Source organism: Scyliorhinus torazame, chromosome 16 (genome assembly GCF_047496885.1).
Source record: "Scyliorhinus torazame isolate Kashiwa2021f chromosome 16, sScyTor2.1, whole genome shotgun sequence".
In the NCBI taxonomy this organism is placed as follows: Eukaryota; Metazoa; Chordata; class Chondrichthyes; order Carcharhiniformes; family Scyliorhinidae; genus Scyliorhinus; species Scyliorhinus torazame.
Genome location: NC_092722.1, coordinates 166,585,319 through 166,646,266, shown reverse-complemented (window position 1 = coordinate 166,646,266; position 60,948 = coordinate 166,585,319). Strand labels below are relative to the sequence as shown.

Genomic DNA, 60,948 nt, shown 5'->3' with positions numbered 1-60,948 from the left:
AGTCTCCCAGCCTCGTGTTTCTTGATGGCGCATTGTTCACTGGCGGCAGGATTCTCGACTCTCGCCAGTTATCAATGGGATTACCCCCCCCCCCCGCCCCATTCCACCGGGAAACCCGCGGGTGGGAGGGTACGTTGCTGCGGGAACAGAGAATCCCAACAGCTGGAGAATACCGGCCATGATGGCCATCACTGAAATATGGGCCAGAATTCTCACAATCTTTGACCCATGTGAATTAGGGCTCTATGCCCTGGCAACCCTGTGAGCTGCTGGCACCTTGGACTTCAACCTCCACTCGCCACAATCCCAGCCCCACCCCTCACCACCACAGACTCCATCTCTCCTTCAACCACCTTCTACTGGCTGAGTCACCCTCCATGCATTTGATTTTGTGCCAACTCAATACCATCAAATGGGAGTGGGCCACATATTTCAGGGTGTGCAATTAATTCGCAGCACATTAATGAACCAGTCCTTCCACCCGAGGATTCAGGCAGGTTGCCTACCCAATCTGCTGGTTGAAAGTGGCTCTTTCCCTTGCACCTGTTTTATATACACCTTGCAAATGACCGAATAACTTGTTGGGGTGATTTTGGCCGAGGAATAATCATCGGCCAGGACAGAGAACAACCTCGACTGACTTCAAACCTTGTGACCTTTTAACGTGCACTTAAGATGGCAGATGGTTTAACGGCTCATCTGAACAACAGCACCTTCAACAATGCAGCTCTTCCCCAGCCCTTCATCCCAGTGTAAACCTGGATTATATGCGACAGATCCGAAAAGAAAAAAAAGGTGCAGAATTCAATAATGTATTTAATTAAAAACAAATGATTCCTTTCTCAAGAGTTACAAAGCCAATGCGCAGATTGGACAGGGCAAGTCGTAATTCAGCTCCTTGCTTGCTCCAAACACAGTTGAATCTACTATGTCTCTTTTGGGGGACCATGAATTTGATTCAATTTGAACTGGAACTGGTTTTTGGAGTAAAGAATTCAAAACCTTTTGAGAAGGTGTACAGAGAATTTTGGTGCTTAATAATGGTGTGGGTGTCAATTCTGGAGAGAGTGGAACTTTCCTTGGGCTCAGAGTGTCAGTACCGAAGAATCTCATGCAGTTATTGAGCTTCTGAAGAGGCAGAGTAGTGCATGCATTACACCATGTGTTTTGTGACTATTTTAAGCTGCAGCAATTTAAACATGACGTGAAAATTATAGTACAACATGGCAAAATCAATCTTCAATTCAGCTACATCAATTCAAGTATTAATTCTATTCTGCACTAAATTTGACTATAATTGCAACAAATATACACTTGTCAACTAATCTGAATGCAAATCTGAATGCATCAGTGTATTTAATTGTACCTAAACTTGTCACAATGAATCATATTATTTTGCAACAGTGGGATAAGAAGGTTAAGTATAAAGTGCATTTCAGTAGTGGAGGACAAATTTTAGCAGCAGCAATAATGTTAATACATATTTCTGTTGTCCTCTTAAAATAAATAGCATAAACATGTAAAAAAAAGCATACACACTAAGCAACGTATTAGTATGTATGTGATTAATGCACCAAAAGCTCCACAATTTGCATTTCAATAATTAATTAGCCTTAATTCACAATGTACTGGGATTTCATCTTTAAAAAACCCAGCTGGATAAATAGGACACTTTACTAATGCTGCCCATAAATCACTGAGGGTCGTTAAATGTTAATGAAGACTGTTATATTTGATCTCAGCATTTGCCTAGGGATAATAAAGGAAATGCCAGGTGAACATGTGGTAGGTTTCTATGCACTTCAACCACATAAATGGAAGGACTATTCAACACCAATCATTAATGGTGTGAAGTATTAAGGTTGAGAAGATCACGTTATAAAAATAAATACTGATGAATTGTTGCTGGATGAATCAATCGGAACTGGCAATCGTTCGAGGACCATTGGCACTTTGATTATACAACCCTGTAAAACAAAGAACATATTTTTAATAATCTTTATTGTCACAAGTAGGCTTACATTGACACTGCCATGAAGTTACTGTGAAAATCCCCTAGTCGCCACACTCCAGTGTTAAACGCTTTAGTTACCATTGTATGAAGAGTCAGAAGTCCTGTTCCTTCTCAGCAAACACCATTTATTTCACTTCCACAGCCTCTGCACAAAACTCCAACAACACACCACCTGACACAAGGGCCACCTGAAACCCTTTACATATCAGTGTCAACCACTGGATACTTAACATAAATGAGACAACTAATTGCAATGCCGCTTAATGCATTACTTAACTCTTAACCCATTACTTAACAGTCTCCCCTTCCTTGGAGAAAAAAATAATTAGGTGAAAACAAAATTTAAAGAAACTCAAAAACACATATGCAATTTCCCCCCTTCTTTTTTAAAAAAACCACAGAAACAGGCGCCCTTCATTAACAATATCCAAAAGTTACATTTCTGTCAATATCTGAGATATATAAAAGGCCATATCCACCGCCTCTACAAAGCTTAACGTCTCAGCAGCCAAAGTGCTTTAGACTACTTTCCTTATTTTCTTTGTTTCCCACACAAGAGGACAACATTTACCATTGTTCCCCAAAGGAAAATTATAAAACCTCCTGTGCTTGATTTTCATAGGACGCATCACTATAAACTATGAATTTCAAGTGCCTATGGTCACCTAAAACCTGGAACCTCAAAACACACTCCCGCATTTTTTATTTTAGTTTGGCCAAATGCTTGATTTGCTCTTATTATGTCTTCCACTTTGGGATCATTCATTTTTGTACTCAACTCTAAGACATCAAAACTCACGTCCGGTCTAGTCTGTCTACCTAACCAATTCAGTTGCCCAATTAAACATTGCAGTTGCTCTTTTTCCATCTTTGAAACCTTGCATCTTTTTGTGAAAACCCAGCCACGACTAATTGCTATTGGGCTGATGCTTTCCAAATAAGATTGCTGACATAAAGTTGCCCCTAACTTAGTCTGTCCGATTTCCAGTCCAATATATTTAAATGCACTGGAAGCCTGACTTCCAAACCGGAATTCTTTCCTCAAACCAGAGATTACAAAAGCTTCAAAATCACTAGTCCCACCCCACAAAAATTATTTGACATGCATCATAAAGATGCCAGAAAGGTTCCCTTTATAGTGACAGTAAAACATTACCGGATCTACTTTCAACTAGTAACAGCCTAACGTTAACAAAACTGACCTTACCGAAAAATACCAGACTCTAGATGCAACATTTAAACCACATACACATTTGTTCAACTTCCAGAATACCCCTTCTGTGTTAGCTGTTTCTTTAGGAGGACGGAGAAAAATGTCTCTCTGGAGCTGATGCCCCTGCAAGAAGGCAGCTTTCATATCTATAGATTTGTATTCCCATGCCTTTGTGTCCAAAAGAAGATCTTTAAAATTAACCTTTCCTGCTGTAGGTGAATCGACCCTTAAATCCTGATCTTCTAAGCTTTTTTCAAATCCCCTTGCCACAAGCCTGGCCTTTGCCTTATAGGTTCCATCCGAAGAACCTTTTCTGTGCAAATCCATCTGTGAGATAGAGTTCTTTGTCCCCTATCCGGTACTTCCATGTATACCTCAAATTCACTCCAACTATGCAGTTCTTGCGGTTTAGCATCTTTGATAACTTTTCATATAATTTATTGGAAGCCACCAAAATCTCACATGCATGTGGGCTTCTACTCCTATTAGTATTCGTAGTTTTACTCATGTTCCGAGACCATGATAAACTACGTCCCCTCTCCCGCCTGGTAACTTGTTCTATACTGCTACTGCTTGATCTTTCCTATCTGCTGTGGGATGTCCTTTCAAAATTCTCGACCTTTTCCTGCGGACCTGTTCACTAACCGATGTACTATCTGAACTGGCACTGCGTTTCTGCGACCTCCATTTTTGAAGTTCGTGTTCCCAATCCATTGTCTTAACTCCCTCCCCTGAATGCTGTATATTCAACCAATGTTTATACTTTCCAGTGGCCTTCCCTGCTCTAATAACAGTTGCATCCTTCCATTGACTAGACCCTTCAGGCAAGTATGTCACCTTTGTATCAACCCTTGGTAGTTGCCCTTTCGGAAAAATGGCCTTATCCCAGATCTTAAGCACCACAGCCACAATGTCGTTAAAATCCCTGGCCAAAGGTAGGGTTACTATCGGTCGTGCTGGTGTCCTTCTGTACTTCCTACAAACTTCACAGCAATCACTAACCTGTTCTATCGGTTTAGTATAGTCTTCATCCCTTACCCCTGCTTCCTTTAATGCATTTTTCAGCCTCCAAGGAGACGGATGTGCAAACTGCCGATGCAGTTTTAATACAACAAGCTTTTTATCAGTGAAAGTCCCATTTTCAACTGCCATTAACACATCCTTAACCACTGTACTTGAAATATTATTTGTCAGTAATGGAATACAATAGTGTCCCGACTGTGTAAATTGTAAGTCCACCATCTTTCCAAAAACTGTTGCCTTATCCTGTTCCATATCCAGTTTCATGTGTGCTTTCTTCATCGACGGTCTGCTCAGAAGCAAAGGTATCTCACTTGATACAACATCCGTGCTAATGAAATGATTCACTCCGGCAATATTGCAAGGGATCACCACTCTTTTCAGCGACTTCAGAGTATTATCATCCCCAAACCTGAAACTTGTGGAACTTTCAAATTCCTTAACCTTGTTTCGACTTTCAGCATTCAAGGAGTCCAGGTAACATTTTAACCAGTCAATTCCACACACAGTAGATGTGCAGTCACTGTCCAATACAGCACAATTGAAGGATTCTGCAACCAACACCCTCAATACCGGCGTAAAACTACTTGTTAATAGGACAATGTCTTCTCTCTGAACACTATATTTTTCCTCTTCTGACTCTTCCGTGTTATGTGTCGCTTCAAACACTCTATCATAACGTTTTGGACAGTTGAAGACAGAATGTTATTGAGAGTCACATCGAAAACATCGATTTATCATGCCCTGTGCATTTCTGGGGTTCATCTTCCTATGGTTCTAACTGGGTTTCTGTCTTCATAATTTCCTTGTCTCGATCTCCTTCTATAGTCTTGGGCCCTATTCGTAGCCGTACAATTTCGCCATCCTGTTAGTAGTGTACCTTCCATATTCTGCTTTATAGCAGGCTGACCTATTTGAGTCATCACAGCCATCGGAATCGAATGTTTCCCCAGAAAATTCTTTAAAGCTTTTGTCATCTGATCGAATAAGGTATCCTCATCCGTAAACTGAACGCCTGTCAAAATCAGGAGCCTATCCATGTTGCTCATGCTAGCACAGTCAAGCAATTTAAAGGCCAAGACAGACTGTGGAAATTCCAAGTTGTGTTTCTGCCTTTTATATAGCCTGCCAAATTACATTATATAGTCTTCGATGGAGAATTCCTCTATTTTCCAGAACTTATCAAATTCCGACCATGCTTCATATGCACTTAACAAGTCATCTTTCTTGTAAATCTTATCCATATATTGTAATAGAGTCCCCAGACCTTCTTCTGGGTCTAACTCTTCCAATTCCAGCTCAGAAAGAACTTTGTTTCAGATTTTACTGTCATAAGGTAGAGAACGAGCCAATGCCATACCTTGTTTTCTCTTTCCCAAGGCAGTTACCTTAGTCCACATAACTACTGCACTTCTCCATTGGTCATACGATTCCCTTTCAGAAAATAAGGGGGGATAGTCATATCCATCCATCTTTATCCTGGGTTCAGCCATGTATCTTTTTTTCCTTTCTTCTCACTCACTCCTTGGTTTGATCAGGAAAAGTTGTATCTTTCAAACCTTCACATTTGCACAGCAACCATCCTCTGCTACCATTGATAAACGTTTTAGTTACCGTTGTATGAAGAGTCAGAAGTCCTGTTCCTTCTCAGCAAACACCATTTATTTCACTTCCACAGCCTCTGCACAAAACTCCAACAACACACCACCTGACAGAGGCCACCTGAAGCCCCTTTACATTTCAGTGTCAATCATTGGATACTTAACATAAATGAGACAACTAATTGCAATGTCTCTTAATGCATTACTTAACTCTTAACCCATTACTTAACATCCAGCGCCTGTTCGGGTACACAGAGGGAGAATTCAGAATGTCCAAATGACCTAACAGCATGTCTTTCGGGACTTGTGGGAGGAAACCGCAGCCCCCGGAGGAAATCCACGCAGACACGGGGAGAATGTGCAGACTATGCACAGACAGTGACCCAAGCTGGGAATCAAACACGAGACCCTGGCGCTGTGAAACCACAGTGCTAACCACTGTGCGACCATGCAGCCCACGGTAATGAACTTGCATCATTTACCTTTTCGTTAAACTTTAGACTTCCCTAGTTAGATTTCAAAAATCTGTGTAAGAACTTAAGATCCGGAATTCTCCGGTTGTTGGGATTCACTTTTCCCGCCGACAGTGCACCCCCACCCGCTGGTTTCCCAGCGGTGTGGGGTGGCTACAATGGGAAATCCTATTGACAAGCAGCGGGAAGATAGAATCTCACCGTCAGCGAATGGCGCACGGCTGAGGTAACACGCGGCTGGGGGACCGGAGAATCCCGCCAAAGAAATAGGAGCTGGATAGGGCCGTGCGAGACTGCTCTTCCATTCAACAAAATCATGACAGACCTTTAGCCTCAACATCACCTTCCTGCACTGTCCCCAAGCCCCCTGATTCCCCAAAATCCATCAATCCTTGCCCTGAATATACTCAATGAGTATACCTCAATAGCTTGCAAGTATTTCTATTTAACCATCTACCTATGCATCACAACACACCATTTACTTTCTCTATAGCCTTGTGAAACTGGTCATGGGCCTTTGATGCGCTATGAACCATGACCCCTAGAATACGCTCCTACACCAACCTGGATATTTATTCATAAATGAAGGAATAATGTGCACATTTTTCACAGAAGGTTCTCTCAAAAAGAAAAGACAAAGTAAACTGAAAGCAAAATGTTCTGCATCTGAATTTCTGGCTTACATTGCTATTAGTAAGATATAGGTTATATCCTTCTCCAGCCTGATTCACAGAAATCAGAGGCTAGAAACAAAGAAAATAGGAGCAGGAGAAGGCCATTCGGCCCTTCGAGCCTGCTCTGTCAGTCATTATGATCATGGTTGATCACCCAACTCAATAGCCTTATCCCACTTACCCCCAATATTCTTTGATCCCTTTTACCCTAAATGCTACATCGAACTGCTTCTTGAAAACATACAATGTTTTGGCCTCAACTTGTTCCTGTGGTAACGAATTCCACAGGCCGACCACTCTCTCGGTGAAGAAATTTCTCCTCACCTCTGTCCTAAACGGTTTACCCCATATCCTCAGACTGTGACCGCTGGTTCTGGACACACTCGCCATCGGAAAAATCTTTCCTGCATCTACCCTGTCTAGTTCTGTTAGAATTTTATAGGTTTCCATGAGATCCCCCCTTATTCTTCTGAACTCCAGGAATACAATCCAAACCAATTTAATCTCTCCTCATACGTCAGTCCCACCATCCCAGGAATCAGTCTGGTAAACTTTGTTGCGCTCCCTCTCAAGCAGATAAGGAGACCAAAACTGCACACAATATTCCCGGTGTGGCCTCACCAAGGCCCTGTACAATTCCAGTAAGACATCCCTGCTCCTGTACTCAAATCCTCTCGCTATGAAGGCTAACATCCATTTGCCTTCTTTACCACCTGCTGTACCTGCATGCTTACCTTCAGTGACTGGTGCACAAGGCCATCCAGGTCTCACTGCACATTCCCTTCTCCTAAATAATGGCCATTCAGATAATAGTCTGCCTTCTTGTTTTTGCTACCAAAGTGGATAATCTTGCATTTCTCCAAATTATACTGCCTATGCCATTCATTTGCCCACTCACTCAACTTGTCCGAATCACACTGAAGGATCTATGCATCCTCCTCACAGCTTATCCTCCCAACCAACTTGTCGTCTACAAAATTTGGAGATATTACATTTTGCACCCTCATCTAAATCATTGATATAGATTGTGAATAGCTGGGGTCCTAGCTCCGATCCCTGTGGTACCACATATTAGTATTTGCAGATAAAGGAATAAAGCAATCCACAAGCAGTGGTCATCTGAATTGTAAAGGCCATTTATAAGTAGCTTAAATTTCTGTGAATGGGTAAATATGACTTACGTTTTATTAGTTTCCTTCAATTTTTCATTTATCTCAATTACCCTCTTTGCCACATGTTGGTGTTTCAGATAGTCTCAATATTGTGACTGTTACCTGGGGAATAAAATCACTTCTGTGAAACTACAGTTCCAGAAATACAGCAAATATATCCATAGAATCCCTACAGTACAGAAGGAGACCATTTGGCCCTTTGAGTTTGCGCCGATACTCCAACAGAGCACTCTACCTAGGTCCACTACCCCGCCCTATCCCTGTAACCCTGCGCATTAATCGTGTCCAATCCACCGAACCCACACATCTTTGAACTCAAAGGGGGCAATTTATCATGGCCAATCCACCTAACCCACACATCTTTGAACTCAAAGGGGGCAATTTATCATGGCCAATCCACCTAACCTGCACATCTTTGGACTGTGGGAAGAAGTCGGAGCACCCGGAGGAAACCCACGCAGACACGGGGAGAATGTGCAGACTCCGCACAGTCACCCAAGATCAGAATTGAACCCGGGTCTCTGGTGCTGTGAGGCAGCAGTGCTAACCACTGTGCTACCCAGTGCATCTACAATCACTCATGTTAGTTAGCAACAAGCAAGATATCTGAGGCGAAATTCTCCGGTATCGGCGCGGTGTCCGCCGACTGGCGCCCAAACGGCGCAAATCAGTCGGGCATCGCGCCGCCCCAAAGGTGCGGAATGCTCCGCAACTTTGGGGGCCAAGCCCCAACCTTAAGGGGCTAGGCCTGCGCCGGACGAATTTCCACCCCGCCAGCTGGCGGAAAAGGCCTTTGTTGCCCCACCAGCTGGCGCGGAAATGACCTCTCCGGGCGGCGCATGCGCTGGAGCGTTAGCGGTCGCTGACGGCATTCCCGCGCATGCGCAGTGGAGGGGGTCTCTTCCGCCTCTGCCATGGTGGAGACCGTGGCGAAGGCAGAAGGGAAAGAGTGGCCCCACGGCACAGGCCCGCTCACGGATCGGTGGGCCCCGATCGCGGGCCAGGCTACCATGGGGGCATCCCCCAGGGCCAGATCGCCCCGCGCCCCCCAGGACCCCGGAGCCCGCCCGCGCCGCCTTGTCCCGCCGGTAAGGTAGGTGGTTTAATCTACGACGGCGGGACAGGCACTTTAACTGCGGGACTTCGGCCCATCTGGGCTGGAGAATCGCGGGGGGGGGGGCCCGCCAACCGGCGCGGCGGCGCGCTTCCCGCCCCCGCCGAAACTCGCCCCTGAACTATGCAGCTTTAGGGCGAGATTCTCCGACCCCCCGCCAGGTCAGAGAATCGCCGGGGCCTGGCGTGAATCCCGCCCCCGTCGGTTGCTGAATTCTCCGGCACCGGAGATTCGGCAGGGGCGGGAATCGCGCTGCGCCGGTTGGCGGCCCCCCCCCGCGATTCTCCGGCCCATATGGGCCGAAGTCCCGCAGTTAAAATGCCTGTCCCGCCGGTGTAGATTAAACCACCTACCTTACCGGCGGGACAAGGCGGCACGGGCGGGCTCCGGGGTCCTGGGGGGGGGGGGGGGGGGTGTGGGGCGATCTGGCCCCGGGGGGTGCCCCCACGGTGGCCTGGCCCGCGATCGGGGCCCACCGATCTGCGGGCGGGCCTGTGCCATGGGGGCACTCTTTCCCTTCCGCCTTAGCCATGGTCTCCACCATGGCGGAGGCGGGAGAGACTCCCTCCACTGCGCATGCGCGGGAATGCCGTGAGCGGCCGCTGATGCTCTCATGCATGCGCCGCCCGGAGATGTCATTTCCGCACCAGCTGGCGGGGCAACAAAGGCCTTTTCCGCCAGCTGGCGGGGCGGAAATTAGTCCGGTGCGGGCCTAGCCCCTTAAGGTGGGGGCTCGGCCCCCAAAGATGCGGAGCATTCCGCACCTTTCGGGCGGTGTGATGCCCGTCTGATTTGCGCCGTTTTGGGCGCCAGTCGGCGGACATCGCGCCGATACCGGAGAATTTCGCCCTTAGTGTTTACCAATTTGAAATGATTCAATGCATACAAATTCTTTCTTCTTTTCATCCCTCTCCTGCCTCACCCCACTCTGTATCCACAACCCCGCTGATCCGATGTATTACTTCTCCCACATACTCTCTATTCCTCCAATTCTAGTCTAATCTCTGGAACTTCTCCTTAAATTTCTACCTCTTCTTTTAAAAATTTGCAGGTAGTTCCCTTATAAAAGGGACCAGGGGGTCACTGAATACTTTTTTCTTGGACGATGGGGAACATAATATTGCATTTACCAGCACCCCAGAGCAGATAGGCGCTTGATGGTAATGTGAGCTTCCACCATCTGTGTGCAGAAAAGGCCCAAGATTTTCCAACAGAGTCAAAGTGAAGGATCCTGGTGGGGTTTATTCTGGGACTTGCTGCCATCACACATTCTCAAGGATTTTCTCAACCATCATAATTACCAAGGCATCTTTCAACATAACACAGTTAAACCAGATAGCATTCAGTACAGCTAGAATGTGATGTACCTCCTGTTCCATCGACTTGTTGATGAAGATGCTGACTTCCTTTACATTACTGATCTGAAGTTTGTTGATTGCCAAGAATTGATCTCCGAAATTAAAAGGACACTCTTTGTTTGAAGACATGACACTGTCACCAAGAAGAACAAGGATTTTGTTAATGGACACTGATCATTTGAAGGAATTGTAGCAGCGGAATTGGAAGTTAGAATAAAAATAGATACCTGCATTGAAAACTGGTGGCTAATGTAAAATAAACCACAAGGTGGCACCAGCCTCATTACTCACAAGTTCCCTTGGCGTGAGCTTTTAGTCATAATGGAATCTTGTTTTGTTTTGATGCCACTACACGAGTAGCTCATGGAAAATTACACCTGCCTTGATGAGCTGAAAGGGGGTGGGCGGGGGAAGGGGTGGAGTTTCAGGGCAGGGCCCTTGCATATGAGGACAAATGTGTGGGAGAATCATAATTCTGTAACCAGCCTTAATTTCTGACCGCTCCGTTAATTGGTTAGAAGTCTGCAAACTTCATTATAAGCCTAATGATTCTCTCTTGTTGGATTTTCTCAATGTACTCCACCCAGGCAATTGTACTACGTGTGTGAGGAAAATCTGTTCCTACAGCTCAAAGTCTTGGATTACCGTTCTAAACAAATCACATGTGAATTGCTTTTATTGAACATTTAAAAATGTATACACAAATAGAAAAACATGAACAGCGCACCCCCAAATCCCCCTCCCCCCAACAGCTATCAGTGACCAGCTCTTTAAAATACCTAGCAAATGGTTGCCATCGTAGATAGAACCTCCCAATCGACCCACTCAGTGTGTATTTAACTTCCCCCAAATACAAAAATTCCAGGAGATTCCCCCAGCCACACCAAGGCACAGGGCGGAGAAGGTGACCTCGACTCCAGCAGGACTCGCCTATAAGCAGTCAGCGAGAGGAAGGCCAAAACATCTGCCCCCTCTCCTGCCTGCAACTCCGGCAACTCTGACATCCTGAATACTAGCAACAATTTACTGCATGCAGGAATGAAATTCAAATAGTTTAAATTGTTCTCTTTTTGCTGTGTAGCTGGTATTAGCAATTATGATGTCACAAAAAAGGGCATTTACGTTCTAAGTATGAGCTGAAACTTCCTGCTGCAAATTTAATGAGCTGTCAATGCGTAAATACAGAATGCTTTTAAAATTAACAGGGAGATTGAGAATGAGATGTGTTTGTGCAAGACAAACAGCAGAGTGGAGCAAACTGCCCAGCAAGTCCTGATGATTAGCAACTCACAATGTAGATCTTTTTAGCTGAGCTAGCTGGCCGATTGATGCACTGGTATTGGCATTCGACACTTGAGTAGGGTGCTCTATCCAAGGGCCGGTGCAGACTCGATGGGCCGAATGGCCTCCTTCTGCCCTGTAAATTCTATGATCTATGACTGTGGCCTCTCGGGGATCCGGTTCCAGCTCCCTGCCTATGATTGCTGACTTGGTGCTGAAGAAAGAGCCCCAAAAGTTTGCTAGCTTAGGACATGCCCAGAACACATGCACGTGCTTCCTTGGGCCCCTCCCACACAACTCGCACTTATCTTTTACCCCCTCAAACACCCGACTCACCCTTGCCCTTTTAAGTGCGCCCAATGCATCACCTTCAGTTGTATGAACCCAAGCCTCATACACGACGATGTGACATTCACCCTCCCATCAGGCGTCACAACATACTCCCTCCTCCACTTCACCCCCTTGCTCCTTCTCCCATTTCACTGTAATCGCTTCCAGCGAGGCCCTATCCTCCCCCAGCAGACTCCCCTAGATACTTGAAGATACTCCAAACTGGCCAGCGACAGGACCCTCTCCACCAACGCCGCAGGTGGTGCAACCGGAAAACTCAAATAAATCTTCCTCGCCAAATTCCGGACTTGTAAATACCTCAATGCATCCGACTACGCAAGCCCATACTTCACCACTAATGCCCCCAAACTCGCAATCCCCCATTACTGCCACCCCCCGATCCTCCCTTCCCCTAAACCTGGTGTCCGACCTAGCCGGCTCAAACATATGATTGTCCCTGATCGGTATCATTCTCGACCCTCTCCCCGCTTTAAAATGCTGCCGTAATTGCCTCCATATTTTTAGAGACCCACCACTACTGGGATCCCCGAAACTTCCTCGGGGGAACGGAGCAAAGCAGTTCCCAGCGCCTGCAATCCTGTCCCTTGTGAAGAAAACTCAAAACTATGTTCTGATCATTAATTCTGCATTTATATTTGAAAGCTGCTGCTGTAAGCATCCTGGGCAGTACCTTTTGTAACATACACAAGACAGCATAAAGGCCCATTCCAGAGATTGTGCTTAACCGCTTCTGCCACTGCTAGCGGTGCTGGATGATACAGGCGGCCATTTTATCAGGCCTGCTTGGTCAACCAGTACAAGCCTTGGCTACAAATCTTTGTCCATCCCCACCTCAAATGCCTGAGCAACAATGTGCAAGCCTTATCTTTTACACTCTTGAGAAAATGTAGTGAATATTCTTATTTTGAAATTACATACAGTAACTAACAACCTGATTTTCAGTGACAATTAATGAAACAAATAAAAAAAAAAAGATTTTTTTCCTTTAATTTGATATCTTTATTAAATAATAAAAGATAGGCAATTACTTACCAGACTTTCTCATCTATTTGTTCAAACTGCAGATTTTTGATAATATCTTGGCCAATGGTAACATCAAATCTTCTCAGCTTTCTTTCTTCTGTACAATTGCTAAGTAAAATAAATTTGCAATTATTGACAGCATACCAAGTGAAAACATTGTCAGTCAGGGTTTGAGATTCACACTGACCCTCCACACAAGGCTAAAAATCTTTTAAAAAGATACTCCAAGACCGAGCGAAAGATAATCGCAGTATCCTTACACTGCAGAAGGAGGCCATCTGACCCATCGAATCAGCGCTCCGAAAGAGCAGCTTACCGAGGCCCACTCCCCACAACCCCACCTGACCTTTGGGCCCTAAGGGGCAATTTAGCATGGCCAATCCACCTAACTTACACATCTTTGGACTTTGGGGGGAAACTGGAGTACCCGGAGGAAACCCACGCAGACGTGGGGAGAAAGTGCAAACTCCACAGTCACCGGAGGTCAAAATCAGAAAAAAATCTCATCCAAACATTTTCTGCGTTCTTGGTGCAGCAAATATCTAACCCAATTTTCTTTAAGATTTTACTGGATCCATGCGTAAATGGGAACTTTTTACTCATCCTCATATGGGATTGGAAGGTCAATCATTTACAAAACTGTATTGACAAGGCTTGAGTCGGTAGTTTTTTGCCACAGGCGAAGCTTATATTATATGTATTTAAAACCGGACTGATGATGAGTAATTTGGTAACGAAACCGTATAGCAGCAATCGATCCGCGTTACAGCTCCGGCTTCAGGTTTATGCTTTACCCTGGGACGTGGAGCTCTGCTCAACCAATCTTACTGCCTGCTAAACTTTATCCGGACGCTGGAAGATTGACCATGGAATAAGCAGTCCACCAGACCACTGGGGACAACTTAGGCTTTGCTTCGCACCAGCTGCACGCCAGTGCAATCCGTGTTCTGTAACTGGGCTATTATGGGTTTTGATAGATGAAACAGTGCACTATTATTTATACGGGCTTTTAGCAGAGTGAGAAACATTGGTACCTGTTTATTTAAAACTGATAAAGAAATAACTTGGATAAAAATGTCTAATGCGTGTCATGATATTCAGATAAACATCATGGTGCAAACACACATACAGACTGATGGACAGATCAACGGACCAATCAATACACACGCAACATCACAGCCAATCACAAGCAAGAGCAGACACACTATAAAAGGGGGAACACGACACTTCCGAGGCTTTCCAGCAGGAGACAGCTCAGGGCACAGAGCTCACAGCAAGCCACTCAGACATTCACCATGTGCTGAGTGCCTCTCCAAGATAGTGTTAGGGCTGGGTCCACAGGTTAGAGGGTAATGAACGAACCGCAGTAACCAGTTTACAAATGTTAATATTGTTAGTAATAAAACTGAGTTGGACCTTCTGCAACCGTGTTGGTTCGTCTGTGTAGCAGAGCACCCAACACGACAATGCGCAAGGTAAAATTAATAAAAGGACACAGGAAATGGAGCTATTCTCTTCGTGAAAATAAAACACCAGAAAATGAGAGAGAGAAAGAAAACAAAACACAGAGACCATTGTTTTTCTTTTGTTTGTCTCTGGAACTAATGTGATGAATGTGGGGAGCTTCTTTAAGCAGACCAAGGAACAAAACAAAATAGGAAACAAGTCCTGTGCCTAAAAAATTCTATAATCAACAATTTTACCACCATACTCACAGATTTTAATGTATTAAAATCGACTGACCTCTATCATAACAAATTTATTATATTCAGTGAATAGATGGATCGGTTCAATTCATCAGTGGAGAAGTGTCCAAAATTTTTGTTTTTATGGTCTACTGAACTGCATACGTGAGGCCCCCGGGGTCACATATATAACATTTAAATGCATATTCCCCAAGCGGCCAATATTGAGAGAACCCGATTTCTAATTTAGGGCGGAAGGATAAAAATAAACCTTGAGGACCAATTCACACAGGAGAAACGGATGGAGAAAACTAAAGCACAAACAGAAATGAGTTGCTGTGGTTTTCCTGACCCCCATGTCCAGGGCTTGGACGGACCTACAGCCTGAAGACTGCAATTTGAAAGCTGCAGAGATAGAGAATAATGAGGAGGCCAGTGATTTGAGCTAATCCTGCATATTGACTTGATGTTACGCTGAGCTGACATTCTCTTAAATGCTTAAAACATGTCTTGGTATTTTCATTGAAACTTTATTGTGCATTAGTGCAAAATAAATAATTTAACTATGACTAACCACTTCTAGTTAATAATGGATTCTATCAGAACCCTATAATTGTTCTCAAAAGTTTATGAACATTAAGTTAATTTCATACTAAGAGAAAAATATTGATAGTCATCAGAATGTTAAAAGCGATTAGCCATGGACACCATCAGGCTTCTATTTGTGTTGAGAGCCTGAGTATTTTGGTTAGTGAAAAAGTAAATTCTGTACCTAATGTCAGCATAAAGAGATCCTGAGAGACTATTACTGTGTTGGCAAAGGTTTTTAGTACTCACGGGAACAATGAAACTTTCATAGTGAGTCTGCCAATTATTAGCCAAGTGTGTGTTGCAAACATGTGTCCATTCTAAACAGGTTGAGTTTACACAAACATATTTTATTCTAAAATCGACAGCTTTTGTTTTATTTGTATGACTAGATTTGAATTCAAGGCCTGATTGTACCCAAAGTGGTCAGTGAACTCAGGAATCTGGAGCCCATCTTAATGGTCGGTCCACATTCACATGCATTCACTTGGAGCTGTGCCGGAACCCCAGTCAGATTCACTACGTCCAGCGGGGGAATAAGAAATTGGCAATAGGAGGGAACCTATGAGAATGATTTCTTCTCTGGAGAGAGTCAGTGCTAGTTAGAGTCACAAGCAGTGAGAGGGGAGTCTAAGTCACTGGTCGCCCATTCAGGCCTCTGCTTAATATTACAATTGGGTCCCAGTAATATATTTAAAGCAGCAACCCGCTCCCTTTTGGGGAAGGTGGGGGGGACTTTTACGCTTGCTTAGGAGAGAGGTTCAGGTTGGGAGATAGTGGTAAAGCAGAGGGTTCAAGTGATCAAGTTAATTTTAGCCCATGCACCTGATGCTCCCCAAAAAGGCGGATTTATAATCAAGTCTGAGGGAGAAAGAAAATGTCCTGAAAATCTTTGCTGACAATCAGTGTCAATATGGCAAAGCACTCACTGAAAAATTCAGAGTAGTGAAAAATAATGCTTTCTCACAACTGTCCGATGCTTTTAAAATGCTGGTCATTAATTGCTTCCTCTTCTCAGGTAAGCAATTGGATTTTTAACAGTGGGCACGATCTTGAGCCTGCACTAACCATTCGTTGGATTGGCGGTATGGGCTGAAAATCTCAAAACAATCAAAATTCTCTCCAGAGAGATCGCGTTTCCCGATTTTTTTCTGCCCACACCAGCAACATTATAGGATTCACGCCCAAAGAGGGTGTGAATCTCATTTTAATACATTTGAATACATTTCCATGTTATTAGTGCCGCCCCTCCTCCAAATGATCCTCCCTCACTAAATATTAATTCCTCGTCGACGTGATGTCACAACATGACAGGTTTTGCCAGGCATGAAGCAGTCGAGGGGATTCCTCCGGGGCCAGATGTAAGTCTAGCCCCTTGGAGGAAGAGGGTCAAGCCTGAGCAATGTGGTGCAGTGCTTAACACTGCTGCCTCACAGCGCCAGAGACTCGGGTTCATTTCTAACCTTCGGCGACCTCAAGGTCACATGGACCTAGGTAGGATGCTCTTTCAGGGGGTCTTTGCAGACTCGATGGGCCAAATGCCCTCCTTCTGCACTATAGGGATTCTATAATTCTATAAGCAGTGCCCAACAGGGCACAGGGCCAATTGTCTGTGCCAACCTGGCAGTGCCAACCTGTGCCAGGGGCGAACCCGAGTGGGAGCCCTATGGGGGTGGGGTGCATTGATGTGCGTGTTGGATTGGGGTGGTGCAAGAGGGGCAGGGATAGTGCCAGCTATATTTCTACATTGTTACTGGGGGTTAACAATGCCGGCGAGGATTTTCAGGGTGGGGAGCGATGCACGTTGGGGGAGAGGAGGGGTGGGGGAGACACCCCGTTTCATCCATGGTAGGGGCTGGGGGCCTATAAGCTGCAGTGCTGACTGGGGTGCCCTTTAAAGATGGTGCCCCGATCTCTTTGGAGTCAGTTCCCGGCCCGGATCTCTTTGGAGTCAGTTCCCGGCTCTAGGAAGCCTCACCCTGCCATAATGACGGTGTAAACCACGCCCACTTATTGTTTTTGACAAAGAGGCTCAAAATTCTGAGAAGACTGGTCTGTGCAACTGGAGAATTACAAGCCAGACTTCTGTCTGAGCCTGGCACTTTGCCAAATTCTGGTAAGTTTCCGACCTAAAGAATGCTCAGTCCATGTGGTGATTGCAGTGTCAGTTCCAGTTTAGAGGAGGATAATGTCTGGAACTGATGCACCACTCCTGCATGACTCATCATGCAGGAAAAAATGAGTAGGGCCCATACAGACTGCAAACTACGCATCAACAAAATACAATGCTTATAAGAGAGTATTAATATCATTGACCGCAACTGTTGCACTTTTCTGGAAAATGCTCTCTAAAACGAACTGTTGTTTAATATATAGTTTCACATAGGTGGGGAGCGAGACTGTAACACACTCTGAATGTAAGTTAAGATGACATTATAAATATAGATTGGTCGGAGTCAGTGTGTTTGGAAAACGCTACCTGTAGGGGTTCATAGACATTTGCTGCTCATACAGGTTTTCTGCTATGCTAGTGGTATTTAATTTCATTGCCTATCTCAGCACTAAACTTCAAAAGAAAACACGGCTCTGCTCATTTATTTAAGTGCAGCAGAGGCAGTGTCCGCTGATGCTGAAATCTGTAATGCTTATTTGCAGGAAAGGGTATAAATTCCACTTTGCCACTCCCTGGCGATTTATCACTAAATTGCTCACTCCAAGCCTGTGATTTTCCAACACCACAGAATCTTTCCCTCAAAGTTTCTGTCATTCTCAAGGCAGGACTTTATAAGAAGAGGTTATTGCTTATGCAACTCAGTTGAGGTGGAAGGCTGTGGCAGGGTGGGGCACAGTTTCTGTGAAAGAACACGATGCTTCTTAAACTATGACCGCAAAGATTTATGCAAGTTATTTTCACTCCAGCTTCAGGTGTGGTTCAGTCACTACAAAACTTTAACAAAACTGCATGATCAAATCCAAACTGATGTCAGTTTGTCGGGTTATTCGGCACTGTGGTCTACCAAACTTTAATACTCTACACTGCAGGAAATACACACTGAAAAGTAACCAGTTGGCATCTTTAGTAATGGTTAAATATTAACCTGAGTTAGGAGTCAAACAATATTTTTGTAATAATAAAATAACTGCTAGGGTGACGAACACGTTACACTGCTCACACATTGCAATTGGGGAGGTGAGTTATCAATTGTAATGCAGACGTATTTGGACCGTGAATGAATTGAACTTGCTGTTACCATTTCTCAGTCTTTAGTTATTCCACCTCCTTGGCATATATTAAACCCACAATAAACTTTGTACCATTAATCAAATTTCTCTTTAAATTTTGCTGTGGTGAGTTTATGTTGATAAATGTGAGGTCATTCATTTTGGTAGGAATAACAGCAAAATGGACTATTATTTAAAATGGTAAAAAATTGCAGCATGCTGCTGTGCAGAGGGACCTGGGTGTCCTGGTGCATGAATTGCAAAACGTTGGTTTGAAGGTGCAGTAGGTAATTAAGCAGGCAAATGGAATTTCATCCTTCATTGCTAGAGGGATGGAGTTTAAAAACAGGGGGGTTGTGTTGCAGCTGTATAGGGTGCTGGTGAGGCCACACCGGAGTACTGTGTACAGTTTTGGTCTCCTTACTTTAATGTACTGGCACTGAAGGGAGTGCAGAGGAGATTCATGAGGTTGATTCCAGAGTTGAGAGGATTAGCTTAAGAGGGGAGATGAAGTAGACTGGGACTATACTCATTGGAATTTAGAAGAATGAGGAGGGATCTTATAGAAACATATAAAATTACGAAGGGTAAAGACAAGATAGAAGTAAGGAGGTTGCTTCCACTGGCGGCTGGAACTTGAACTAGGCAGCATAGCCTCAAAATAAGAGGGAGCAGATTTAGGACTGAGTTGAGGAGGAACTTCTTCTCCCAAAGGGTCGCGAATCTGTGGAATTGCCTGCTCAGTGAAGCAGTTGAAGCTACCTCCTTAAATGTTTTTAAGACAAAGATAGATATATTTTTGAACAGTGAATGAATAAAAGGTTATGATGAGCGGGCGGGTAAATAGAGTTGAGTCCACAAAAAGATCAGCCATGATCTTAATGAATGGCGGAGCAGGCTCGAGGGGCCAGATGGCCCACTCCTGCTCCAGTTCTTATGTTCTTCTTATGTTCTTATGCAGGAAATAAGTGAAACATTTTGACATTAATTTTTGGAAATATAGCACTAAATCTCTTGTATAGTTTTGTCAGCTAGTTGGTGAAATTGTCCCTTCAGATTCCATAGTGTGTAGACTGGCAATCCAGAACGAGAGCACACAATCTAGTCTGGCATCCAATGCAGTACTGAGGACATGCTGTATTGATGGAGACATTAATTGTTCCTTCGATAAGATGTCAAATTGAAATCCTGTCTACTCGTTCAGATGGGCATTAACAATCGATAGCACGATCGGAAGGTGGAAGTTCTCCCAGTACCCTTGCAACATTACACCCGTAACCATCATTACAGTAAACATTTATCTTGTTGCTGAATGTACTGTGCATTGAGGACAGTGCATAAAAGGAACAACTGTCCATTTTGCAATAATTGCATTTCAAAATAATTCCAATGGAATTATTCAGAAATAGTTCAGGACTCATACAATGGTTCCCTATCTAACCTGAGGTTTCCCATTCAGAGCCTCTGGCCACCCCTTACAAGAACACTGACATGGCTGGGGAAGGAGCGCAGACTCCATATGGTGCACTTCTGTTATCTGCCCCAAGTAAGACACGTCTTGATTCTGTGGGCTGGTGCACCCAGCAAGATCAGGCTGCCAGCAGGTGCAAGTGGGCCCCACTGGGAAATGGTCCAGACTCATGACTCAGAGGAGACTTTTTAGAGAAATTTGCTCAATGGGAAAGCATATGGCTGTCCCACTCGAAAATAAGAAGGCATTGTACTGACACAGCGTACTCTGGAGGGACAGCAATGGAAAGTATTGACAGCATAATGCCACTATCACTGCCACAAGCACAGGACTTGTGAATTTGTATCTATGATAAGACTTAAAACAATTAATCAAAATGTACTGCAGCACTTGTAAATAAGTGAGCAAAAGATCTTACATTTCTCTTCTGCACTGGAAAATTAGAACTCATGTTAATAACATTTGAAAATTGACTTTAAATTTCATTGATTACTTATAGCTTATCACACACATCTAAATATAATTGTCAGATGTACATACTTGGTTTCTTTCATAAGATGTTCTTCTTCCTCCTCTATCTGAGACGAGATTGTGCTGATACTGTCTCTACTGTCAAGAGAATATAACATGGATATATAACTGGTTTTGTTTTATTATCAGAACCTGATGGCTACAAAGCCACTTAGTTTACTATTTTCAATATCCTTCAAAGAACAAACTATACCTATGGGGCGGGATTCTCCCCTACCCGGCGGGGCAGGCCGTACCGGCGTCGATTAGTGGTGTGAACCACTCCGGCATCGGGCCTCCTGGAAGGTGCAGAATCCTTGACGGCCGCTCGGGCCAGAGAATCAGCGCTCCGGCCCCGGGCGCATACCCCGACCGGCGCCACGCCGGCGCCGATTCTCCGTCCCGGCATTGGGGCGGCGTGGCGCAATTCACGCGGCGCCACACCGATTCTCCGACCCGGCCCGGGGGGGGGGGGGGGGGGGGGGGGGTCGGAGAATTCCGCCCTTTATGTCTCGTCCAGTTCAGTTGCTGGTCAATGGTAACCACTAGGGTGTGGCTAGTGGGGATTTAGCAATAATAATTGAACATTAAGGGGCGATGGTTAGGTTATCCCCCTTTGGAAATAGTTTAACATCCGGCTCTTGTGTGGCGTGAATGTTATTTATCTGTGTGCCTATATCGTGGAAGGACACCGTTAACATAGATGCTAACTTGAACAGCTTAAACGATTTCAATATTTGAATATGAATTTGAATTAAATTTTGCTCCTGGTGAATTCCAACAAGCATATAATCATCAAAATGTTTAATGGTGTCTTATAACAAGTGCTAAAACATCTATAACTAAATTTATGCCAACTGATGATCTTTGTAGTGTCCCAGTAACAAGCTGTTTTAGGCAGTTGAAGGACAACTTGAAAAGTCATTAATTACATGAATAAGACAGACAAGGTTAGTGTGGAATTAGTTCTGGTGATTTACTAAGAACCTTTTCCAAATCTTTAGACTTTGTGGGACCCTTGGGTCTTGGTTGTGGCAGAACTGGTTGCGATTGAGAATGGGGAATTTGGCATTCCGGCCAAACCACATTCGCTTGCAGCAGCACCAGAAAATCCTAGCCACAAACGAGGATGGAAGATTTCGGCCACTGCGTGGCCAAATTTCTCAATCTTTGTCCATCAGCACATTTGAAAAAGGGCCCTGAAGAAAAATCATACCGACTCTAAAATGTTACCTTTGTTCCTCTCTCCACAGATGCTGCCAGGTTTTTTCAAGCATCTTCTGTTTTTACATTAAAAAGGTTCAATATTTGTCTAGTACTAACACCAATAATATCTACATTCTAGACTATTTTACTCTAATTAGAAGACTATATGGAGGGGGAGTTTTACGATGTATTAGGAAAGAGGAACGCAATTTTAAAACTATTCAATAAAAATACCATGAGATTTTATTTGGATATTGAGTTTCCATGCAAACCCATTTGTACGATCTTTCAACTACTCACATTGAAGCCATGGACATGTAGATCCCAGAGTCATTAGATGCTGTCCTTTCTTTTCTCCATTGCTGTATTTGTTTAAAAAAAATACTTAAAATCAGTTTTTGAAATATTAATGCAAATAAGGCATAATATTTAAAGACAACTGCTGGCATTATAGTCACGGACCCTCAAGTGATACGTAACAATTTCAAGGTATTAAAAAATGTTGGTTCTTTCTGGGTGGTTTTTTTGGTCAATTAACAGTTAGGTTTCTAGCTGGTCTATTGTATAATTCCATTTGTGATCACTGGTAAACTTTTATAAACAATGTTTCCTGAATAACACTTCCCTGCAAGTATTATCATTGGACTTAAATATCAATTTCTGGAAATAAATCTTGACATTTCTTAATGTCTTGTCTAAATAATCAGGAGGAATTTAAGCACACTTATCCTAAAAATGGTACATGTTCAATTATGTTCATCAGGTTGAGTGATGTCAGTGCTGGTGAATGGTATATTTTCCATTTTAATAATAATAATCTTTATTAGTGTCACAAGTAGGCTTACATTAACACTGCAATGAAGTTACTGTGACAATCCCCTTGCTGCCACATTCCGGCGATTGTTCGGGTACACCAAGGGTGAATTCAGAATGTCCAAATCACCTAACAACACGTCTTTCGGGCCATGTGAGAGAAAACCGGAGCATCCGGAGGAAACTCACACAGACAGGGGGAGAATGTGCAGACTCCACACAGACAGTGACCCAAGCCGGGAATCGAACCTGGGACCCTGGTGCTGTGAAGCGACAATGCTAACCACTGTGCTACCGTTCTGCCCCACCACTGTGCTACCGTGCAACGCCTGACGTCAGTATCAAGCACTCTTGAATTTGATACATTATTGTCTCTTTCATCTGCATCAGCCCTCATCTGATAAGAGCATGGATACTCTACTCTTTAATTTCTCCCTTCTCTTTTTTTCTCTGGGCATTCTCAAACCTTCCTTGATTGGTTGATTGGCAGAAAACGTGGGCAACATTTCCGAGTGCAACTCTGCCATCAGTTGCTAGGAGATATGTATGGACTGGGCAGTGATGCCTCTCTTCAAAGTGTTTGGTTTTTACCCACAATAGTAGAGCAAAGGTAAATAACTGGGGAGCGAGATGATAACTGGGATTTTTAGTATGTCGCATTGCCACATTGCCAAAGTGGTGACCCATCCTAGATGCCATATGCTTATAAAGAAATGAACCCCTTTTGAATGCCAGCCATGATAATTAGAGTTCCTAGATGGGAGTTCTTGATAGTTCAATAATTTATCCTTTAAAAAAATATGTCATTGTGCAGTAAATATTAACCCATCCTTAACATGTTATAAATACTCATTGATGGAAAGTTGCATTTTCACATAACATATTAAAATAGGAACTAAAATAATTCCGACACAGATGAGTAGTAATTTTTTAATACCCATGACACTTACAGCTGCCAGGATGTTTCTTGGTGTATCATAAATACTTGACTGCTCGAATTCTGGAGGCAGTGAATGAGAACGTAGCTTTTCCATATTAACTGGGCGTTGATTGGGCTGTGAATAGTAAAAAACTGAGTGAAAAACAAGTAGTTTTACACCTTTCCTAAACAATTGTGTCCATTTTTGATTTCAATTGCACCTGGGTGAATATTATATAGCTGCTTTCACTTCTTGTGCGTTTAATACAGGCATGCTGATCAAAATCCAATTTAAATAATCAGTTAAACTTCTAAGCAAAGATGGGAATTACATTCTTCATTGCCAATTAAAAACCTGATATACAATTAGGTGTAATTTAATATTCATTTGGACAAACTTGATCTAAAAGGAATAACCCTATAAATAGTAGGGTTACAGAGTTTATACCAGAGTAGATACTGGGCGGAATTCTCCGGTGCCCCAGCAGCGCGTTGTTCACTGGAGGCGGAATTCTCCCTTCCCGCTGCCTGTCAATGGGATTTCCTGTGGGTGGGGTTCGCTGCCAGCGGGAAAAGGGAATTCCAACGGCCGGTGGAATCCAGCCACTATAAAAGGGCGCGGGCTATAGTTGCAGGCTTCCAGTAAGTGAAATAATTTATAAAGTTGTAATAAACGGATTTTAAAACCGAACCTATTTTTGAAAGTAATGCCGAGATTTTAGTTATGCTAGCTGTGGTAGTACCAGGTATTGCGGTACCTAAGAGACTGATGACCATTGGTTAGATCCAGGAGTCTACCATTGGCTGTTGTTACGGAGCTCCGCCCTGACAGGCGGAGTATAAGAGATGGTGCCGTCCCAGCAGCCTTCACTTTCTGTATCGAAGCTGCTGGGGAACACGTTCTAGTAGATTAAAGTCTTCAGTTGTGAAATCACTTTGCCTTGAGTGTAATTGATCGCGCATCACTAGCTCACTAAGTTAGCTCATGTAACGTTTCTGACATCCTGTAGTGAATAGTAGCACACTGAAGTCAAGTAACTTGGGTAATTACTCCAAATCAGTCAGGATTTGGAGAATGTCTTGCAGCTTTAACACCTGGATGCAAAGAAGCAGCCAGTCTTCCTGCTGCAAACTAGTTTCCCAGTCAGTCAGACTGAAATAGTTAGGGGGAGACTCACCACAGCTGCCCCTATGCCAAGCAGAAGGAAAAGGCCTGCTTTTAGATTAACCATCAAGCGAAGGGCTGGTGTGGATGGAACCAGTGTTCGAGGAAGCAAGGATTGTGAAAAGGTGGGGACCACGGAATTGCAAGGCAGAGCCTTTAGAACAGGGAGTCCATTGCTCAAAGGGTTGAGTAAAAAGAACCTAGTTTATTTCAGGTTTTCAGCACCCACAGTATTTTAATTAAATGAACAGTGGATGATTCCCCTTGGTGAAGCTGGGAGAAGGGATCCTGTTAATGCAGAGAGGAGTTGGACTGTAAACTTAAGACTACAAGTCTACAGAGAGTGCAGTGTAATAAGCAAACATGGCATTAAAGGGGAGATGCCTGTTTTCAGATTATCTTTGATCTTCAAATGGCAATATTTTATGAATAAGTAAACATCTCTACCTCATAGACATTTTGCCAGTTTAAAAATAATTCTAAAAATGGCATGTAAAGTGACTGCATAGACTTGGAACTGACTATTACAAATGTGCACTTGTGTTACCTGTGACAACCTGTTTTGTATCGATCTGGGTCTATCATAAATGACCATGGCTTCTTTTAATGAAGAAGGTTCAACATGTGGCTTTGGTTTCATCCATTCACTTTTTCTATTGTGACTCTGTAAACCAAAATAAAGTGACCTATTAATGAAGCCAGTTTAATCGATGATATACAACTCAAATTAGACCATTCACTGTGCTTTCACTATAAGGTGTACAGATCAGTCAACACAATACACTTTGACCATATTCCAATTAAAAGTTTACCATATTGCTGTTGCTCTTGAGTCACATACAGATTGGGTAAGGAAGCCTTCCTTTCTTTAACTGTATTAGGGATGCGCTAGGGAGATTGCAAATTCAAGTACCGCCCCAGAACTGGAACAAAAAATTGAGGCTGGCACTCTAGCTAGCATTCTGGGAGTGCTGCTCTGTTAGGTGGACCATTTTTCTGTTGAGATGTTAAAATGGAGAACCCATCTGCCCTCACATATTCTGCCCTCATATATACACAATTTGAAAGAGGAGCAGGAGTCCATTCCTTATCTCCTTGCCAATATTTACCCTTCAATCAACAATGCAAATAAAAATAAATTATCCGGTAATGATCATATTGCTGTTTGTGGGAGTTAGCTGTAGGCAAATTCGCTGCCACATTTTCTATGGGCGGGATTCTCCATCCGTTCACGGTAGCAGGATTCTCTGGTCTTGCTGTGTGAACGGGAGATTTGGCTGAGCATCAGATTATCCGTCCTCGCTAGCAGCAGTAGCGGGGTGGACTCGCAGCAGAGAATCCCGGCCCTTATTACAATGGTGACTACACTTCAAAAGCCCTTCATTGTCTTATAAAGTACTTTGGGATGTTCTGAAAGGTGCAAATGTATGTCTTTTTTAAATCCTGAATTGCTAGTCTGGTAACATAACCATTATGCTACAGTAGCTTCACCTCCGGTAGCAATGGGGTAATCAAACAATTATCTCTGCTACAGTTCATAGGCATTTGATTTTTTCTAACTAGGAGTTAAGGCTACATGAAATGCACTAAATAAGTACTCATATCCCGAAAAAAGCCTCCAAGCTTTCAAAATAATTTGGTTTGATAACTGCTTTGCTTGTGAAGATTCTAGAATTATTTATGCATCCCACCATTGCATAGAAATTATATTACACATGCAGGGCATTTGGCACAACCAGATTACACCGATGCTTGTGCTCCACTCAAGCCTCAGTATTCAGTATCTATGGCCTGAATTATCTGGTCCGGTGAAATCCATACCTGAAGTCAACGGTGATTCCCGCCATAGGCGGGACCCGAAATTCATGGTGGTGGTATAGTGGTATTGCCACTGGACTAGAAGTCCAGGGACCCAGGGTAATGCTCTGGGCACCTGGGTTTGAATCCCAACACAAAAGCTAATGGGATCTGAACTCAATAAAAATCTGCAATTAGAAAGTCTAACGATGAAGAACTAGGGGAGGAGATAGAGGAGGGTATGTGGGCTGATGCCCTAAGCAGGGTAAATTCCTCTTCCTCATGCGCCAGGCTTAGCCTGATTCAATTTAAGGTGCTACATAGAGCACACATAACGGGAGCAAGATTGAGCAGGTTCTTTGGAGTGGAGGACAAATGTGGGAGGTGTGGCGGGAGCCCGGCAAACCACGCACATATGTTTTGGGCGTGCCCGGCACTGGAAGGGTATTGGAAGGGAGTGACGGGAGTGATTTCGCGGGTGGTGAAGGCCCGGGTCAAACCAGGCTGGGGGTTAGCTCTATTTGGAGTTGCGGAAGAGCCGGGAGTGCAGGAGGCGAAAGAGGCCGACGTTGTGGCCTTTGCGTCCCTAGTAGCCCGGCGCAGGATCCTACTCATGTGGAAGGAGGCGAAACCCCCCGGACTGGAGGCCTGGGTAAATGATATGGCGGGGTTCATTGAACTGGAGCAGATAAAGTTTGCCCTGAGAGGATCGGCTCAAGGGTTCACCAGGCGGTGGCAGCCATTTCTCGACTACCTAGGGGAACGTTAGAGGGAAGACAGATGACCAGCAGCAGCAACCCAGGGGGAAGGGGGGGGGGGGTTTAGTTTAGTTTAGGTCAAAGATAAAGGGGTTTTGTTACTTGTGTATTGTTAAAAATTTCTGTATTGTTATTGTTGCGTTTGCTTTGTAAGAGGGGAAAAATTGTTGTTTGGGAAAAAAATTTCAATAAAACATATTTAAAAAAAGAAAGTCTAACGATGACCATGAAATCAAGAACCATTGTCGATTGTCATAGAAACCCATCTGGTTCGCTGATGTCCTTTAGGGAAGAAAACCTGACACACTTATCTGGTCTACCTGGTCTGGCCTATACGAGACTCCAGACCCACAACAATGTGGGTGACTCGTAAGTACCCTTTCAAATGGCCTAGCAAGCCACGCAGCTGAAGGGCAATTCAGGATGGGCAATAAGTGCTGCTCCAGCCAGTGATGCTCACATCCATGAATGCAAAATAAATAAATAGTTATCCATTATCCTCTATGTCCCTCTCCTTGAGTAAAATATATCATTACTTCATAATACACTTCAAATATTGCATAATAAACAGATTGTGTTACCTCCGTTACTTCTGGAATTGAAGCATAAAGTGAAGCGGATTTGTCCGCTGTAGAGGTTTCTTCAGGTTTTCCTGAACTGTCCTGCAGACAAGAAGTACGGGATCAGCAAAGTTAGGCCAGCATGAAAAATGTGTTGGTTAAACACCTCTCATTATTACAGAGTGGTACAGGCCAGGAAAACCCACCCCACATTATCATTCATTAAAATGAAATGGACAGAAAACTACGGACCGCAGCTCCAATATCGCAGATGATTCACTTTACCCGGAGGATTCATTCACAAAATATTTCCTGTGTATTAAATGTCTATATAGAACAATAGAGGCAAAATACTGTGGATGCTAGAAATCTGAAATAAATGTTACGCTGAAGGGTTATTGACCTGAAATGTTCACTCAAATCCTGCCTGACCTGCTGAGTATTTACAACAAAGATATGTAAACAGGAAATGGTGACGAAATACGCATTTCAGTTACGGACAATGAGAACCTCAAAAATGTTTTCTGTCATCTGGAATGTGATAACTACAATAATATGTCTTGGATGATTAAATGATTTTCTGTAACCCTTTGTAGGTTTACAATGAACAGAGAATAAATGGAAAATTACATATTAACTTCAAAATAATTGATTCTTCAGTCGGGCCTATTGGGCGACTGGAAATTCCCGCCCGTGTCAACAAACCTTTACATGGTCCCCATCCCGTTCGTGGCAATCTTGCGGCGGGTGCGGCCAAAGAATCCAGCCTTTAATTTGTTAACAGTATTATTTTCCTTAATCATATAATCATAGAATTTACAGTGCAGGAGGCCACTTAGCCCATCGAGTCTGCATCAGCTCTTGGAAAGAGCATCCTACTTAAGTCCACACCTCCACCCTATCCCCGTAACCCAGTAACCCCCCCTAACCTTTTGGACACTAAGGGACAATTTAGCATGGCCAATCCATCTTTGGATTGTGGGAGAAAACCGGAGCACCTGGAAGAAACCCATGCAGACACGGGGAGAAAGTGCAAACTCCACACAGTCACCCAAGGCGGAATTGAACCCGGGACCCAGGAGCTGTGAGGCAGCAGTGCTAACCACTGTGCCACCCATGGAGCCATAATAACCAAGATGAAAATTAAATTACTAAATCTTAGATTTTGAATTTAAAGCGACTCAGTGAAATTTGTCCAATTTTAAATAACATTTTTCAGTTAGAATTTAACCTGTAGATAAAACTGATACATGCATTGCACATGCGTTCCTTTTCTAAAATGTGAAGGTGCAATTTAAAATTCTGGCCGCATTTGTTTTTGCACATATTACAAGATAATTGTGAACGTTTGATAATGTCAATATATTTTGCTACCTGGGTTTGTTCCTCCGACTGTGGCATTGTCCTCACGCAAAGTACATTTTCAATTGAGCCGTGCCAAAATTGCACAGACTCCCTGTGGAAGGAACAGCACAACAAAAAAAAAATCAACTAAGACAATGGGTTCAGAATATTATCTAGCCAATATTGTTGCTCTGTTTAATGTCAATTGATCCTTAACTTCATGATTTATCCATTAGATGTGAACGGACAAAAACTTTGTGAACTTCTGTCTATTTTCACATGAACATATTTCACTGAAGCTGGATTGTCAGATGGATGAGATGAAGTGTTTGTCTTTTCCTTGCAGAAGTCATTTATCCAAAATAATCTTGTGATAAGATAGTTTTAGTAGCTGTTGTGAAAAAGCACTCACTTCAGCCCACTAGACAGGCGAACAGTTTCATCGAGAAAATCAACATCGTCTTGGAATGAAGCTGCTTTCATCAAAATTCATTTTCAGTGACTCCCTGCTCAGGCTAGTTGCAACATTCACTCCTGCATACCATGAATGTTTCATGTAGGAGTCCTGACTGACTCCTGATTATGGAAAGCAAACATTGCCCAGCCTCGGCATATCATGTCATGTGTAAGGTGCTATATCCGCACCCTAACCATTCTAGCAGGCAGAGGAACCCTGGAAGCTTTCCCCCTCCATGAGGTTAGAGAGACCAAATTTTTTTGGATCAGCTCCTTAGTGTCTTCATTGAGCAACTATAATTCAGCACAGGTCACGATACAAGTCTGGGGTCCTGTTGGTTTATTGAAATGAGGAATGCTGAGTGGAGGCTACGGTGTCCCTACGCAGAGGAGATGTTGGAGGGTAATCTGGGGCAGGATTCTCCGACACCCCGCCGGGTCGGAGAATCGCCAGGGGGTGGCGTGAATCCCGGTCCTGACGGTTGCCGAATTCTCCGGCACCGGATATTTGGCGGGGGCGGGAATCCCGCCGCGCCGGTTGGCGAGCCCCCCCCCCCCCCCCCCTCCCCCCCGGTGATTCTCTGGCCCGCGATGGGCCTAAGTCCCGCTGCTGGAATGCCTGTCTCGCCGGCGAGGATCAAACCACCTCTCTTCCCGGCAGGACTAGGCGGGCCCCGGGGTCCTGGAGGGGGCACTGGGCCATCTGTCCCCGGGGGGTGCCCCCACGATGGCCTGGCCTGTAATCGGGGCCCACCAATCCGCGGGCGGGCCTGTGATGTGGGAGCACTCTTTTCCCTCCACCTCGGCCACAGTCTTCACCATGGCTGACGCGGAAGAGACCCCACCCCGCGCATGCGCGGGGATGACGTCAGCAGCCGCTGACGCTCCCGCGCATATGTGGACTTCCGCCGCACCTTTGGGACGGCCCGATGCCGGAGTGGTTCACGCCACTCTATCCCGCTGGGACCCCCGCCCCGCCGGGTAGGGGAGAATCCCGCCCTGATGTCTTGAGTGGACCTGAAATTTGGCCTTCAAGTACTGATTGTAGCCATAATTAAGGCATTCACCAGTCTCCAAGGCTGTAGAAATGTGAATACAGCTGGCAAAAGGTTAACATAACAAGGGAAACACTGTCAAAATGATCTCTACAAAGCAGCTTTCAAATAAATCTTTGCCTAACAAGAATTATGCAGATATCTAAAAGTTATTCTCAAACAGAACAAATTTTGTTTTAAAAAAAAAAAAACAATTTCTCCTTCAGATCTGTTTTACAAAAGTATTACCATGACAGGTAATATCCATTGTTTAGTATTGCCATTTTTATATCCTGGGGATTTCAGCTCAAATATGTAAAATAGGCTTCATTCTGACTGCAAATTAGTTTGTGGCAAGTATTGCACTAAATCTTTCCATGCACTCCAGTTAAAAAAAAAATGATAGAAAGAAGTTGAAGCAAATTCGTACTGTGTCTAGACACTTTTAACATGTACTGTACCTGCTTTCAGTATCATATTTAGACCAATCCAATAAGAGATGGAAATGATCAGATATATTGCTCAATTTGTTCAGGTCATCAATGATGAGGCAAGATATCTTATCACCAAGATAGCAATCCTTAGGGTGTTTTGTTTAAGAGTGTTTCGCTAATCTTAGATGTACTGTGAATTCTTCCTCAAAAACTTCAAATACATTCAACATTCAATTGATTCTTAAAATTCCAACTGTAAACAATTTAAGTCCTTCATACTTACATTTCTCCAATAAAAAAGAATTCTCTTTCGTCTGTCCTCAGAAAAATTACACACTCAGGGGTGCATTTAAACATTTTTTGAATCAGATTCCATTTTTGATGGTTGTCTGGTCCACGGCATATCTCTGTAACACTTTTCAAATAAAGGGAAAGAGATATTAGACTACTGGAAACTCAATTACATTTGACATTGTCTTATCACTATGACAAACTGAAATATCAAACATACATCTTGAATGCTGTTGGAGCTAAACTGTTAATGAAGCCAAAGCCAAGTCACAAAGCTGGTCTTTATTGACTTGTTCGGTCTTACAACTTTGCCCCACTCCACCTAGTGTCCCAGTGAGAGGGCGAGAGAGTCCTTGGTGAGGCACTGTATGGGTGGCATGATAGCACAGTGGCTACCACTGTTGCTTCACAGACCCAGGTTCTATTCCTGCATGGCTCACTGTCTGTGTGGAGTCTGCACGTTCTCCCCGTGTCTCCGTGGGTTTCCTCTTGGTGCTCCGGTTTCCTCCCACAAGCCCTGAAAGGCATGCTTGTTAGGTGAATTGGACATTCTGAATTCTCCCTTGTGTACCCGAACAGGCGCCGGAATGTGGCGACTAGGGACATTTCACAGTAACTTCATTGCGGTATTAATGTAAGTCTACTTGTGACAAGATGTAAAGATTATTAGTAATCAACAAGAAATGATCACATATCTCTGGGTGATTGGTGTGCATGCAATGACTTTCCTAACTTGAGATTTGTAAAGTAGTCAGTCCCAGCTCTACTGCTGTGCTACTTTGTTGGTCTATTTCAGCTTCAGGCAATGGTGACCTCCAGGACATATTCATCAATTATGGTGCTCCTGAACGTCAAGAACAGGTGACTGGACTCTCTTTTTTGAGGTGATTATTACCTGGCACTTGAGGTATAAGTATTACCTGCCACTGGTCAGTTTGTTTATTATCGAGGTCCTGTTGTTGGCCACTTTAGATGTCTGCATTATTAGGAATTATGAATAGAGAGCCAAGTTTTGAAATTATCAGTCAACAGCCCCACTTCTGACCTTACACACACAAATGATTGTTAATGAAGCAAATGCGAGTTGAGTGGAGCTCCTTCCCTTGAGAATATCGGCTTTGATTTCACCAACCACCACAAACATCCTTTGCATTATGTCCTAACCGTTGGAGGCCTTTTTCTTTGGCCTTTTCCATTGGCTTCAGTTTTGTTAAAGCCCCCTGATGTCGTACATGGGCAAATTCTGCCTTGACAAAGGGTGGCACTCTGACCTTTCCTTTGGCATTCAGGTCTTAAATCTCTATCTAGAATAAGCATGTGATAAGGTCTAATTTCAATACCATGAGGATGTATTTCTGTTCTTTTCCTATCCTAGCCTGGTAACTCCCAAACCATCTTTCATGATGAGGGTTTTTCTGGAAATTCTTCCTACACCTCAAGTTAGGCAAACATTCCAGATTTGTTTAAAATCCTCACAAATATGATATTTTTTTAACTCAAGCAGAAACTCCCACCCTCAGTCCAGCATTGTGAACCATAAAGTCTTGCCACCTCCATTGGCTGCCTCGTTTTCTCTTTTGGATCTTTGCAGATTGATCCGTTTATGAAATTCAGGCATATCTTTCAGGAGAATCTTGTAATCCAATCCCACAATGGCTTCTTATTCACCCATCTCCTCTCAAAGTCCATCTGCATGAAAATATGAACTACATGCACCTTGTATCCAAGTAGAATTGCTGATTATCTATCCATCAGACTCCCACCTTTTGTCTATCTTGTAATTAAAGTATAACCATTTACAACCTGACATTCTTAACACCTCTCTAGGTGGAAATTAATAGTCAATCCACTGCCAACACAGATACTTCTGCTATTTTCTACAAGTTGAACATCTTTCAGCTGCTTTCCAGCAAAGCAACTGCACTCTCTCCCCATTTTAAGCTTGAACAATCAAACCACTCAGGTTTGCTATCACAAGAATTAAGAACTAAGCACATGATACCCCTAAATTTAACCTTCATTAAAACACAGTCCCAAAACATAACAGTCTTAACAAACATTTGTAATATATTATTGCCGACTTAGGGAAGGACACTACTCTGTTACAAATTGATGGGAATGACACTGAAGGACACCCTTACTGCATTTAGACATCTCTTACTTGTACTTCACCTGCTTTCAATATTGTACATAGAAAGTTACAAGTCAAAAGCAAGAGTAGCTGTCAAGAATCAGGGACATGGCATGTTGAAAGTGTTGGTGGAAATAGTAGTTGGAATCTAAAACTGATGGAAGGAAAGGTCTCTTGCAGTGTAGATTGGAAAAATAGTAGATATGACGGATTGTTAGTGGAACTAATCCTACTTGAAAACAAATCAATGTCTCTTTGAAGGGTCTACCTCTTTTAGCAATAGTAATTTAAATTGTCAAATATGGTTGTCAACAATGGTCAAATATGACTGAGTATAATACATTTTTCCAAGAATCTGGCACATCTGGCAGACCAAGGCAGGCCAGCAGCATGGTTCATTTCCCGTACCAGTCTCCCCGAACAGGTGCCGGAATGTGGCGACGAGGGGCTTTTCACAGTAACTTCATTTGAAGCCTACTTGTGACAATAAGCGATTTTCATTTCATTTCATTCACATGAAAGATCCTCCACGAGCACTCTACTGGAAAACCTCATCTACATGAAAAGGGGCCAAAAGGAATTACATATCTATTCACATCAATAATAAATAATTACTTTTTTAAGTGTATCTTTCCGAGTGGAGGTGATTTTCTACTGTCTTCTTGGTATTTGAAGTAATTCAAGATGTGTTCACCTTCCTTTTCTGTCAACACAAAGTATCTTTTTTTCCACGATGTCTAAAGAACAGTAAAAGGGTATTCACAACAACGCCAAACTTTCTGCAAACTAAATTCACAGCTTACACCTATGTTCAGTTAGTCAATGGCACTGTGTCAAATAAGTTTATGCTCATAAGCATTGGCAGAATGCTTAATCATCTTTGAAATGTTGGCAATTGTACAAATTTTAAATGAAAATATTTTAAATTAATCTTATATGAGTACAGGATTTTGTCCAGTAGTTTTACAATGTTGACTTGAAATCATTAAAAAATTTTTTTACAGTGAAGCTGCAGTATGCAACAATATGAAGGTCAACTGAAACTACTCTCTTTTTAAAAATATTCTTTTGGTAATTCGGATCCATTTTATTTCCCCTCTATTATCAGCGGTAGCTTAAAAAAGCAAATGACAATATATAATTTTACACTAATTTTACCAACTTGTGATAAAAGTGTAAATAACTGCAGTATCATTCTAGGAAGCATACTGTTCCCGATTTGTGTATGACACATTCGCTTTCAAATTAATTACATGTGGGAATGTGTCTGTAGCATGTCAATATTATTCCGTTAAAGGAAAGTAATTGAGATAATTAAACATACTTTGGCAGTACAATCTGTCCATTGTCATAATAGAACATGCCTTCAAGTTTTTTTTAAAAAGAACTACTTTCTAAATTTTGAAGTTCTGAGTTCATTCATGTGAATACAAGAAAGAAATTTTGCTAACAATTGATGCTAATTATTTTCCTTTTTTGAGAAATGCCTATGTAAGATATTGCACCAGACAACTGTTAAATGCCACAAGAAGTGGTACAGATTGCTCCCCATATTGCAATTTTGCATTGATTCTTGCTTGGAGAAGGCTGCTGTGGCAGTATTTCCAAGAGTGGACTTCTATTGCCACCAAAAGTAACATTTCAGTGAATATATTGAACATACTTGCAATCTCATCTTATTGTTTGGTGGCGATTTTATGAGATATCCTTCAAAACAAATCTCACTCTCACTGATGTGATCCTGGTTGCATTCTGCTTCAACGTAAAACACTGTGGACAGACGGGTGCCTATTTTAAAAAAGCATGTAATACAGATATTGGTATGAAATAACAATAACCAAAAATGTTGTCTCTTATACTAAACACCAACAGAACAAATAATCTCTTTAAAACCAAAAACAAAATGTGAGTTTTGCTATCAATTCCCGTTCTCGCAATCCTGTCACACTCAGGCTCGAGCAAGAAATAAAACACCAAGCACTTTATTTTTTAAAAAATCGAGCAAAGGTCCTTAAGCTTAGAATCTCTTCAGGTTATAATATAATTCTGCAACTTCCATAATTAAAGACCAAGTTGCATTGCACAGGTACCATCTCCATGATCTTAATAAACTAGAATTTATAATATGACAAAGAACTTCGTCATCTCGATTTTTATCCTTGCTCTCAAACCTTTTCACAATGAGAGGTTATCCAATTCATTTTTTTTCAAATAATGAATTTGGGAATTGAAAAAGCGCTTCTGATGACAACTGACTCCATGGGAGCAAATGCATGTGCAATTCCATCTTTGTTCGTAGTTGACAAAGGCAGGTTTCTTCCCCATATGCCACTGATACTCTAATCCCCACTGAAGCCACAATTCAAGCAAAATCACCGATTATACATGGCTGCTGTCCATGGATACCATTTACCAATGGATCATTTGAATAACAAAATATTTACCTTTATTCGTCATTTTCATAGTCAGCACAAGAACTAGAACTGAACAATCTGGAGAAGAAATAGATCATCAACTAAAGTGCACCAGAAACATAAGTATAATACAAATATAGTACACTGCTGAGAAAGAATTAGAAACATCAATTTGATCTAAATACTCCATCTAACAGTACAAGAATGCCAGCATGTTATTGGAGAGCAGACACTCTGGTTTACTAACATTAAATAACCCAGTGCCATTCCTAAACTGTAAAGGTCGAGTTTAGACATAGTTTGATACCAGTTGTCAAACCCCATGTGCAGCCTGAGGGTCGCCACCCTCTCAGATTTCCGAGAGGACCTCTCCACTTCCACAGACAGTGCTGTCCCTGGATGCATTTTTTTTTTACAGCACCACTCCAACCCCTTCTGCTCTGCTCCGCTTGGTCATTTTCCATTTGGCGTGCAAATCCTGAATCCGGATCCCAATTGAACTCCGAAGCCAAGCGGAACCAGGATGAATGGAGGAGGGAGTCTCACTAGAGAGGATCTAATCGGAGGCTCACTCTGGATTCACACCCCTCAGGCTGGCGGTGCTTTGGAAAGATAGCCTCGGTTCGGTCTGTGTGCCAAAATTCACCTTCCAGCCACAAGCTAAACCCCGAATTGAAGAGGTCGTTTGAACCAATAGTGTCGTGCGGATGGATGGGGGGGGGGGGGGGGGGGGGGCGAATCCTGAAACATCATCAGCAACATTGCCTCGTTATAAAATAAAATTTAATTATTTGAAAGTGTACAGAGCTGCCCTGACTCGTTAGGGACAAATGCCTTTCAACTTTTAGACGCAGATTTTGATAACGCGTTACATTTCTTGAAACCCAGTCATTTTACTGGGTGTTTGTTGCAATTAAACTATTTCTCCTTCTTCGCTGCAATTGCTGTCTGCCACACCAACCGGTTATTCACATTCAATAATATCCTAAAAGCCAGCATTTATAATACAACTTTCGGTGTCACGGGGTACATTTCAGTGGAGCACTCACCAACGCAGTTATTCTTGTGAAGTAGCTCTTGCTTTGTGACTGACTAGGTTCCTTCCTCTACCTGGTACTGAGCGGTCCTTCAGGAAACAGTTCAGGTTGCTGCTGCCTACCACTCCCCTCTCTATTTAAAGGAGCACTGTGGGTTTTTCCGGCCACCACTGCGGTGGTTTCCCATTCTTTAATTTCACCTGTTGCCTGACATCATAAAATGTGGAAAATTTTGGGAGGCCAAATTCTAATTACCCTCCATAAAACCACAGCTCCCTCGGGTGTAATAACCGCTGACATCCTACTCATCTGGATTAATTTAAGGGGATGGGGGTTATGGGGAGAAGGCAGGAGAATGGGGGTGAGGATAATATCAGCCATGGTTTCGATGGGCCGAGTGGCTTACTTCTGCTCCTATGTCTTCTGGATCTGTTGACCAGAAAAACGTGCAGGATTTTCTTTTTTTGTTGATCATTGTCCAGTAATCCTGCTGGGAGTCATGGGGCGGGTTTCTTCATCCCGCCGCATCAGATTTCTGGTTCAGCACGCCGTCGGGATTCTCCATTTTGCCGGCTGGTCAATGGGGTTTTCCATTGTGGGGCAGCCCCACGTCGTCAGGAACCCCCCAGGCTGCCGGCAAAATGGAGGATCCCGACGGCGGAGAATTGAGCCCATGATATCAAGTCAGTGCAAAATAGAAGAAACGGTTGTGATAAAAGATCACTCCTCCTTCTGACACCCTCAGAAATGGAATCAACCTGCTAATTGTTATCGTCCAGACTTAATGTAAGACCAAGAGATGTGTGCAGATGCATTGGGGCCGGTTCTGGGGCAAGTGGGACCTGTACAAGAATGACGGCTCAGCAGCTTCACAGGGCTGGGACTGATAAGGTCCTCGCGGGAGGGGTTGCGAATGCTGTTGGGGAGGGTTCAAAATAAATTGGCAGGGAGATGAGGAACCGGAAGAGAAATTCAGACAGGAGTGAAGATAAACTGGCGCTGGGAAGAATTAACTGGTAAGGAGGAAATATCGGCGAGTAGAAGCAAGGTAAATAGAATTTTTGGAGAGTTTGATAGAACAAGAGAAGGCTATAATAGTCATTAGATGGGGTTAGAGTTAGGTGGAAAGTTAAAAAGCCTAAATCCGAATTCATGTGCATGTATGTGAATGCACAGAGTGTGGTTAGTAAGATTGGTGAACTAGATGCACGGGTTGACAAATGGAAGGTTGCTATTATTGCTATTACAGAGACTGACTCAAAGAAGGGAGGGGCAGGCATTAACTACTGCTGGGTACAAGATATTTAGGAGGGAGAAGAAAGTGGGGGAGGGAGGGGTAATGGCAATATTGATTAAAGATGGTATTACAGTACTGGAGAGACAGGATGTTTCAGGAGGGTCAAGGGTGGAATCTCTCTGGCTAGAGATATGGAATGAAAAAATAACAATGATTGGTGTATGCATAGACCACCAGCGAGTGGAAGTATTTAGTTGAGACAGCAAGCACTGTTGCACCTTGTTCTGGGGAATGAATTGGCCCAAATGGATCAAATGTCAGTGGGAGAGTATTTAGGAGACAGTGACCATTGTATCATAAGGTTTGGGCTGGCCATGGTAAAGGATAAGGACCGATCCAGAGCAGGGATAATTTAAAAAACATATATTTTTATTCTCCTTTTTCACATTTTCAGAGCAGAGATAATTAATTGCTGGAAAGACAACTTTGATGCAGTGAGACTGCATCTGTGTTGAGTGAGTTGGAATCAACTGTTGGTGGAAAAGACAGTGGCTGAACAATGGGTTACCTGCAATGAGATAGCATTGCAGGCAATGTCAATGTATATTCTCTTGAAGGCTAGGATTTTGTAATCTAGAACACCCTGGATGATAAGAGCGATAGAAGTGCAGATAGAAAGGAAGAAGCACGTGTCTGACAGATGCCAGGTAGAAAATCGAATAGAGAATCTGACTGAATATAGAAGAACCAGAGGAGAAGTGAAGAAACTGATTAGAAAAGCAAAGGGGAGCATGAAAGGAGACTGACATCTCACATAAAATGGAAGGCTTTCCATAAGCATACAAATAATAAAAAGGTTGTAAAATAAAGAGTAGGGCTAATTGAAGATAAAAAAGGAACTTGCATGTGGAGGCTGGAGTAGTAATGAAGGCATTAAATGAGTACATTGCCCCTGTCTTTACAAAGGAGGAAGATGCTACCCAGGCTGAGGTGAGAGATGAGATAACTGGTCCACTAGAATAATTGACAATTGAAAGTGTTGAGGTGTTAGAAAGGCCGTCTTCCAAATTGATATGGCACCAGGGCTGGTTGCAAAAAATCCAAGAATACTGAGGTGAGGGTGGAAATTTCAGAGGCATTGGTGATAAAAATTCCAGTTTTCCTTCGACATACGGGTAGTACCAGAGGAGAGTTGCAAATGATTACATTCTTCTTCAAAAAAGAGTAAAAGTTGAAAGACGGCAACTACAGACCAGACAGCTTGAAATCAGTGGTAGGGAAACTTCTGGAAACAAGAGTCTAGGAGAAATCAAGAGTTCTTAGATAATTAAGGGAAAATCACATTTAACCAAGTTGTTGGAGTTTTTGAGGAGGTGACAGTAAATGTTAATAAGGGAAATGCTGTTGATGTGGTCTATATGGATTTTCAAAAGACATTTGATACAATGTCACATAACAGACTTGTGAACAATATTCCAGCTCATAGAATAGAAGGGAAAATATGCACTTGGATAAGAATTTGCCTGAACAGGAAACAGAGAATAATGATAAATGGTTGTTTTTTTAAATCAAATTGGAGGAAGATGTGTCGTGGAGTGCTGCAGGATTCATTGTTGGAGCCCTTGTTTTTCCACGTATATATTAATGACCTAGACTGTGGTGTGCTGGCCCAGTTTTAAAAATATGCGGATGATACAAAGATTGGAAACATTATCAACTGTGATGAGGATAATCTTGAACTCCAAAAGACATGGACATGTTGGTGGACTGGGCAGATATGTGGCAGATGAAGTTCAATGCAGAGAAGTGAGAGACAATTCATTTGGTGGAGAAAATATAGAGAGGCGGTAAAAACTAAAGGGAGAAACTCTTAAGGAGGTGTGGCAACAAAGGGACCTCAGTGTATATGTACATAAGTCATTGAAGGTGGGAGAGCATGTTGAGAGAACATATTGTACCCTAGGTTTTATTAATAATGGCATTGATACAAGAGTAACGAGGTAATGTCAAACTGGTTTCAAACACTAGCTATGCCTCATCTAGTTCTGGGTATCATATTTGAGGAAGGATCTGAAGGTATTAGATTCAAAAGAATGATCCAGTGATAAAGAACTGTAGCTATCAGGATAGATTGGAGAGGTTGGGATTGTTTTCCTTGGAGGAAAGAAGGAGACGCAACCAAGACATTCAAGATCCTGAGGGGTAAATAGAGAGGAACTGTTCCCCCCTCAAGGGTAATCAAGAGCTAGGGGGTGCAGATTCAAAATAATGGGAACAAAGATTTAAAGTGATGTGAAGTAAAATTGTTTCACCGGGAGTGGTTGGATTCTGGAATGAATTCCCTGAGCGGGTGGTGGAGGCAGGGTCGATCAATGATTCAAAAGGGAATAGGATGCATATCTGAAAAGAAAGAATGTGCAAGGTTACAGGGCTAAGGCCAGGGGAGTGGGATTAGGTAGAATGCTTTTTCACTGAGCCAGTGCAGACCCAATGGGTTGCATGGCCTCCTTTTGCACTGTGAAAACTCTGTACTTATATCCTGTTAGAATTCATGGAGCCACAATTCCCATCAGGAAAGATTCTCCTTGTGACTTTTTTTCCCACGTCACTTTTCTCCAAACAAGTTAGTTCTGTTTGTTAGATGATGTCCTGAATAACGAGTGCTATTGCACATCATAAACATCAAAAGGCAAATCATGGGTGACTCAGATTGACAACAAAGTGGTTGATTCTTAACTGACCTCTGAGGCGGGATTCTCCGCAATCGGCGCAATGTCCTCCGACCGGCGCCAAAAATGGCACGAATCAGACCGGTATCGCGCCGCCCCAAAGGTGCAGAATCCTCCGCCCTTGAGCGGCCGAGCCCTAACCTTGAGGGTCTAGGCCCGCGCTGGACTGATTTCCGCCCTGCCAGCTGGCGGGAAAGGCCTTTGGTGCCCCGCCAGCTGGCGTGGAAATGACATTGCCGGGCGGCGCATGCGCGGGAGCGTCAGCGGCCGCTCACGGCATCCCCGCGCATGCGCAGTGGAGGGAGTCTCTTCCTCCTCCGCCATGGTGGAGACCGTGGCGAAGGCGGAAGGAAAAGAGTGCCCCCACAGCACAGGCCCGCCCGCGGATCGGTGGGCCCCGATTGCGGGCCAGGCCACCGTGGGGGCACCCCCCGGGGCCAGATCCCCCCGCGACCCCCCAGGACCCCGGAGCCCGCCCGCGCCGCCTTGTCCCGCCGGTAAGAGAGGTGGTTTAATACACACCGGCGGGACAGGCATTCTAGCAGCGTGACTTCGGACCATCCGGGGCGGAGAATCGCCGGGGGGGGGGCCCGCCAACCGGCGCGGCGCGATTCCCGCCCCCACCGAATATCCTGTACCGGAGAATTCGGCAACTGGCGGGGGCGGGATTCACGCCAGCCCCTGGTGATTCACCGACCCGGCGGGGGGGTCGGAGAATCGCGCCCCTGAAGTGGTCCAGCAAGCCAATCAAATCAAGGACTTTTAGGGATGGGCAACAAATACTGATCTTTTCAATGATACCTATGTCCCACAAAATGATATATTTAAAAAATAGCTCATTGTCTCAGCAGACAAGGGAGGCCACATGACGTGTGCGCCAGGATCAACGTGCACGGAACGCCCTGATCGCCTCCAGGTTCACCAACTGGAGGGGGGGAACTTGCCAGGGGTACGGACACCGGATCCAACTCCCACACACCGCTCCCCCGCCCAAGGCCATCACCTCGCCTACAAGCCCCTCTGTGATACATACATGCCGCACTACGGGGTGTGGGCCCTGGGTTGGCAGTAACACCACTGGCCTGGTCCATGGGATGGAGGATGATGACAACCCGCTCTGGAATGAGCTCCACGTCGCTTGACAACATCTGACTCCTGCCCACGGTAGCACTTTCCACAGTCCAACTGGGTTATCCCGGCATGCGAGCTGGCCATTCCATTACACGGTCCCATCGAATCGCTGGGGTGATGGTGGTGGGGACAGTCATCGGGGGGGGGGGGGGGGGGGTGCCCAGGCCTGGGCAATGCCACTGACCAATCATGGCCCGCTGTGACTGGGCCACTCCCAGAAGTGCCGCTGCAATTTCCAGGTGGCTCTCGCACATGGCTTCCTGTGAGGCGGCAACCCTGGATCTGTCCCGAATGCCCCAGGCCTTTGACATGCTGAACCATAGCCAAAACCATCAACACCCCCCATGCTTCCACCACGGACCCCATCGTGCGGTGTCGACCTCGGTGGCATGAGTGGTCAGCACCGCATCCTGCTCCTGCACGCGGTTAGACTTCTCCAATTGCTTCTATAATAATAATAATAATAATCTTTATTGTCACAAGTAGGCTTACATTAACACTGCAATGAAGTTACTGTGAAAAGCCCTTTGTTGCCACATTCCGGCGCACGTTCGGGCACACAGAGGGAGAAATCAGAATGTCCAAATTACCTAACAGCACAGTTTTTCAGGACTTGTGGAAGGAAACCGGAGCACCCGGAGGAAACCCACGCAGACACGGGGAGAATGTGCAGACTCCACACAAACAGTGACACAAGCTGGGAATCGTGTGCAACCCACTGATCACAAGATGTTCCCTTCCCTTCACGTAATGGGTGCTGGATGCTCAGCAACAACCCCTCATGTAATCCCTGGCTCTGCGACTGCATCTCCATAATTGATGGGACTATCCGTTCCAGAAGCCCGAAACTCATCTGGACCGCAGCTATGTCCTCGGGTCAGCCTACCCTCCAGTTATCCACCCACGCAATTGCTCCTACCTCCATCTGCTGTACCGGACCAGCTGTGTGGTGCGCACCAGATAGTGTCCCAAGAACCTCTGCACTAAAGTGCCCAACCGAGGTGAGTGTCTCTGGGATGGTGGAGGGTGTTGGAGACAGCTGTGATGGGGAATCAGTGTCATTCTCAGACTCGAGCTCCCGGGTGTCCTGGGTCTCGGGCGGAGTGCTGGCGTCCCAGCTGCTCTCAGCATCGGTGCTCGGCTCACGGGGGGGGGGCACCAGCTGTGGCACTGGCTGGGGGTGGGAACGTCAGATGGGCCCTTCCCATCTCCAGCAGGTCCGCCAAGCCACAAGACAAGACCCACGATTAGACCGCGGGCAGGGGGAGGGGGAGCATGTGGGGGGGGGGGTGAAAGGGTGGTGAGGGTGAGGGCGGGTGTGCGGGTAGTGTGGGGGTGGTGTGGGGGTGGTGTGGATGTGAGGGTGGCATGAGGGTGAGGGTGGGAGTAAGGGTGGTGTGGGGTGAGGGCGATGTGGGAGTGGAGTTGGTGTGGGGTAAGCGTGGGGGTGAGGATGATGGTGGGGTGGGGGTGAGGGTGATTGGGAGTGATGTTGGGGGGAACCATAGCTCAGCATGGTCTTACTTCTATTGCATGTGGGGGGGTCAACCCGATGCCTGTGTTGGGGTTTGCCTTGATTCCTTTGGGGGGAGGGGTTTACCCCGTGCTTGTGGGTGAGGTCCCCTATGTCTATGAGGGCCGGGGGGGGGGGGGGGGGTATTTTATTTCAAACTCTGATGGTACCTCGATCTCGGTGGAGCCGGCATTGCTGGCTCTATCAGGCCCAATTCCTCCAGAGTGATCGCCTTATCCTACTCTGCATGCTTTTAAAAAATATATTTTTATTAAGGTATTTGAAAATTTTTATAAAAATAACATTAACAATGACATCAACATGGTAGAATAAACATTTCCCCCCCCATCCCAATCTTCACACACCCCAACCATAAAACATCAACCCGGCCCTCCCCCTTGGAATACTGCATCTGCTGACATTTTGATTTTCCCCGAGAAAGTTGACGAACGGCTGCCACCTCCGGGTGAACCTGACCATTGACCCTCTTAAGGCGAACTTTAACTTCTCGAGACTGAGAAACCCAGCCATGTCACTAACCCAGGTCTCTACACTCGGGGGCTTCGTGCCCCTCCACATTAACAAGATCCGTCTCCGGGCTACCCTGATCTCCCGGCTCTTCCGACACTCCAAAGATCGCTAACCCCGGACTCGGCACCATCCGTGTTTTTAGCATCCGTGCCTCAGCAAACCCCTGCCAAAACCCTCTAAGCTTCGGGCATGCCCAAAACACGTGGACATGATTTGCTGGGCTTCCCGTACATCTCGCACACCTACCCTCTACCCCGAAAAACATACTCATCCTAGCCACTGTCATGTGTGCCCAGTGGACTACCTTACATTCTATCAGGCTAAGCCTGGCACATGGTGAGGAGGTATTAACCCTGCTTAGGGCATCCGCCCATAGACCCACCTGTATCTCTCCTCCTAGCTCGTCCTCCCACTTGTCCTTCAGCTCCTCCACAGGAGTTTCCTCCGCCTCCGAAAGCTCCTGGTAAATATCTGAAACCTTCCCCTCTCCCACCCAGGTACTGGAGACTACTCTATCCTGTATCCCCCGTGGTGGCAGCAGCGGAAAGGCCGGGACCTGTTTTCTCAGGAAGTCTCGCACGTGCAAATACCTAAACCCGTTCCCTGCCAGCAATTTGAATTTATCCTCCAAGGCTTTCAAGCTGGGAAAGCTCCCATCTATAAATAGATCCCCCATCCTTCTAATTCCTGTCCTTTGCCATCTCCGGAACCCACCATCTAGCCTACCCGGTACAAACCGATGATTATTATAAATCGGGGTCCAAACCGATGCTCCCTCCACTCTCTTATATCTCCTCCATTGCCCCCAGATTCTCAGAGCCGCCACCACCACCGGACTTGTGGAGTATCGGGCCGGCAAGAACGGAAGAGGTGCCGTTATCAGTGCTCCCAAACTGGTGTCTTTGCATGACACCGCCTCCATCCGCTCCCATGCCAACCCCCCACCCCCCCACTACCCACTTCCTAATCATGGCTTTTTTAGCCGCCCAGTAGTAATAGCAGAAGTTCGGCAGCGCCAACCCACCCTCCCCCCCCCGACTGCACTCCAGCAATGCTTTCTTTACTCGCGGGGTTTTACCCGCCCACACAAAGCCCAAAATAACCTTATTCACCCGCTTGAAAAAGGCCTTTGGGATGAAGATGGGGAGGCACTGAAAGACAAACAGAAATCTGGGGAGGACCGTCATTTTCACGGTCTGTACCCTCCCCGCCAGTGATATCGGGAGCATGTCCCATCTCCCTTCCATTTGTTCTACCAGCCGGGATAGGTTTGTCTGCATGCTTTTTAACATCCAGTAGTACCTCGATTTGTGAGCGCCACCCTTCCTTGTGGAATCATGATTGTTCTGAATCATCTTTCCCTCTTCCTCGAATGTCTCCCATCGCCATGATGCTGATGGCCGTCTCCCAATAAAATGCTCTCCCTCTGATACCCATTCCACCTGCTCATTCCTAAAACTAAATCCAGAACAGACCCTTCTCACATTGCACTTACCATGCACTGGCTATAAAGTCCTTTTGAATATATTTTTACAGTTCTGTTCCCCCTTTACCTTTCATACTGTCACTGTCTGTGCGGAGTCTGCACGTTCTCCCTCTGTCTGCGTGGGTTTCCTCCCGGTGCTCCGGCTTCCTTCCACAATCCAAAGATGTGTGGGTTAGGTGGATTGGCCAGGCTAAATTGCCCTTCCTGTCCAAAAAGGTTAAGTGGGGCTACTGGGTTACGGGGATAGGGTGGAGGCTTGGGCTTGGGTAGGCTGCTCTTTCCAAGGGCCGGTGCAGACTCGATGGGCTGAATGGCCTCCTTCAGCACTGTAAATTCTATGATTCTATGATCACTACTTTAAATTAATTAGACCTGGCCTTACACCCTTCAGTTCAAAATAAATAAATTCAGCAATTACAGGGCATCTGGGGTTTTACTCTTTCATGGGACATGGACTATCAGTGGCAAGGCCAGCATTTGCTTTACATCCATAATTTGCCCTTGAATTCAGTAGCTTGCTCGGCCATTTCAGACGGTAGTTAAGAATCACCCATACTGCTGGGAGTCACATATGGGCCAGACCCAGGCAAGAGCATCAGATTTTCCAGAAAGGATATTAGTGACCCAGAGTTTCTTTTAATAACTGATGATAGTTTCGTAGTCATCATTACTGAGAAAAGGGGTATGATTCTCCCGTCCCCTAGTCGCGTGTTTCTCGGCCGCGCGGCCGTTCGCTGGTGGCAGGATTTTATCTTCCCACCGATTGTCAGTGGGATTTCCCACCGTAACCATCCCACCCCACCGGGAAACCAGCTGGTGGGGCTGCGCTGCCGGCGGGAAAATTGAATCACAACGACCGGAGAATGCCGGCCAAGTTTTCAATTCCAGGTTTTAAAATGAATTAATTCAATTTAAATCCCACCAGCTGCCATGATGGGACATGTGCTACAGAGCATCAACCTGGATCCTTGGATTACTAATCTGCTGATATAACTGCTACGTCACCATCTCCCCTTGAGTCTGAGTGGAGTGAACAGGCAACCAGCTGGCTGTCTTCTTAACCAATGAGATTGAAAGATAGATAAATAAGCAGCGGAATGACTGACAAGGAAATAAATTATTGTGGATGAATTTAATCACATCGGAAAAAGCAAGAGAAGGACAAATTGGATTAAGAGAGAGAGAAAAAAAATGAAAGAAACAATGGAAAAGATAAGAAAAAGTTGACATTTTTGAAATCACCTTAAAAGTTCAAAACGTAGACATGGAACATACAGTGCAGAAGGAGGCCATTCGACCCATCGAGGCTGCCCTGACCCACTTAAACCCTCACTTCCACCCTAACCCCGTAATCTAATAACCCCTCCTAACCTTTTTGGTCACAAAAGGGCAACTTATCATGGCCAATCCACCTAACCTGAAGTATTGAGCCACCATGCTTGTAACAATTATTTGGTGGCAGAAAGGTTTGTTGGCAATAATGAATAATTATTGCGTCATTGACCGATTACTTGTACGATCCTTATTCTGTGATGGATTTAGTTTGTATCCACCACACAAATAGGGCAGCACAGTAGCATTGTGGATAGCACAATTGCTTCACAGCTCCAGGGTCCCAGGTTCGATTCCCGGCTTGGGTCACTGTCTGTGCGGAGTCTGCACGTTCTCCCCGTGTGTGCGTGGGTTTCCTCCGGGTGCTCCGGTTTCCTCCCACAGTCCAAAGATGTGCGGGTTAGGTGGATTGGCCATGATAAATTGCCCTTAGTGTCCAAAATTGTCCTTAGTGTTGGGTGGGGTTACTGGGTTATGGGGATAGGGTGGAGGTGTGGACCTTGGGTGCTCTTTCCAAGATCCGGTGCAGACTCAATGGGCCGAATGGCCTCCTTCTGCAGTGTAAATTCTATGTAATCTATGTAAAATACAAATGACTTGATGAGATTCAGTCCTTTGTAATAGTGAGGGAGCCAATGAAGCAACCATTTACATGAGTTTTACAACAGAGCAACACAATTCAAACAACTACTTTAGATATTTGTATTTAACCACCGCTTTGTTTCTTGTCTGAAGGGAGCATTAATCAGCTCACCATTATTTTCAGAGCAAATACTTTTTTTCTGAAAAGGGAGGTAATCAGTGGGTGTGAACTTGCATGTTTGGTGTAACCAAGGTGATGATTACCATAGAAATGTAAGCTAGCTAAACAGGGTGCTTATTGAGGGAATTTTTGTAGAAAGTTTTGATAATCAGTCCTGATTGATGAACATTTTGGATGAGGTGAACTACGGTTTTACTCAAAATCTGAGGGAAGGAACATAGTTGAGATGAAAGTTAATGCTTCAATACCACTTTGCAAGTACATTATTTCATTTGGACTCTGACACAGTGAACATAAAAAGTACCATTAAAAAAAGACAAGAGTTGGAATCAGGAGTAGCTTCTCACTGAATTGAATTAGATATGGGGAATAGAGACCTAGATAAAGCAGTTGAAGCTGTGAAAATTTAAACACTTCAATAAAACAGTATTCATATTTAAATAAAAGCAAAATACTGCTGGAAATCTGAAACAAAAACAGAAGATGCTGGAAAATCTCTGCAGATCTGTGGAGCGGGAAAATAGAGTTCATGTTTTGCGCCCGTGTGATTCTCTTCAGAGCTCTGGACAGGATTAATTTATTGTTAGGAACAGAACTAAAGTTCAATGTCAATTTTGGTGACTAGTTTGGAATGAAGTTGAAAAAGATTAGCGATGTTAATAGATTTGGCCGAGAAATGTCTGCGCTTCCATTTCTGAGCAAGTGAGAGATATAGTGAACGTTCTCTAGCTTTGAATGGTCTGACGCACCCTCCCCTATATTAGATCTCAAACCTTGAACCAAGAATAACAGAATCACTTGAATTGTTACTGTGCAGAAGAAGGCCATTCGGCCCATTGTGTCTGCACCAGTTCTCCAATGAACAGTTCACTTCGTGCCATTCCCCAGCGAATGGAGAATCCTCGGGGGGACACGAGAATCACGCCCCGCCGCCAGCTTCACAATTCTCCGCCGCAATTCTCGGGCGCCCACGGGATTCCCACCACGCCGGTTGGGGGCCGTTGAAAGCGGACCCCCCCCCCGGCGATTCTCCGGGCCCCGACGGGCCGAAGAGTTCAGCCGAATCCCGCCGGCGTGGATTACTCAGGTCCCACACGGCGGGACCTGGAAGATGTCTCTGTGGGGCCGTCCTGGAAGAGGGGCGGTGAATCCGACCCCGGGAGGGCCCCTACGGTGACCAGGCCCGCGATCGGGGCCTATCGATTGGCGGGCGGACTGGTTCTGTGGGGGCCTATGTTCCTCCGTGCCTGGCCCCTGTAGGGCTCCGCCATATTGCCCCAGGGCCGGCGTGGAGAAGGGAACCCCCGCGCATGTGCGGAAATACGCCGGCCGTTCCATGCATGCGTGGAAGTACACCGGCCATACCGCGCATGTGCGAACTCGCGCCGGCCGTCCCGTGTCGGCTGGAGCTGCGGGGACCATTCCGGCGCCGACCTAGCCCCCTAGGAAGGGGAGCATTCCCCATTATCGGGGACCGTTGACGCTGGAGTGATTGGCGCTGCTTTTCACGCCGGCGTGGGGACATAGCCCCATTATTGGAGAATCCCGCCTGTGAAATTCCATTGACGATTTGGCTACTGCCGACATTGACAGATATCCTCAGCTATGTGAAGAAGGGGGAACTAGGAACTCAGCAACTGGAAAGTCAGGTGAAGAGATAGGAATGCCAATAGAATGATAACAATGGTGAATGGGCATGGGGAAGTAACAACAGTAATTTTGGGGGTGGGGTGGGAGTGGCGATTGTGAAGCAGCTACTGTGGAGATTGGGAGAGGGAGCAGCAGCCCATGTTTCTTTGAATTTTGGGTCAGTGGAAACACTCCTGCTTCACCTCTAGTACTTTTTCAAATTTACCTTGTTAATTGTAGCCTAACAGACTGTCCCTTTAAAGCTTACCTGCTGGGTCACATGTGGGTCTGGGTCATTGCCAACCGCCCGAGGACAATATAGTCTTGCAACCGGGAATTCAGACAAGCATAATGTTTCAGGCAAGGCAAACATTTTGGCCTTTCCCACAATGGGACGTACTCTTTCCGTCAGCCTGACTGGAAGTATAGGTGGCCAGGAAGCATAGAATAGCAAACACCAAAATGTCTCTAGCTAAAATAAATTAGCACAGCTGGGGAGAGAGCCTGAGCTGATTATGTAACACATTTTGTGGAACAATTACCTAATGAGCCATTTGGTGGGATGCTTCAATTTTAGTTAATTTCACATGACGAATTTGAGATCATTACCGAATACATCAAGAATTAATTCTTACAGTGGTGGATTTGTTTTATTGTCACGTGTACCAAGGTACAGTGGCAAGTATTGTTCTGCGTACAGTCCAAGATCGTTCCATATATGAAAAAACATAGGACATACATAAAAACACAATGTAAATTCATATACACAGGCATCAGGTGAAGCATACGGAGTACTATGGGGATACGGTGGAGGTTTCGGCTTGGCTAGGTGCACTTTCCAAGAGCCGGGGCAGACTCGATGAGCCGAAAGGTCTCCTTCTGCACTGTAAATTCTATGATATGATAAAGATGTGTGAAGAGATCTGTTTAGTCCTTAAGAGGGTCATTCAGGAGTCTGGTAACAGCAGGGAAGAAGCTGTTTTTGAACTTGTTAAAGTGTGTTCTCAGACTTTTGTATCTCCTGTCCGATGGAAGAGGTTGGGAGAGAAGAACCTGGGTGGGAGGGGTCGTTGATTATGCTGCCCATTTTCCCAAGGCAATGAGAGGTGTAGACAGAGCCAATGGATGGGAGGCAGTTTTGCGTGATGGACTGGGCTGTGTTAACGACTCTGTAGTTTCTTAGTGTTTTGGGCTGAGCAGTTGCCATACCAGGCTGTGATGCAACCAGATAGAATGCTTTCTATGGTGCATCTGTAAAAATTAGCAAGAGTCAATGCCGAATTTCCTTAGTTTCCTGAGGAAGTATAGGCACTGTTGTGCTTTCTTGGCCATAGCATCAATGTGAGTGGACCAGGACAGATTGTTGGTAACGAGCACACCGAGGAATTTGAAGATGCCAACCATCTCCACCTCGGCACCATTGATGCAGACAGGGATGTGTACGATACTTCGCTTCCTGAAGTCAGTGATCAGCTCCTTAATGTTGCTGATGTTGAGGGATAGATTGTTGTCATTACACCGTGCCACTAGGTTCTCTATCTCCCAACTCCTAACTAAATAATTCTTTGTTTTGAGAGCAATATAGTTGAGGTATTAGATTGCAAATGTAAGTTGCTAGTGCCAGCACCAGTATAGATGATTTTTAGCTCACTTGCAAAATAACGGGCCAAATCCAATTAGACCAATGGTATGCCAGTGCAGGTGTAAAGAAATTACCCTTGATGCGACCATCAATTCACTTGAAGACACGTGGAGAAGTAAATCGTGGGTTTAATCAGCTTAGAACTGAGCCTGCCTGTGACCGGTACAACACTGAAGGCGGCCCCGCAGGTCAGCAGCTCTTATACTTCCTGTAAAGGGGGTGGAGCCATGGGCGGAGCCCGTACATTCCCCAACATATCCCCTGTGGGTGAAGCCACACAATGGCTCACAGGTAGAGCCCACAGGGTTAATAACATAACACAGTGCACTGGTGAATTATCAGTAATTATACATTCACCCCCTGTTTAAAAATGAAGTCCGGCGGGGGTGACGGGCTCATAGATTCAGTCGGTCCGGTGCCCGGATCGTACGTTGCGATCGCCGAAGCGCTGGTGTTGCAGTCGCTTCGGGTGGCTGTGGAAGTGGGTCCGGAGCAGGCACAGGCGTGGACTCCAGGAGCGGCTCTTCTGGACCTTCTTTCCTTTGGACCAGTGCGGCGGGTGGGAAGGAGTGCGGGAACCATATAGGGGTGGGGCGCTGAACATGGGAGGTTGGACGGGACATAGTGTGGGGGATGCAGTAGTTGGAGTGGTGTTGGAGCCTGCGGGCGCCAGGTCCCGGAGGGAGATGGCATCTTGCTGGCCATCGGGGTGTTCGACGTACGCATAGTGTGGGTTGGAGTGCAGGAGCTGGACCCTCTCTACCAGGGGGTCGGTCTTATGGCCCCGAACATGTTTTCGGAGGAGGACTGGACTCGATGTCATCAGCCAGGGCGGAAGCGAGGCCCCTGAGATAGCTCCCCTCGGGAAAACAAACAAACGGTCATGAGGAGTTTGGTTTGTGGCCGTGCAAAGGAGGGACCTAATAGAGTGGAGCGCATCGGGGAGGACCTCCTGCCAGTGAGAGACAGGAAGATTCCTGGACCGCAGGGTCAGTAGGACGGTTTTCCAGACCTTCGGGTTCTCCCTCTTCACCTGTCTGTTTCCCCGGGGGTTATAACTGGTAGTCCTGCTCGAGGCGATGCCCTTACTGAGCAGGTACTGACGCAGTTCGTCGCTCATGAACGACGAGCCCCTGTCGCTGTGGACATAACTGGGGAAACCAAACAGGGTGAAGACACTATGCAGGGCTTTAATGACAGTGGGGGTGGTCATATCAGGGCAGGGGATGGCAAACGGGAAGCGGGAGAACTCATCTATGATGTTAAGGAAGTACGTGTTGCGGTTATTGGAGGGGATGGGCCCTTTGAAATCGATACTGAGGTGTTCAAAGGGCCGGGATGCCTTTACCAGGTGGGCCTTATCCGGTCGATAGAAGTGTGGTTTACACTCCGCACAGATTTGGCAGTCTCTGGTTACAGCTCTGACCTCCTCAGTGGAGTAGGGCAGGTTGTGGGCCTTGATGTAATGGGCGAGCCGGGTGACCCCCGGGTGGCAGAGGTCATCGTGGATAGCCCATAGTCGGTCATCATGCGCGCTGGCGCATGTGCCGCGGGGCTTCCCAGGATGATATACTATATCGTAGTTATAGGTGGAGAGTTCGATTCTCCACCTCAAGATCTTATCATTCTTGATCTTGCCCCGCTGCGTATTGTCAAACATGAAGGCAACCGATCGTTGGTCGGTGACGAGGGTAAACATCCTACCAGCGAGGTAGTGCCTCCAGTGCCGCACGGCTTCCACGATGGCTTGGGCTTCTTTTTCGACCAAGTAGTGTCGAATTTCGGAGGTGGTGAGGGTGCGGAAAAAAACGCTACCGGTCTACCTGCTTGGTTGAGGGTGGCGGCGAGAGTGACCTCTGGGGCATTGCTCTCCACCTGGAAGGGGACGGACTCGTCCACCGCGCCCATCGCAACTTTGGCGATGTCCGCCTTGATGCAGTTGAAGGCCTGGTGAGCCTCGGCTGCCAGTGGAAAGAGGGTGGCCTTAAATAGTGGGCGGGCTTTGTCCGCATACTGGGGGACCCACTGGGCGTAATAGGAGAAAAATCCAAGGCACCTCTTGAGGGCCTTGGGACAGTGAGGGAGAGGGAGTTGTAGGGGCGCATATGGTCAGGGTCGGGCCCTAGGACCCCGTTTTCCACGACGTAGCCGAGCATGGCTAGCCTGGTTGTGCGGAAAACGCATTTCTCCTTGTTGTAGGTGAGGTTGAGCTTTTGGGCGGTTTGGAGAAATCGTTGGAGGTTGGCGTCGTGGTCCTGCTGATCATGGCCGCAGATGGTGGCATTGTCTAAGTACGGAAACGTGGCCCGCAGCTCGTACTGGTCCACCATTCAGTCCATCGCTCGTTGGAACACCGAAACCCCTTTCGTGACGCCAAAGGGGACCCGGAAGAAATGGAAAAGGCGGCTGTCTGCCTCAAACGCCGTGTAGTGGCGGTCCTCCGGGCGGATTGGGAGCTGGTGGTATGCAGACTTCAGATCCACCGTGGAGAACACGCGGTAGTGAGCGATCTGATTTACCATGCCTGCAATCCGGGGAAGGGGGTACGCATCGAGTTGCGTAAACCGGTTAATGGTCTGGCTGTAATCAACCACCATCCGGAACTTTTCTCCGGTCTTGGCGACCACCACCTGAGCTCTCCAGGGCTATTGCTGGCCTCTATGACCCCTTCCCGCAAGAGACGCTGGACCTCGGACCTAATGAACGCAGAGGTCTGGGAGCACATATAGTTGAACATTAGGGTACTCAGTGTCCTGTATCGCTAGGGTTGCAGTAGTGCACCCTTGGATTTGCACCGAGTACGACCCAGAGGTGAGGGATATGGTTTGTTGCGTTGGGAATATTGGGAATGAGCAGCGTCTTACCATGTCCGGGTGAATGAAGCTCTCTGAGCTCCCGGAGTCGAAAAGGCAAGGTGTCTCGTACCGGTTTACCCGGACGGACATCATGGAGCTCCGGAGGTGCTTAGGTCGCGACTGGTCCAGGGTGACCTCGCTGAAGTGTGGGTAGCCGGCAGCGTGATCGGAGGTGCTGGGGTGGCCCCGCGATGGCTGTCCGTGTAGGTCGTACACGTCGAGCGGCGTAGCAGATGGCGGCCAAGATGGCGGCTCCCGTTGGTCGAGCATGGCGGGCGGTGAGGAAGATGGCATCCGAGATGGCGGCCCCCATGGATCGCACGTGGCCGGCCGTGTGGGGAGAATGGCCAAGATGGCGGCCCCCATGAGTCGCACATGTTATGCGGAGGCGGAGTCGGCAGACACGCTGCCACCTTGCGGGGTCTGCGGGCCTGTGCATCTGTGGATCGGGTCTGTGAGTTCAAGCTCTTAGTCCTGGCCAGGCAGACCTTGGCGAAGTGTCCTTTTCGCCCGCAGCTGCTGCAGTTCGCGTTGCGGGCCGGGCAGTGCAGTCGGGGGTGTTGGGACTGGCTGCAAAAGTAGCTGGGTAGCCCCCCATGATGGGCGGGCGGCCACGCGGCACAGGCCTGGGGTATTCTCGGGTCGGGGGCCCACAAGGGGGTCGCGTGATCGGCCGGGAACGCAGTAAGGCTCTGAAAAGTGGCCTCCAGAGAGGTAGCCAGTTTTACCGTGTCGTCCAGGTCCTGGGCCCTTTTTCGAGCAGGCGCTGTCTCACATAGTTCGATCGGACCCCCGCCACGTAAACGTTTCGGATGGAGAGCTCCATGTGCTGAGTGGCTGTAACGGCCTGGTAGTTGCGTGCAAGGGCTTTGAGGTTGCGTAGGTAATCATCTAGCGATTACCCGGGGCGCTGGCGGCGAGTGGTGATGACGTGTCGCGCATATACCTCGTTCACAGGCCGCACAGGGAGGCGCTCGAGTAGTGCGAGGGCCTCTGTATAGGAAGCGGCTTCGTCGAGCTGGACTGAAATGCGATGGCTCACCCGTGCGTGGAGGAGGCTCAGCTTCTGTTTGTCAGTGACGGATGGCGTAGACGACGCGGTGAAATAGGTCTTGAAGCATCAAAGCCAAAGTGAAAAAATTTATTTCGCCTCCGCGGTCTGTGGATCGAGTTCCAGTCTGTCAGGTTTGAGGGCTGATTCCATAGTAGTATTTTAAGCTGATTAAATTGATGCGACCATCAATTCACTCGAAGTCACGTGGAGAAGTAAATCGTGGTTTTAATCAGCTTAGAACTGAGCCTGCCTGTGACCGGTACAACACTGAAGGCGGCCCCGCAGGTCAGCAGCTCTTATACTTCCTGTAAAGGGGTGGAGTCATGGGCGGAGCCCGTACATGCCCCAACATATCCCCTGTGGGTGAAGCCACACAATGGCTCATAGGTAGAGCCCACAGGGTTAATAACATAACACAGTGCACTGGTGAATTATCAGTAATTATTAAATCTTTATTATTGTCACAAGTAGGCATACAAAAACACGGCAATGAAGTTACTGTGAAAAGCCCCTAATCGGCGTATTCCAGCACCTGTTCGGGTACACTGAGGGAGAATTCCGAACATCCAATTTACCTAACAGCACGTCTTTTAGGACTTGTGGGAGGAAATTGGAGCACCCGGAGGAAGCCCACGCAGACACGGGGAGAACGTGCAGATTCCACACAGACAGTGACCCAAGTCGGGAATCAAACCCGGGTCCCTGGTGCTGTGAAGCAACAGTGCTAACCACTGAGTTACTGTGCTACCTTATACAATTAAAGGAATAAAAAATCAAATACCTTTCATCTTCCCAAGGAGCAATAGTGATACCAGTGCTAATTGATTTTGATTTATATTTCCTGGACCTACCTTCCATCATATATCAATGTATGTTTCTATAAAGACAGGTTATTATACGAGAGGGTATAAATTGAGAGAGGTGGAGCGGGATTCTGCGGGAATCGGCGGGACGGGCAACTCCGGCGGGAAGGAGTGGCGTGAACCACTCGGGTGGCGGGCCGCCCCGATGATGCGGAATCCTCCGCACCTTCAGGGGCTAGGCCGGCGCCGGAGTGGTTTGCGCTGCGGCGGCTGATGCCACGTCAACCGGTGCCGAAGGGCCTCTGCCGGCTGGCACGAGTTGGCATATGCGCGGGAGCGCCAGCGTGTGCTGGCATCATCCCAGCGCATGCGCAGGGGGTTCATCTCCGTGTCGGCCATCGCAGACTGTTACAGCGGCTGACACGGAGGAATAGAGTGCCCCCACGGCACAGGCCCGCCCGCGGATTGGTGGGCTCCGACCGCGAGCCAGGCCACCATGGGAGCACCCCTCAGGGCCAGATCCCCCCCGCCCGAGGATCCCGGAGGCTGCCCGAAGAGCCAGGTCCCGCCGGTAAGTACCTGTTGTAATTTACGCCGGTGGGACTGGCCGAAAACGGACGTCCACTCGGCGCATCGCAGGCCGGAGAATCGCCGGGGAGGGGGGGGCGGGGGGCGCTGCTAACGTCCCCCGACCGGCGCGGTGCGATTCCCGCCCTCGCCAAATCCCCGGCGCCGGAGAATTCGGCAGCCGGCAGGGGGCAGGATTCATGCCGCCCCCCCCGGCGATTCTCCGAGCCAGCGGGGAGTCGGAGAATCCCACCTGTGGATACTCAGAGACCGTGGTGTCCTCGTGCATCAGTCACTGAAAGTAAGCGCACAGGTACAGCAGGCAGTAAAGAAGAAAAAGGCATGTTCACCTTCAGAGCGAGAGGATTTGAGTATAGAAATAGGGATGTTTTACTACTGTGGTAATACCAGGTATTGCGGTACCTGAGAGGTGGATGACCATTGGCTAGACCCAGGAGTCTACCATTGGCTGATGCGCATAGCTCCGCCCTGAGAAGTGGAGTATAAGAACCGATGCCGTCCCAGCAGCCTTCACTTTCTGTATCAAAGCTGCTGGGGAACAGTTCTAGCAGATTAAAGCCTATTAGTTATGACTCACCTTGTCTCGAGAGTAATTGATTGCGCATCAATTTAATCTGCTACAACTTCAGTTGAAAGGATGGATCTCCGTATCAAATAGGAGTGCCTTCAGCTCAGCCCCCACGCGGGCAAATCTGCTGCTATCTTCAAACATTGGCTGGCGTGCTTTAAGGGCTACCTCGACACGGCTGCCGGCACCCCCACGGAAAGACAAAAGATGCACCTTCTACGCTCGCGGGTGTCCTGGGATCTACCCTCTGATCGGGGAGGCAGAGAATTGTGCTGCAGTGATCAAGCTGCTAGAAGGACATTATATCCGCCCTGTGAACCAGGTCTATGCTCGTCACCTGCTGGCGACTAGGAGGCAAAGCCCCGAGGAAACGTTGGAAGACTTCTACCGGGCACTGCTGGTGCTGGGCCGAAACTGTGGCTGCCCGCCAGTTTCGGGGAACGAGCACACAAAACTTTTGATCAGGGATGCTTTTGTGGCTGGTATGACCTCCCCCGATATCCACCGAAGGCTCCTAGAAATGGACACTCTGGGACTGACTGAGGCACGGGCCCTGGCGGGGTCCATGGACGTTGCGTATAAAAACGCGCTGGCTTTTGATCCCGGATGCGCGGCAGCCCCCTGGGCTGCGTGGCACCCCTCTGCGGCAGCCCCTCAGACCTTCCCCCTGACCCCGCAAGCCTGCGCGGCGAGACAGCCTGCTACCGCCGCCGGACAACGCTGTTTCTTCTGCGGGCAGGCGAATCATCCCCACCCGCGCTGCCCAGCCCGCACCGCCACCTGCAAAGGGTGCGGCAAGAAGGGCCACTATGTCGGGGTCTGCCAGGCCCACGCCATGGCCGTGGTCTCCAGCGACTATCGGCAGGCCCCTTCCAGGCCCCGGCCATCCAGCGCCCACCGCCACCCCCCTGTCCTCAGGCCGCGTGCGACCTGCGGGCGCGGCCATTTTGCCCCCCGGCCACCATGCTGGACGGGTGGGCGCCGCCATTTTGTCCCTCGCCGCCGCCATCTTCTTCATCCCCGGACTCCATGTGCGACCCATGGCTGACGACATCTTGGATGCGGCCCCAGGCCCCCAGCACAACCGACTACACGCTGCCCGACCAGAACTCTCCATTACTGCAGCTGGCCTCGGTGACTCTGGACCAGAGTCGGCCCCGGACACTTGCGAAAGCTACAATGACGATCTCCATCAACGGCCACGTGACGTCGTGCTTGATCGACTCTGGGAGCACGGAAAGCTTTGTTTACCCCAACACGGTAAGGCGCTGTTCTCTTGTCACCCATCCTGTAAACCAAAGGATCTCCCTGGCCTCCGGGTCACACGCGGTGGAGATAAAGGGGTTCTGCCTAGCGAACCTCACTGCCCAAGGCAGGGAATTCCGCAATTTTCACCTGTACGTCGTGCCGCGCCTCTGCGCAGCCACCCTCCTTGGGCTGGATTTCCAGTGCCGGCTCTATCACTTTTTAAGGGTTCCCTTCGGTGTCACGAACGGGGTCTCTGTCTTCCAACGTGAGATGGACCGAATGGTTGACCGGTACGGCTTACGCGCAACGTTCCCGTATCTTGATAACGTCACCATCTGCGGCCATGACCAGCAGGACCACGACACCAACCTCCGCAAATTTCTCCAGACCGCGAATATCCTTAATCTGACCTACAATAAGGATAAATGCGTGTTTAGCACCGACCGTCTAGCCATCCGAGGCTACGTAGTGCGAAATGGAGTCATAGGCCCCGACCCTGAGTGCATGCGCCCCCTCATGAAGTTCCCCCTCCCTCACTGCCCCAAGGCCCTAAAGCGCTGCCTAAGCTTCTTCAGCTATTATGCACAGTGGGTCCCCAATTACGCAGACAAGGCTCGACCCCTGATCCAGTCCACAACCTGCCCCCTCTCGACGGAGGCCCGCCAGGCCTTCTACCGCATCAAAGCAGACATTGCTAAAGCCACGATGCGTGCCATCGATGAGTCCCTCCCCTTCCAGGTCGAGAGCGACGTGTCCGACGTAGCTCTGGCGGCCACCCTCAACCAAGCAGGCAGGCCTGTGGCTTTCTTCTCCCGCACTCTCCATGCTTCCGAAATTCGCCACTCCTTGGTCGAAAAGGAGGCCCAGGCCATAGCAGAAGCTGTGCGACACTGGAGGCATTATCTGACCGGCAGGAGATTCACTTTCCTCACGGACCAACGGTCGGTTGCTTTCACGTTCGATAATGCGCAGCGGGGCAAGATTAAGAACGACAAGATCTTGCGGTGGAGAATCGAACTCTCCACCTACAATTACGAGATCTTGTACCATCCGGGGAAGCTGAACGACCCTCCTGATGCCCTGTCCTACGGCACTTGTGCCACCGCACAAGTGGACCGCCTCCGATCCCTCCACGAGTACCTCTGCCACCCGGGGGTCACTCTTCTCTGTCATTTTATCAAGACCCGCAACCTGCCCTACGCCATCGAGGAGGTCAAGTCCGTCACCAGGGACTGCCAAATCTGCGCAGAGTGCAAACCGCACTTCTACCGGCCAGAGAGGGCACACCTGATAAAGGCTTCCCGTCCCTTTGAATGCCTCAGCATGGACTTCAAAGGCCCCCTCCCCTCCACCGACCGCAACACGTACTTCCTGAACGTGATTGACGAGTACTCCCGGTTCCCATTCGCCATCCCCTGCCCAGACATGATCACAACCACCGTCATCAAGGCCCTCCAGGGTATCTTTACACTGTTCAGTTTCCCCGCATACATTCACAGTGATAGGGGGTCCTCCTTTATGAGTGACGAACTGCGTCAATTCCTGCTCAGTAAAGGCATCGCCTCGAGCAGGACGACCAGTTACAACCCCCGGGGAAACGGGCAGGTAGAGAGGGAGAACGGAACGGTCTGGAAGACCGTCCTGCTGGCCCTACGGTCCAGGAATCTCACAGTCTCCCGCTGGCAGGAAGTCCTCCCAGTCGCCCTTCATTCCATCCGGTTGCTGCTCTGTACTACCACAATTCAGACACCTCATGAACGTCTCCTTGTTTTCCCCAGGAAGTCCTCCTCCGGGACCTCACTCCCAACCTGGCTAGCGACACCCGGACCCATCCTGCTTCGGAAACATGTGAGGGCGCATAAGTCGGACCCGTTGGTCGAGAGGGTCCACCTGCTGCACGCCAACCCCCAGTACGCCTATGTAGCGTTCCCTGACGGCCGCCAAGACACGGTCTCCCTTCGGGATCTGGCGCCCGCCGGAGCCCCACACGCACTCGCACCAGTGCCCCCTCCCCCACCCTCCCCGCAGCACCTGCCCGGAGGGTCAGTACCCCCACCACCCCTGCCTAGGCCCGAACAAGCACCGACGCCCCCTACAGGTGCCCCCCCCGCCCACCTTTCGCCCCAACAGCGCCGCCTAGAGGTGATGAAGCTGCCTGGGAGGACGACACCACGTTCCCGGAATCGCAACCGCCGGGACCCCCATCAGGATCACCGCCGAAGCCCAGACGCTCCAGAAGGACGGCCAGGCTACCCGATGGACTGATTGCTGCACCATGAACACTTTACTATTACCCTCGACATCACAGCACCTCAATACCTGGTCCTACCATGCGAAAGGCGACATTAACGCTGGCCATCACCCCGCCGAGCTCTTTTTTTAACAGGGGGTGAATGTGGTAATACGAGGTATTGCGGTACCTGAGAGGTGGATGACCATTGGCTAGACCCAGGAGTCTTCCATTGGCTGCTGTACATAGCTCCGCCCTGAGAGGCGGAGTATAAGAACCGATGCCATCCCAGCCGCCTTCACTTTCTATATCGAAGCTGCTGGGTACAGTTCTAGCTGATTAAAGCCGATTAGTTATGACTCACCTTGTCTCGAGAGTAATTGATTGTGCATCAACTACAATTGTATAGGGCATTGGTGAGGCCACACCTGGAGTATTATGTGCAGTTTTTATGTGCTTAACTGAGGAAGGATGTTCTTG

The 60,948-nt window shown here is 46.8% G+C and overlaps 1 protein-coding gene across 3 annotated transcripts; it reads right to left on the bottom strand.

Moving 5' to 3' along the window:
• Nucleotides 1–798: 798 nt before the first annotated feature.
• Nucleotides 799–37,257, bottom strand: LOC140393210 (pleckstrin homology domain-containing family S member 1-like). 3 transcript variants are annotated; one of them, XM_072479434.1, is made up of 15 exons: nucleotides 37,142–37,257; nucleotides 36,123–36,170; nucleotides 35,342–35,466; nucleotides 34,294–34,415; nucleotides 31,540–31,671; nucleotides 29,363–29,444; nucleotides 28,010–28,090; nucleotides 25,421–25,537; nucleotides 23,740–23,844; nucleotides 22,277–22,338; nucleotides 20,801–20,869; nucleotides 13,304–13,402; nucleotides 10,649–10,772; nucleotides 8,177–8,269; nucleotides 799–1,967 (listed from the first exon to the last, which is right to left on the bottom strand). In XM_072479434.1, the coding sequence occupies exons 2-14, from the start codon at nucleotides 36,139–36,141 to the stop codon at nucleotides 8,210–8,212; spliced, it is 1,197 nt and encodes a 398-aa protein (XP_072335535.1). In that variant the 5' UTR covers nucleotides 36,142–36,170; nucleotides 37,142–37,257; the 3' UTR covers nucleotides 799–1,967; nucleotides 8,177–8,209. The 3 variants fall into 3 exon arrangements, with proteins under 3 accessions (XP_072335535.1, XP_072335536.1, XP_072335537.1); XM_072479435.1 differs by having other exon boundaries at nucleotides 20,801–20,866; XM_072479436.1 differs by having other exon boundaries at nucleotides 35,342–35,448.
• Between the last annotated feature and the right edge of the window lie 23,691 nt (nucleotides 37,258–60,948).

Bases quoted from the DNA above. Each gene is read 5' to 3' on its own strand.
- LOC140393210 (XM_072479434.1), bottom strand. The intron at 34,416-35,341 runs GTATGTTCAATA...ACTGTTCTTTAG, and splicing joins ACAATAAGATGAGATTGCAA to ACATCGTGGAAAAAAAGATA. The intron at 20,870-22,276 runs GTGAGTAGTTGA...TTCTCTTGACAG, and splicing joins TACATGTCCATGGCTTCAAT to TAGAGACAGTATCAGCACAA.